Source organism: Bubalus kerabau, chromosome 13, assembly GCF_029407905.1.
Source record: "Bubalus kerabau isolate K-KA32 ecotype Philippines breed swamp buffalo chromosome 13, PCC_UOA_SB_1v2, whole genome shotgun sequence".
In the NCBI taxonomy this organism is placed as follows: domain Eukaryota; kingdom Metazoa; phylum Chordata; class Mammalia; order Artiodactyla; family Bovidae; genus Bubalus; species Bubalus kerabau.
The window spans coordinates 60,944,611-61,015,704 of NC_073636.1; the positions used below are offsets into that span (position 1 = coordinate 60,944,611).

General features: G+C 49.9%; 2 protein-coding genes and 1 long non-coding RNA gene across 8 annotated transcripts in view; 2 read left to right on the forward strand and 1 right to left on the reverse strand.

The window, feature by feature from the left end:
- Window positions 1-7,344: 7,344 nt before the first annotated feature.
- Window positions 7,345-34,033, reverse strand: LOC129625042 (uncharacterized). Its single transcript, XR_008701233.1, has 3 exons — window positions 33,926-34,033; window positions 10,763-10,905; window positions 7,345-8,815 (listed from the first exon to the last, which is right to left on the reverse strand). It is a non-coding gene; the product is annotated as an uncharacterized LOC129625042 (long non-coding RNA).
- An 11,153-nt stretch (window positions 34,034-45,186) lies between these two features.
- SCRT2 (scratch family transcriptional repressor 2) lies at window positions 45,187-57,702 on the forward strand. The gene is made up of 2 exons (XM_055543203.1): window positions 45,187-45,319; window positions 56,284-57,702. Exons 1-2 carry the CDS (start codon window positions 45,187-45,189, stop codon window positions 57,066-57,068), a joined length of 918 nt encoding a protein of 305 aa, XP_055399178.1. The 3' UTR covers window positions 57,069-57,702.
- Window positions 57,703-69,773: 12,071 nt separating this feature from the next.
- SRXN1 (sulfiredoxin 1) overlaps window positions 69,774-71,094 on the forward strand; it is a 7,134-nt gene continuing 5,813 nt past the window's right edge. For 5 of the 6 annotated variants that reach the window (XR_008701617.1, XR_008701618.1, XR_008701619.1 and 2 more), the window contains exon 1: window positions 69,774-70,256. Coding sequence is in view for 3 of the 6 variants with exons in the window: in XM_055544670.1 (XP_055400645.1) it covers window positions 70,044-70,256 (213 nt within the window). In the remaining 3 variants the exon portion in view is untranslated. The remainder of the gene's footprint in view (window positions 70,257-71,094) is intronic. The other variant, XM_055544672.1, reaches the window with a different exon arrangement.

Genomic DNA, 71,094 nt, shown 5'->3' on the forward strand with positions numbered 1-71,094 from the left:
GAAGGGATAGGCTACCCACTCCAGTATTCTTGGGCTTCCCTTGTGGCTCAGCTGGTAAAGAATCTGCCTGCAATGTGGGAGACCTGGGTTCGAACTCTGAGTTGGGAAGATCCCCTGGATGAAGGGAAAGGCCACCCACTCCAGTATTCTGACCTGGAGAATTCCATGGATTGTATAGTCCATGGGATCACAAAGAGTCAGACACAACTGAGTGACTTTCACTTTTGCTTTCTTTCAAATAGGGACAACTAGATTTGAGTTGTCAGATTGCTCTGGTTCTGCAACTGCAGTCATCCAGGTAAATGCTCTACCCAGAGCCTGGCACATGGCAGACACCACAGCAGGCTTGGCAGGGTGCTTGTTCTCCCTTCAAGGGAGAACTTGCCTTTTGGGTACCAGGAGAGCAGTGAGCCGACAGCCTCCAGCTACAGCAACCTCAGCACCCACCTCAGCTTTTGAGCCAAGGTCACGGCCTTCCTGGGCAATCCCAGCCAATGTCCGAGCCAGCAGGAGACTTCTCAGCATGAGGCTTCCCTGATGGGCAGACTCTTCTCCAGAGCTCCCCGTTGGGTTGGCGGTGCCAGACTGCCACATGGCAGTCTCGAGTTCTCTCTGTCCACTTCTGCTCCCCACGCCCCTGGTCTTGCATAGCCATCAAGCCCCAATAAACCTCTTACTCTCCTGGCTCCATCTCAGTATCTGCACCTAAAGGACCTGAACTGTCAGGGCCCTCAGTGGAGCAGTGGTTCTCAACGTGTGTCATCAGAAGCAGCAGCATCACCATCACCCAGGAACTGGTAAGACACGCACATTCTCGGGCCCTACCTTAGACCTAGAGGAGGGTCCCAGCAATCTTACACAGCCTTGAGAACTGCCGGAAGAGAGGAGAGCTATTGTTTAGACATCACAGTGGCAGTGCGGTGGGGGGTGTGGGGGGAGTTGATCTGTGGGAAGGAGGGAATGTTTTATCACAGCCTCAGCAATTGCCACCCACCAAGTCCCTCCCTCATTTATTCCCAGAATCCAGAGGGCTGAACCAACAAGCACCCCTCTTCACCCCATTTGAGGAAGGGACCAATCTAGCCTCCAGCTGGAGATATCACAGGTCCAGGGTTTGTGAGGCTGCACATAGCCCTGCCTCCTTTCCTCCTGCTCCTCGCCCCTCCTTCTTCCCTCCCTCCCCAGGGGCACCCCAGCCCCACCCGCCTGCCGCCCCTTTGTCTGCCAATCTGTCTCCATCCTAAGATGAGCCCCGGGCCTCTGCCAGCCAGTCTGTGCTCTACCTACAGGACACAGAGAGAGGCCTCTAAGCTCCCGACTGCTTCTCACTTACCCTGGGGAAAGCTCCAGGGGAATAGTTCATACTTCCCAGCCTAGGCCAACATTCACCACCTCTTCACTGCCCCCAACCCTCCGGGTCTGGAGTGCACTCTCCTATCTAAGCACTCAAAGCGTCTCCACGTGACATGTGAGGAAATGGGACACAGAGGCACAGAGGTTTGCTCAAGGTTACAGAACAAGAAACAGGAACAGGCAGAATTTGGACCTTGCTCTCTCTTCCCGTCTCAGCCTCCCACTCCCAGGCCCCAGCAGGTGGCAGATGAATTCTGAGATGGTCACACATGTAGCAAGGACATGGCTGGCCCTGGGAGATCAGAGGCCACACAAAAGCAGACACAGCCTATCCCTGTGGCATGGAGGGGCCACATTCTTCTTTCTCCAGTGGGCGTGCTGCTCGTCCTTCTTGCTCATGCCACAGCCCAGTGCATAAGACTCAGAGACAGGCAGACACTGGCCAGAGGTCACACAGCTGCTCTCATCTTTCTAAACTGGAAGTAGGGCGATACTTTATGGGTACCCAGCTTGTCTTCTGTCTAGCCCCACCTCAGAGAACCCTGGACTGTCAGAGCCAGAATAACAGTGGCAGTAAGGACAAGCACGGGCTTCTCAGGTGGCTGAGCAGTAAAGAATCCACCTGCAATGCAAGAGACTCAGGTTCGATTCCTGGGTCAGGAAGATCCCCTGGAGAAGGAAATGGCAAATTCTTGCCTGGGAAATTCCATGGACAGAGAAGCCTGGCAGGCTACATTAAGTCCATGAATTTGCAAAAGAGTTGGACACGACTTAGAGATTGAACAACAAAAGATAGGCAGACTTACAGAGCACTCACTGCGTTGCCAGCATGGCCGGCATGTGCTCCACAGACTCTGTCCTGCATAATCCTCCACAGGAGCCCACGACAGGCATGCAGCTGTCAGCCCCACTCCACACTTTCAGTCACGAGCCTCGGAGAGGCTAATACCATAACTCTAACTGCCCTAGACCAACCCCTCCATTTTATTTTATTTATTTCATTTATTTATTTATTTATTCTGGCAGCTTGTGGGATCTTAGTTCCCCAACCAGGGAATGAACCTAAGGCCTCAGCGGTGAGAGTGTGGAGTGTTAACCCCCCAGGGAATTCCCCAATTACCCCCCCCACCCCCACCACTTCATTTTATAAATGGGGAGTTTGCAGCCCAGAGAGGTGATATGATTTTTTCAAGGACGCATAACTAGTTAAGTGGCAGGACCAGCCTTTCCCAGGCAGCTTACCTAATGAGACTAACCCTAGTCCACTCATACAGCACCTGATGGCTGCCAAGCTCTCATCCTCTCTCAGTAAGACAGGGTTTCTTTTGCTTTGCTTCAGTTCAGTTCAGTTCAGTCTCTCAGTCATGTCCAACTCTGCGGCTCCGTAAACTGCAGCACACCAGGCCTCCCTGTCCATTACTAACTCCTGGAGTTTACTCAAACTCACATCCACTGAGTCGGTGATGCCATCCAACCATCTCATCCTCTGTGGTCCCCTTCTCCTCCCGCCTTCAATCTTTCCCAGCATCAGGATCTTTTCAAATCAGTCAGTTTATCACATCAGGTGGCCCAAGTATTGGAGTTTCAGCTTCAGCATCAGTCCTTCCAATGAACATTCAGGACTAATTTCCTTTAGGATGGACTGGTTGGATCTTCTTGCTGTCCAAGGGACTCTTCTTTCGCTTAATGGTTATCATTTGGGGTTTTTATATGTTGTGCCAATATAATTCTGAAAACTTTATAAATATTCACCCATTTATTGTTTACAAATACTCTATACAAGGTGGGTGCATTTATTATCCTGATTTTACAAGAGAGGAAACTGAAGCCAGAGAATTTAAGTCATCTGCCCAAGGTCACACAGCCAGGATTCAAATTCAGGCTGCCTGAGGTTTTAACCACTATGATGTCCCGCTTCCTTCGCAGATGAAAAACCCAAGGCTCAAATAGAGGACATGACTTGCCTGAGGCCACAGAGCTGGGGCTGGGGAGGGAGATGGACAGCAGCTGGTCCTCCTGACTCCAAGCCCAGCGCTGGTTTTCCTCCCCAGCAGTGCTCTTTCTCACTCCATGTTTGTTGATTAACGTACACTGGTTGGGAAACTTCTTTGCCAGAACAGCCTGTCCCAAATGTGAGGCAGACAGGATACAGACACTCACAATACCGAGGGATGAACAGGTTCATGGAGGTACCAAAGACAGCTGTGGGAGTACCTAGCAGGACACTGACCCACCCTGGTAATAAAAGGAGACTTCCAGAAGTCTGACCCTTGAGTGGAGTCTTCAAGTTCAAATGGGAAATTTTCCAGGACAGGGAGACATAAGGCATCCCAGACTAAGGAAAATCATTGTGAAGAGTTTGGTTCAGCCCTGAGCAAGGGTGGGGGCAGAAATAACTGCACAAGGATCATGAAATGCTTCTGAGAGAATCAGGATACTGAAGTCCTGGCCCCCAAATCTGCCTATATCTCAGAGTGACCTCAATATTCCCATCCACAAAATGGGAGTGGCAGTAGAAGATTGGCATCTAAGGGCCCTGTCAGCTCCAACTTTCAGCTGGTGGAGTCAGGATGGATTTGAATAGGAGGAAAGTTTTTATATGAAGGCAGGAAGCAAGGGAAAGAAGGTCATTCTGGGAAGAGGGAACCATAGGAACAAAAGTCCAGAGGAAAGAAAGTGTAGGGCAGGTGTTGAAAATGGTAAGGAAAGGCTATAGTTTCAATACAGTATCTCTGGGATGGTACAGACAGAGGAAAGCATGTGAAAATGTTGTATCAGTCCGGATTCTTAAGTTACAACTCAAAGGAAGGAAAAGAAAGGAACCATTGATTTATGAAACTGAGAAGACCAGAGTACTGCCTTCAGGCATGGCTGGATCCAGGAGCTGATATATTATTGTATGGACCTTGTCTCTCCTGCCAACTTTGTTTGATTTCTACATCATCATCTTCACTCTCAGGGAGTTTCTAACCTCACAGAAGCAAAGGTAACCATCAGTACCTCCAGCATCCACCACACAAACTATACTCCTAATGAAAAAATAGATGCTCAAACCCACTCATGGTGTTATCCTGGGCCCTTTTCTTTCCCTCATGTCTAACATTACGTCTATCCTCAAATCTGGTTGGATTTACCTATAAAAGAGATCCAGAATCTGCCCCCACATCTCTCCACCTCCACTGGTAACAGCCTTGTCCAAACCACCCTCATCTCTATTGTGCTATTTGAGATATTGCATTCATGTGGATGAGAACACAACCAGAAATGTACACGCAGTTCAATGAGTTGTCACACAGTTGACACATGATGTAGCCTCCATCAAGATGCAGAACGCTAACAGCATCCCAGGAGCCCCCCTCGAAGTCTTCCTCATTAATACCCCCCACAACAGTGTATCCTTTTATGTGTCCAAGTCACCATCCCTCTCTTCTGGTTCATTGCACCAGTTCCTGGCTGTCTCAAGCGTTCACTCTTGCCTCTCTTGGTTAATTTGGTTAATTTAGTCAATTCAAAGATCCTGTAAAGTGTACGTCAAAAGATCGTCCTTTGTCTGCCCAAACCTTCCCACAGTTCCCATTTCACCTGTTATAAAACCCACAGTTCTTACCATGGCCTGCAAGGTCCTACACAAGCTGGCACCTCATCTCCTCTCCCAAGTCACCACCCCCACCCCCTTCCTCAGCATCCCCTGCTCCAGGCACACTGGCTCCTTTCTGTTTCTTGAACACTCCCAGGAACACATGCACAGGACCACTATACTTGGCCGGCCCCATTATCTGGATGGAATCATCTTCTTCCCCCCTACACCCATATCCCATGGTTAACTCTATAATCACCCCCTTCAAGTCTGTGAAGGTTCCATTCTGATGCCTGCTCCCACCCAAGATGGAGTAACAGGAACTAAATTGACTCTCCCACTTGAAAGAACAAAAACCAACCAAACAAACAAACCAAAAACCAAGACAAAAGACATGAAATGACAGTTTTCAAGGCACTGGGTATCAGGCAATGAAGAACAGTGATTCCTGAGTGAAGAGAAGCAAACAATATGAGCCCTGTGGTTACTCAGGTATACTGCCTGGGAGGCGTTTACAGATCCTAGTACAGGAAGGAGGTGATGTCCAGCAGATGCTCTGAGTTAAGGAAATGCAGCTGAGAGTCCACGAAGACCAAGGAAAGCAGAGTTTTCCCTGGTGGCTCAAGTGGTAAAGAATCCTCCCGCAATGCGGGAGACCCAGGTTCAATCCTGGGATAGGGAAGATACCCTGGAAAAGGGAATGGCTACCCACTCCAGTATTCTTGCCTGGAGAATTCTATGGACAGGGGAGCCTGGCAGGCTGCTGCTGCTGCTGCTAAGTCGCTTCAGTCGTGTCCAACTCTGTGTGACCCCATAGACGGCAGCCCAACAGGCTCCCCCGTCCCTGGGATTCTCCAGGCAAGAACACTGGAGTGGGTTGTCATTTCCTTCTCCAATGCATGAAAGTGAAAAGTCAAAGTGAAGCCATTCAGTCGTGTCCGACTCTTAGCGACCCCATGGACTGCAGCCTACCAGGCTCCTCCGTCCATGGGATTTTCCAGGCAAGAGTACTGGAGTGGGGTGCCATCAACTAACACTTTCACTTTTACATCAGACAGGAGAGAGCTGCACAACATGAGAATTCTAGAACTCTTCAGGAAGTTCCCCTACCCTAGAATATTACACTGAGTACTGGTTGGTTCTTTTGTGTAACAAAACTACTCTGAGCTGGGAAAAACATGGTTAAAGATTAGAGAGCAGTGCCTAGCAGTCACACAGGACCAAATATAGTGCCAAATAGAGAAAAATCATAATTCATGGGGTAATGGTTAGAGTAATCAGGAAGGTCGTCTCTCAGTATTAGTACAGAATTAGCCTTTAACAGAGCACTGCTCTAGACACAGTCAACAAATCATAATAGCAAGACTTGAAAGGATCAAAGTATTTCCAAGTAACCTAATTGAATCTCAGAGCAAAACTCAAGATTTATCAGTTCGGCTCAGTTGCTCAGTTGTGTCTGAATCTTTGCAACCCCATGGACTGCAGCATGCCAGGCTTCCCTGTCTATCACCAACTCCCGGAGCTTACTCAAACTCATGTCCATCAAGTCGGTGATGCCATCCAACCATCTCATCCTTTGTCATCCCCTTTTCTTCCCGCCTTCAGGGTCTTTTCAAATGAGTCAGTTCTTCACATCAGGTGGCCAAAGTATTGAAGTTTCAGCTTCAGCATCAGTCCTTCCAATGAATATTCAGAACTGATTTCCTTTAGGATGGACTGGTTGGATCTCCTTGCAGTCCAAGGGACTCTCAAGAGTCTTCTCCAACACCACAATTCAAAAGCATCAATTCTTTGGCACTCAGCTTTCTTTATAGTCCAACTCTCACATCTATACTCAACTACTGGGAAAACCATAGCTTTGACTAGATGGACCTTGGTTGGCAAAGTAATGTCTCTGCTTTTAAATATGCTGTCTAATTTGATCATAGCTTTTCTTCCAAGGAGAAAGCGTCTTTTATAGAAATATAAAAATCTATAGCATCCACCAAAGGTAAAATTCACAATGTCTGGCATCCAAATGAAGATTACAGGCATGCAAAGAGGCAAGAAAACATGGCCCATAGTGAGGACAATAATGAATCAGTTGAAACTGACCCAGAACTGACACAGAAGTGGTGATAAGAACATTAAAACAATCTAAAAAACTGTATTCTATATGTTCCCATGTGAAAGAGACAAGTGGAAGATATAAAAAGATCCAAATCAAACTTTTAGAAATGAAAATTACAAAATCAGAAATGAAAAATGTGCTTGAATTAATGGCTGACTAAACACGGCAGAAGAAAAAAATTAATGAATTTGCAGACACAGCAAAGAAAAATCATCCAAAATGGAACATGTAGAGGGGGAAAAAAATTCTTTAATAAAAACAAGAAAAGTTTCAAGAAATGTGGAACAACTTCAAATAGTGTAATATATATGAAACTGAGTTCCCCAAAGGAAAGGAAAGTTTGAAAAAGAATGGTTGAATATATTCCAAATCTGATGTAAACTATGAACTCACAGATGTAAGAAGTTTAAGAAACCTCAAGCACAAAAAAACAGAAAATTACCTATCATGATCAAATGGCTCAAAACTGGTGACAAAGAGGAAAATATTTTTTAAACTGTCAAAACAAAAAGGTATGTTAAGTACAGAGGAACAAAGATAAGGATAATGGCAAACTTCTTATTGGACACACGGAAGGGAGAAAATAGTAGAGCCACATCTTAACTTACTGAAAGGAAAATAAACAGGTCAACATAGATTTCCATTCCCTGTTAATATATCTTTCAAACATGAAAGTGAAATAAGATATCTTCAGACACACAAAAGCTGAAAGAATTCTTTACCAACAGATCTGTACTACAAAAAATGATAAATGCACCTCTCCCCTGCACATGTCTTTTTAGGCAGAAGAAAAATAATACCAGACAGAAATATGAATCTATAGAGGAATAAAGAGCAAAGGAAAAAATGTTAACTACATGAGTAAATATATAAGATTCTATATTATCAGTTCAGTTCAGTTCAGTTCAGTCGCTCAGTCGTGTCCGACTCTTTGGCAACCCCATGAATCGCAGCACGCGAGGCCTCCCTGTCCATCACCAACTCCCGGAGTTCACTCAGACTCACGTCCATCGAGTCAGTGATGCCATCCAGCCATCTCATCCTCTGTCGTCCCCTTCTCCTCCTGCCCCCAATCCCTCCCAGCATCAGAGTCTTTTCCAATGAGTCAACTCTTCACATGAGATGGCCAAAGTACTGGAGTTTCAGCTTTAGCATCATTCCTTCCAAAGAAATCCCAGGGCTGATCTCCTTCAGAATGGACTGGTTGGATCTCCTTGCAGTCCAAGGGACTCTCAAGAGTCTTCTCCAACACCACAGTTCAAAAGCATCAATTCTTCGGCACTCAGCTTTCTTCACAGTCCAACTTTCACATCCATACATGACTACTGGAAAAACCATAGCCTTGACTAGACGGACCTTTGTTAACAAGGTACTGTCTCTGCTTTTGAATATGCTATCTAGGTTGGTCATAACTTTCCTTCCAAGGAGTAAGCATCTTTGAATTTCATGGCTGCAGTCACCATCTGCACTGATTTTGGAGCCCAGAAAAATAAAGTCTGACACTGTTTCCCCATCTATTTCCCATGAAGTGATGGGACCAGATGCCATGATCTTCGTTTTCTGAATGTTGAGTTTTAAGCCAACTTTTTTCACTCTCCTATTTCACCTTCATTAAGAGGCTTTTTAGTTCCTCTTCACTTTCTGCCATAAGGGTGGTGTCATCTGCATATCTGAGGTTATTGATATTTCTCCTGGCAATCTTGAGTCCAGCTTGTGCTTCTTCCAGCCCAGTGTTTCTCATGAGGTACATTTAGTTGTCCTTAAAAGGTAATTTGCTGTTTAAACAAAAATAATAATATTTGGTGGAGTTTGTAACATCTAGAGAAGTAAAATGCATGACAATAATAGCATTAAAGTCAGGAAGAGAGAAATGGAAGTACACTATTATAAGGTTCTTACACTACATATGAAGTGGTATAATATCATTTGACAGCAGACTGACAAGTTAAAGACATATACCATAAATTCTAATGCAACAACTGAAATAACAGAATGAGGAATTATAGATAATAAGCCAATAAAGGAGGGAAAATGGAATAATGAAAAGCACTCAGTTAATCAGAAATGAGGCAGAAAGAGGGACTATCCTGACAGTCCATTGGTTAGGACTTCGCCTTCTAACGCAGAGGGTGTGGGTTTGATCCCTGGTCAGGGAACTAAGATCCCACATGCCTCAGGGCCAAAAAATCAAAACATAAAACAGAAGCAATGTTGTAACAGATTTAATAAAGACTTTAAAAAATGGTCCACATCAAAAAAGAAAGAAAGAAATGAGGCAGAAAAAGAAGAAAAGGAAAGAGCAAATGGGACAGAGAAAGAAAATATGAGATAATAGGCTTAAATCGAATCATATCAATAATCACATTAAATGTAAATGGTCTAAACACTCCCAATTAAAAAGCAGAGATTGTGAGATTGAATTTTTATAAAGACCCAAATACATGCCATCTACCAAAACAAAAACAAAACCACACATCCACTTCAGATATAAAGACACAAATTAAAAGTACAAGCATGGAAAAAGATATACCACACTAACACTAATTAAAAGAGCACTAGAGTGGTTAGGTTAATATCAGAAAAAGCTCATTTCAGAGCAAAGAATCTTACTAGGGATAGATAAGGTCATTTCATAACAAGTAAGGGATTGATTAATTAAGAGCATAAAACAATTTTAAATGTTTATACTCCTAATGGCAGAGATCTAAAATATGTACAGCAAAAGCTGGTAGACCTCCAAGGAGAAACAAATCCATAGTTATACATTGAGATTTCAAATTTCAATAAATGAAAGAACAAATAGAAAATCAAATATTACCTTCCTAGTATGTCCTACCTTGACCATCAATTTGAATTGTGCTTCCTCACTCCCTAACCCTCTCTCCTGCATATGTCATCTTCTAACAAATTGTGTATCTGTCTATTTATTTATTAATATTTAAATTTATTTATTTGTATAATCCAAGAACAGTGTCTGGCACTTAAAAGATTCTTTAAATCAGATCAGATCAGATCAGATCAGTCGCTCAGTCGTGTCCGACTCTTTGCGACCCCATGAATCACAGCACGCCAGGCCTCCCTGTCCATCACCAACTCCCGGAGTTCACTCAGACTCACGTCCATCGAGTCAGTGATGCCATCCAGCCATCTCATCCTCTGTCATCCCCTTCTCCTCTTGCCCCCAATCCCTCCCAGCATCAGAGTCTTTTCCAATGAGTCAACTCTGCATGAGATGGCCAAAGTACTGGAGTTTCAGCTTCAGCATCATTCCTTCCAAAGAAATCCCAGGGCTGATCTCCTTCAGAATGGACTGGTTGGATCTCCTTGCAGTCCAAGAGACTCTCAAGAGTCTTCTCCAACACCACAGTTCAAAAGCATCAATTCTTTGGCGCTCAGCCTTCTTCACAGTCCAACTTTCACATCCATACATGACCACAGGAAAAACCATAGCCTTGACTAGACAAACCTTTGTTGGCAAAGTAATGTCTCTGCTTTTGAATACGCTATCTAGGTTGGTCATAACTTTCCTTCCAAGGAGTAAGCATCTTTGAATTTCATGGCTGCAGTCACCATCTGCACTGATTTTGGAGCCCAGAAAAATAAAGTCTGACACTGTTTCCACTGTTTCCCCATCTATTTCCCATGAAGTGATGGGACCAGATGCCATGATCTTCGTTTTCTGAATGTTGAGTTTTAAGCCAACTTTTTCACTCTCCACTCACCTTCATCAAGAGGCTTTTTAGTTCCTCTTCACTTTCTGCCGTAAGGGTGGTGTCATCTGCATATCTGAGGCCATTGAGATTTCTCCCGGCAATCTTGATTCCAGCTTGTGTTTCTTCCAGTCCAGCGTTTCTCATGATGTACTCTGCATATAAGTTAAATAAACAGGGTGACAATATACAGCCTTGACGTACTCCTTTTCCTATTTGGAACCACCACAACAAAAAGAACTGTTGAATAAAAGCATGATTGAAAGACTGTTAGTTGCTATCGTTATGACAAATCATGTGACTCTGCATGGAGTCTTTCTCTTTTGTTACTTCAGTGAGTAGACCCCAACAAAAATCAATATTGGGGTCCCAGAATTCTAGAACACAAGGGCAGAAATCATAGACATCCAGAATGTTCATGTAAGATGTATAGAATGTTAATATTCTAGAATGTCAGAGTCAACAACTCTGAAGTCTTAGAATGTTTAGAGCCAGAACATTAGAATCAGGGACTAGAGTTGACAAGGGATCTAAACTTAGTCTGTACTGGGGAGCGGACGGGTGGTGCATTCAGAGTCAAATAGTATTCTCTTTATTTCACTTGCTGGTTCTCGGTGTCTCCTAACTTTAGTACCCATCAGTTCAATTCAGTTGCTCAGTCGTGTCTGATTCTTTGCATAGGGAGGTATATACCCAGCTCACTAACTCAGCTTAGCAAGGCAAATGGACTAAGAAACTATTCACCCATGGCCTCAGGGGCTGTGGGAATGAGGGAAGTTGGGCCAGGGGAGGGAAAGGAGGGGAGGAAGGGGAGGCTGTATTTCTTCATTTTAATTCAGCTTTTGCTCACAGGGCGCCTTCTGGACTATAAACCCGTGAGGCCTTTCCGTCATGCAAGACTGGAGGCTGTCATTATCAGAAGGAACCACCACCACCACCTGCACAGGAATAAGGGGGAGAGCCCACAGCAGACTGAGCCAGCCCATCATCCCAGGGACCCTGCCCCTGGGATGGCCACAGAACTGCAAGGGGGTCTAGGTCCCAGGGAGTAGAGAGATAGGTTGCAGAGAGTCAGGGCAGCCTAGGTCCCTGCATTCCAGAGTGCAGACTTCACTCCCTAGGCATCGGGGCATCCTGGTGGTGGTGGGGAGGGCATGTCCAGCAAGTGGGGCCCACACACCAACTCAGTTGTCCTGCTTTGTTTTTATCTCCGGCTCTACCACCTCATGACTTCTGTGTTTATCTTCTTTCTCATCCATCTCTCAGACTAGATTGTGAGCCTGTGAGGACAACAAGCAGCTCTGCTTTGCTCATGCTGTCCTAGCATCTGGGGGTGCCCTTGTGAACTCTGCAAACAGTGAGTGTTCGGTCAGCATTGCTGGTGGATTACTCGAATGAAGCTGCTTTGCCAGCCCTCTCCTCAGGGATTCTGTGCACACTGGGTCACACCCTTATTATGAGCACTAGTGAAAGCTAAGAATCCTTTACTCAAACAAAACTCGAACCCTTCACAAGCTGGTGCAGACACTTCCCAGGGAACGAATACACACACACACACACACACCAGCCCTAAGCTCTGCACAGACCACAAGCTTTGCACCCCTGGAGCAGGAGGAAACTCAAGAGCCTGTTTCCAGCATCATCTTTCACCCATCAGCTTTCAGTCCCTGTCCTGTGTCGTCCAGGGAAGGCCAGAGAAAATCCCAAGAACCAGCACATGCTGGATGCCCAGCGCTGACAGCCCGTGGCCTCCACCACCCCTGGGCATAGAGCTGTTACCCGAAACACAGCCTCCCACAGTGAGTTGGGAGCCCCTTCTGAACCACCTTGCTATTGGTCTCTACAATCGTCCTTCATTTAGCCTCCATTTAGGACCCGGGTTCTCAACACTCACTAATCACAGGCTGCCTTTTTGAGGCTGGGTCAACTGCTGGCAAAACACCAGGAAAAAATGCACAAAGAAGCATGACTTATCAGACAAATTCCCAGGGCCTCTCCTTCTCTCTTCCTACCCCAACCGCAGCCATCCGAGTCTGCAGAGCCCCAGGCGTGTAACCAGGGGTTACACACCCGAGTACAGGATGGGTGGCGGGGCCCCTTCTTTTTTTGGACACAGCTCGGAAACCCCTCCATTGCTTAGACTGCTGCTGTGCCTCGCGCCCCCCACTTCTTAATTACTACCGCGCTGCTTAATTGGGCGCTGTGTGTGTGTGCGTGTGTGTGTTTCTCGGGGGCTGGGGGGCGTCTCTCCTACACATGGAGCGATCGGGTGGAGGGGGTGCTGGCTCCCGGCCCGAGAGCGAGACCCCTCCCCCGCCAGGCCGCTGGAGGATTGCGCAGCTCAAACAGATGGACCGAGCCGAGGGGGCGGGGGCGCGCTGACGGGGTGCTAGACGGCAGCGACGGCCGCGCCTCCCCGCGCGCGGACAAAGGCGGGGGCCGGGCGGCGCGCGCGCCTTATCAGCGCTAGCAGACCGGCCGTCCGGGCGGGCGCCGGCGGCCCGCGTGCAGGCGCACAAAGGCCCGGGCCGGGCGCGGGGGGCTGGGGGAACGGCGAAGATTAATTGCCCAATCAAGTTGTCGGCGCGGGGCGGGGGCGGGGCCGCGGCCCCGGGGGGACGCGGGGCGGCGCATAATGAAGTGTGCAAAAAGTTAATTTGCTCGGCGATTCGCTGCTAGCCGTAATCAAAGGCGGGCGGCGGGGAGGGCGGGAGTGGGGAGTATGCCCCTCCCCGACCCCCGACCCAGACTGCGATCCCGGGGGGCGCCGGGGTAGGGGACCCGGGACAGCCCCCCAGCGCCGGAGCAGGGGTGGGGTAGAGGTCTCCAGACGCGCGTTCCACTTCTCCACTTCCGCCGGCCGAGTGTCCCAAGCGCCGCTCGCCTTTCCTGCAAACACAAAGGTTGACATTTCTGGAGTGTTCACTCCGGCCCGGCTCCGCGCCAAGCGTTTCCGGGCGTGATCTCCACTCTCAACCTGGGGAGGTAGGGCCGGTGATCATCACGTTTTGGAGCAGAGGAGCCCGGAGCCCGGAGATGCCTAGGAAGTGATCCAAGGTCACACGCAGGGCCCTAAAAAGGCTCGGGAGCCTTAGCTGAAAAATGGCACAGTGGAAGAGTGTCAAAGACAAAATACATCAGACAATGGGAGAGGTGATTTTTTTTTTTTTTTTTTCAAGCTCCTGCAATGGAGAAGCACCCGCGAGCCCAAGACCACGGTGTCTGGGCCGGGCCGGTTTGCCTGACTTTTATAGGGTGGAGTAGACAGGTTACAGGTGGGGGATGTTTTACAATCAGGGGAAGTCGTCTCAACCAGCTGAACAGGAAATGTTTATCTCTGTGTCTAGTTTCAGATGGCACAAACAGTTCTAACCTCAGCTAATCAACCAGGAGACAAAGAATGGGAAGGTCTTTGTTTGGCCTTAGCAGGCTCAGGCAAAAGCGAAAAGGTCACAGGCAAACAAGGGGAGTCTAGTCTTAGGGGAGCCATGAGAAAGATGGATAGAGTCTTATCTAAGTATTATGGAGAAGGTGGTGGCTTGCAGTAAGCCATTTACCAGAACAAAATGGGTTGCTGCTGCTAAGTCACGTCACCCGTGTCCCACTCTGTGCGACCCCATAGACGGCAGCCCACCAGGCTCCCGTCCCTGGGATTCTCCAGGCAAGAATCCTGGAGTGGGTTGCCATAATGGGTAGAGGGACTGCAAAAAAACAAAAGGTTGAGGAGATTTCTTAACCATCCATATTTTCTATGGGCACAGGTAAAGTTTAACATTGTCAAAAGGTTGGCAGATGGTAAGGCAGAAGCTCTGATTTCCTGTGACAGCAGCTTTGCTGAGTGGTTTAGAACCACTGCCTTGTGGGGCCCTCGTCCTCAATAAATATAAACGCCCCTTTAGTCAGCTCCCCTGGGGTTGTGACCTTGGGCAACTCATCTGACCTCTCCTCATACAATGGGAGCCATAACAAAATACCCACCCTATAAGATATAAGTCCCCCACATACAAACAAGTTCCTTTCCAAGAGTGTGTTGGTAAGTCCAGTCTGTTCGTAAGTACAACAAAGTCACCCTAGGTACCCAACTAACACCTAGCTATATAATACTGTACTGTACTAGGTTTATCATACTTTTTTTACACAAATTATACATTAAAAAAACAAAAAATAAAACATTTAAAATCTTACAGTATCTTGAAAAGTACAGTGGTACAGCACAGCAACTGCCATACAGGGGCACGTTCACGTCTTTGAAAGTTCCTAACTTAAAGTTTGTATGTGGGGGACTTGCTGTATTATTATCAGTGAGAGCCTAAACAGTAAGCACCAAGCAAAGCACCTGGGTCATGGTAGGTGCATCATTCCTGTTAGTATGAGTGCTAGCATTTTCTCAGGAAGCAGAGGTGTCAGGATTTGAATTCCAGCAACACGGTTTCAGAAACTGCGAGCTCACCCAGGTGCACAGCCAGATCTCTGTGTACGGCTTCAGTTCTCCAACACCAGATACATCCAAAACCTGTGTCCCAGGTACTGGGTGTACAAGAAAAGGAGCAGGCCCTGCCCTCCTGGAGGGGGTCATCCTGCAAGGCTGGCCAACCCCAGACAATAGCAGGAATGCCACAGTGGCCATGGGAGCTCTGCAGAGGTGCCAAACCTGGGCTTGGGGCTGGCTTTGGGAAGGCATGGTGGACATGCCCCAGATGCCCAGGACAGCTGGCACAGAGGATTGGCAGCCATGACCCGAGCCCCATCAGATTTCCACCCAGACCCCCTCCTCAAGAAGCAGCTTCCACGCCCTGGAGCTGACTAGTGGCTCCTGAATCCTGGTTCTCTGATCCGTTGCCCAGGCCTGTCCCTGAGCCCAGGCAGGACCAGGAGACTGGAGAGGAAGCCCTTGAGGGTGACAAGAGCCAGGCTTGCAGGCGAGAAGGGGCGGGATTACAGCCAAGCCAAGATTTATGGGCCCCATCATAATAATGAAAGAAAGAAAGAAAAAAGGGACGCGTGTTCGGCAATGCCCAGGGACCAGGGCTGCTGCCCTATTACCAAAAATGTCGTAGCTCTCGACTCTGCAAATTAGCATAAAACATGCTGTTTTGCATCTATTTGCATGTAATTTACATGCTAATAACTTGACGCCACAATGCACCCAGTCCCCTAAGTGGCTTCTGGTCCTTGCTTTTCTCCCAGCTCCTGCCCCTTGTCTTGCTTTGAGAAAACCAGGGGATCTTGGTTCTAGGCTAGGCTGAGCCACTCAATCCCTGTGGGACCTGGACTGGTCCCTGTCCCTCTCTTGAGTCTCAGTTTCCTGACTGTGAGCTGAAGGAGACAAACTGAGCAGGAGTTCTCAAATTATGCTCCAGTATCCCCCTTGAGGGCTGCAGACACAGAGACGGGGAAGCAGGTGGGGCAGGCACCCCCTCCCTCTATCCCCTTGAACAGCTGGGCTTCTGAGTAAAATTTCTCTTGAGCAATGCAGAGCCTCTTGTTAAAAACAAAGACCAAAAAGTTTGCAAACAAACAGACTCGGTTATCTTAGAGTCTTTCTAAGTCTTTCCAGTTCAATATTCTCTTAAGATTTGAATAATAATACCAATCAGAGTTAAATATAGCACTTACCATGGGACAAGCAGTGTTCTAAGCACCAGACACAGTCTTCCAAGCACACATAACTCAGTCTTCAGACAACCCTTGAAATAGATGCTATTATTATACTCCCATTTTATAGATGAGTAAACTGAGGCACAGAAAATAATTTACCTAGGTTCAAATAGCCACTACATGGGAAAGTGAAGATTCAGACAGCCTATCTCTAGAGTCTGCACTGAATTTAGTCAAGTCAACCCTTCCATTGTATAGATGAGGATACTGAGGCCCAGAGAGGGAGATTGAAAATTTCTAAGCACCACAGCTAAACTGGCACTTGAACCTTGCTTCCTGCATGAGCCCCAGGCTCTTTGCCATCTGGGGAAAGGTGAACAGAAAAGGGAAGTTTGGAGTTTCATAGGTGCTCAGGACTACTTCTCTCTGGGTCTAATGGGCTTGCCAGGGTGAGACATGCTTTCTACCCGGGTTACTACCAGAGCCTGCTTCCTCCTCCTCAGCCAGCCTCATCCCAGCTGGTGGACCTTGGGGAACAGGCCCTGAAACCAGCCAGGATGAGCCCCTAAATCAGGACAGACAGCAGGCTAGTGAGAGCACCAGGTGTGCCTGTCAGAGCCAGCACACAATGCCCTGGCCGGCTGTGCAGGTGGAGCAACTGCCCAGGGGGGCGCCACTGCAGGGGGCTGTGGGGCTTTATCTCTGCAGAGGCAGACAGTGCCAGGCCAGCAGGTGCTCAGCGCTCCCCCTCGGGGGTCTGGCTGGGAAACCCCCAGATGTAGGGACGACTGGCCTGCCCAAGCGGTGCCCCCTGTGGGTCTAGTCATCCCTCTCTTGATTCAGTATCCCTCGATGGCACCCTGGCCCTTCTCACGTCCCTGTCTGACCTGCCACCTCTCACCCTGCTCCAGCCACCTGGCCTTCTCTCTGCTCCTCCCCGACACCTCCAAGCTCAGTCCTACCTGGCCCCTTTGCACTTGCTGTTTCCTCCAACTGGAACACCCTGCTTGGCTGCTTCGTGCCCTTCAGATCTCAGCTCCAGCCCTCAAACCTTCCCTGACCACACCCTCCAAAGCTCTGCCTCCCTTCCCCCTCACTCGCTAGCACTTAACCTTGATGTCTTCTCTGCCATTATTACAATCTGAATTTATCTTGTTTATTTATGTGTCTCCTCATTTAGTGCCTGTCTCCACCACTAGACCCTCACTCCAGGAGAGTCAGGACCATGTCTGTCTTATAGAAATATAGTTCTCAATAAATATTTGTTGAAGGAAAGAAATACAGAGGGAAGACAGTAGCTGCTGAAGATTTATTTGGTTAGTTTCCTCCACCTCCCCCTCCCCAACTCTGCCCTAGAATGTTAGCTCCATGGTGGGTGGGCGGTGGGGGGCGGGGCGGCGGGTACAGGCATTTATGCCTGTTTTTGTCATCTCTGTGATTCCCAGAGGCTAGCACTGTGCCTGGCACACAGTAGGTGTTCAATAAATATTTGTACATGAAGGATCCTGGGCAAGTTCCTTCCTTCTGGGGACCTCCATCTCCATCTCCTCATCTGAAGCCTGGACTTGAGAATCCCTGTCACCTTCACCAGGACCACAAAAGGGAGAGTGCAGTCTGTCCTCACTCCTCCGTGGGGAGGCAAACGGGGCAGCTGGTGGAACTCCAGGGATTAGGGCCTGAAATCGGCCAGGATAAGCCCCAGGAGGCAAGGGGCAGAGAAACCTGGGTTTCAATCAGGACATGGTTATTACCTGGCTGCATGGCCTTGGGGGAGTCACTGTTCCTCTCTGAGCCTCCATTTCCTCATTTGCAAAAGGGACACAGTCGCTGTGAGGACTGCCGCAAGATGACAGAAGGGAGCACTGTGTACCATGCCCACAGTTGTCATTTCTCATCAGCAAGGCAGTGCAGCATGGAGATCATGACACGCCTCTACCCAGCGTGTTTGTTTCTTATCTAAAGAAGGAAGTCCTAAGGGTACCAACCTAACAGGTCACTGAGGTTGGATTGAGATGGGAAAATGTTATCTATGTACCTGGCACATGGTAGGGACTTTTACAACCACAGCCCTTAAAGTTTTCAACTGCCTCTGTGGCTGATCTTGATTATGGATTTCCCAAATCATCAGAGCACAGAGGAGACTCGGGGTTAGAGTGGGTGTGGGTATGGTTTGAGTTCAGTGTTGGGGGTGGGCTGGAGAGGATGAGGCAGCAGAGGTATAAGGTCAGGATAAGATCAAGCAGTCCTGAGAGCTGGATAAGGAGTTAGCCTTTAGAGTGGGAGCAGGGGGAGCTACAGGATGCATTAAAGCAGGGAAACAAGATGATATGAGTTTAAAAACACTCACTCTGGCTGTCAGTTTTCGGGTGTGGCTGGGATTACTGGTGCTTTCCAAGCCTACGGTCTCCCTTTCGCTTAGTATTAGGACCCTGTAGACACTGCTGAGCACATGGACACTAGAATAGAGACCACACTTCCTAGCCTCTTACAGTCAGGTATGGCCATGTGTCTCCATCCTGGCCAAGAGGGGAAAAGTAGACCACCACATGCAATTCCTGAGAGAGGTCCTTACAGAGAGGCAGAGCATTCTTTGCCTCTTGACCCTTCCCTTGAAATGTAAATATGATGACTGGAGAATAAGCAGCTATTTTGGGCCGTGAGGTGTTGAGGAGTGTGGAACAGTAAGATAGAAGGAATCTGGGTCCCTGTGAACCAAAGAGCCATCTTGCTAGCTTAGGACTGCCGGCCTCCGGACTGTTTATGAGAAAGAGAAATCAGTGTTTGTCTCCTTTAAGTCGCTCTTCTTTGAAGTTCTCTTCCACTCACAGCCAACTCCAAAACAGATGCAGTTGGCACAGGTGATCTTGGAGCACTGTGGCCCGTCTTGAGGTGCACAGGGCAGAGAACTCACCTGGGTCTCTTTTCTGCTCATATTGGCCCTGAAGCCCCCGGCCTTTGCAGCCAAGCTCTGCCTGTCCAAAGGCACAGCCCAGGTCAGCCCAACTGGTGGGTATCCCTGGCTGGGCTAAGCTCATGAGGAACTAAGATTAGGACTCCTACTGAGTCCTTCACAGAGAAGGGCTTCTCAGAGTCCTTCTCAGTGCTTCAGAGCTCTGAGAGGCAGGGCAGAGAGAAGACAGTAGACAATGGCAGGATGGCACTGTCCATCCCAGTGGCCACTTCAAGCCCCTTCTCAGCCTCTCAGCCTCTCCACATGGCACCCTTCTTAATGCCCTTTCCCAAACTCACAGATTCCACCGCAGCACCCTCCTGCGGCCCCCCAAGGCCTTCAAATTGACATCTAATCTCCTCTCTGGCCCACCATGTCCTTGAAGATGGTGCGCAGCTTTGAATGAGACTCATGAGGACAAATCCCCTCTCTTAGGTGCTCTGTGACTTTGAGGAACTCATTGAAGCATCTTGGATTTAATTTCCTCCTCTGTGAAATGGAAATGACTATAACAACTACTTCCTGAGTCAGCGCAAGGGTTCTGATTATTGACTGTTGAGTAACAACCCACCCCAAATACAGTGTTGTTAACCAGTTTCTTAAGCTCACGGATTCGTATGGGTCAAGAATTCAGACAGAGCACATGGGAGATGGCTTCCTCCCATTCTACAGTACCTGGGGCCTCAGCTGGAAAGAACTGAAGGCCAGGCACCAGAATCATCAAAAGGACTCTGCTCTTACATGTCTGGCAGCCAAGCCTAGCTCAGCTGAGGCTATTAGCTGGAACAGCTGTATGCAGCCTCTCCTTGGGTCGTGAGCTTCCTCACAGCATGGCAGATGGGTTCCAAGAGGGAGTGTCCCCTGAGACCCAAGCACAGGTGATTATGGCCACATCTAACCTATCCTCAGAAGTCACACAGTGTCACTTCAGCCATATTTTATTTCTAGAAACCATCACAGGAGGGGTCATAGACCCTGCCCCTTGACAGGAAGAGAGTCAAGGAATTTGGAGTCACATTTTTTAAAATGCTTGAACAATGTGTAGCTCATCATAAGGACACATTAAATGTTAGCTGGAAGAAGTGGCAGTAGTAAAATAGTGGCAGGGTTCAATCCTGTATATACTGAAATAGCCATAAGACACTAGGCATAAAAAAGTTAATGGAGGAGGCACAGAAACAGGTCCCTGGAACCTAACATCCCCACTAGGCTGAAAGACAGAGTTTGGATAATAAGAGCTAATAGGTATTGAGTGCTTACTAGATGGCAGGCACAGAGCCAAGTACTTTCCATGTATGATCTTATATAATCCACATAGTGATCTAACAGGCAGGTCTTAGCTTCCCACCCATTTACTGATGAATAGCCAGGGCTCAGAGAAGCGAGGGCTTCCCGGTGGTGCTAGTGGCAAAGAATCTGCCTGCCAATGCAGAAGCATGAGAGATGAAGGTTCAATCCCTGAGTCAGGAAGATCCCCTGGAGAAGGGAATGGCAACCCTCTCCAGTATTCTTGCCTGGAGAATGCCAGGGATAGAGGAGCCTGGCGGGCTACAGTCCATGGCGTCCCGAAGAGTCAGACACAACTGAGTGACTAATACCTTCATACCAGACAAGGGAAGGGTCTTGCCTGAGCCCACGCAGCTAGGAAGAGGCACAGTCAGGATTTGAACCTAGGCAGCAGGTTGTCAGAGCTGGGCAGCAGGTTGTCAGAGCTGGTCCTCGTTTCCCAAGACGAAGCTGGGCACTAGCCAGCCTGCCAGGTGGAACAGGCCATCCTGACTGTTTGGTGACAGACAGGGAGGGCTCGTGCTACTGGATGGAGAGCCAGGACCAGGAGGTTTGTCAGCTGCAAGCCCACAGTCACAGGCTGGGGGAAGGGGGCCAAGACCTCCGTCTGGAGGGATGGGGGAGGGGGACAGTGAAGAGAGCCCAAAGAACAAGACAGAACCCCAGAGGCAGCAAAGCACTAAGGGATGATGATAAAGCCTGGGTCACCAGAACTGAGCCTCAAGATCACAGGGGGGCTCTGACCTCTGTTCCCTGGAGCACCCACCAGGCGGTCACTGGTCCCCCGCCTGGAGCAGGACTCAGCCTGCCACTGGAAGCCAGGAGGACTCGGTGTAGTGGGAGGAGCAGGAGGATGGGGAGGGAACACCACTCCATACCCCAGCCAGGAGGGGACTCACCATAGTTCCAGGTGCATAAGGGAGGCAGAACACTGCCGGGGGCTGGGTGGCTCTCTCCCACTGCCAGTGGGGTGCTGCTGGCCTTGGCTCCTCCTCTCAACTGCTCGCTTTCCCTTCCTTCCTTTCTTTCTTATTTCCAGCCAGCCCTCCTTCCATACTTCCTTCTATCCTTTCTTCCATGCCTTATTTCCATGCTCCCCTTTTCCTCTCTCCTTCCTTCTTGCCTTTCTGGCATTCCTTCCCCCTTATGAAATCTCACAGGGAGAAGCTACATTCCCCAAAGGCAAGGGTCAATCTGGTCCTAACCTGGTCATGACCATGGACTTCTTCATAAAATGAAGCATGTCTGCTGAGTCATCACAAAGCCAGTCCTAAGGGTGTCATGTGTCTGTGATGAGCTCCTTCGACTCTCCCCAAATCAGATACTGTTGTATCTGCCAAGTCTTCTCTACCCCAGAGTCAGAGGGCATCTCCCAGAGCACATGAGTACCCTGAGTGTTACTAGAAGGCAGCTTCAGGGGCACTGGATTATGAGCTGGATCGCCTTGGCCTAATTGCTCAGTGCCTCTGAGCCCTGGTTTTCTTGGCTGAAACCACTTCACAGGTTGAGAAGAGGGTGGGACAGAACAACAGCTGTGCCCAGTCCCAGGAGGACTCTGTCTCCACCAGTCCCCTGCTGGCACAGGCCTCTGACCTTTCTCCCAGGCCCATGAGGCAGAGCCAACTCCCAGCTGACATTGGCAAGCAGCTAGGAGGGTGGACCGGCAGGCTGTCAGGGCCGGCCTTGTGCCCAGAGAACCTTCTGTGCCACTGTTCCTCGGCCAGGCAGGCCCAGCCCACCAGCCACTTCTCGTGTCCCTGGCAGGACAAGGCTGGAGGCCCCTCCTCTCTGCCTCTTGCTCAGTTGACCATGGTGGCTACCCTCCTCCCCCCAGGCCCTGGAAACAGAAGTCTCCAATATAAATGCAAATTCGCTGTGGTCCCTAGTCTCAGGCTGGCAGCTCCAGCCTGTACCACAGGCTGGGGACCTGAGCTGACACTGGCCCAGAGCAGATAAGCCCCTCTGGGCCACCCCCGCCCCAGGCCCTGCCCACTCCTCAGCCTGTCAGCTCCACAAAGACCCCAGGGAGTCCCAGGCCTTCCCCTACCCTGCCCCAGAACGCCTGTGATGAGCTTGCGAAGCCCCCCTCACCATAATCAAGAAGGACTGCAATCCTCAAATAGTGGTGATATTCTACTTCCTGAGCCTCCTATTCTAGCCTCCTGGGCTGGCAGGGGCAAAGCCTCAAAGCAGAGAGAAGGGCAAGCAACATGGGCCAATCTCTGCCCTCATAACCCACCAAGCTCAGGTTCACCACTAGCCCACAGCATCCCTTGGTGTGAACCAGGAACAGCCACCCCCTCTTCCTGGCGCCAGGTGGCCTCTTAGCTTACCCTCTTAGCTGGGTACCCTTGAGCCCAGCACTTGTACAACGTAAGCGTGGCCCAGCTCCTCTTTGGGACTTGGTCACCTTTCTGGCCGAGGGATCACCTGGAGAGACCTCTGGGTATTGCACAACTCCTCGAACACAGAGGCCCTAGAACTGGACAGGGCAGTCCCATGGGTACGAGCTCTTCCGGTTGGGGTGTCTTATCATCCTTTCATTCCTAGGTCCCAGAAACTCCTGTCCATAAGCCACAACTCTAGGACACTTAACAAGGGAGCCAGGTGACTCTGGCAGAAGCACCTGTGAGCCACATGAGACTGAGTGGCATAGGTCTGAGGTCATGAGTAGGGCTGGGTACAAATCCAGCTCATTCATGGCGCCAGCTTCAATGTCACGTCCTCGGAGAAGCCTCTCCTGATGACCTCATGTGGCACAGTCCTTTCCTTACCTCCGTATCTTTTTGCCCTGTTGGTTTTCTTCATAGCAGTTTTCATTATGTGAAATTACCTCATTCATGTATGTCTTTCTGTGGTTGTTTTCTGCCTTACTTTTGCCTTACTGGAATTCAAGTTTCTACAAGAGCAGGCACCATGAATTGATAACTTCTCCCTCGACACTTTCTGGGAAGTGATGGATCCGACGCCAGAGGGTGAGTGTAAAGTGTTCATGGAGACAGCCAAGGTTGCTTAGAGAGCCAGCACACAGCAGGCACTCAGTAAATGCTAATGGTTATCGTTAACTGTTGTCATCAAAGGGTTGTGGGTGTCCTGGCCCCAGAGGTCCAAGCCTGATATACTTCTTCACAAATTCCAAAGCCACCACTAGAGCCAAGTCCTCCTCTCCCATGTATTCACCCCATAAGCGTGTGTGTGTGTGTGTGTGTGCGTGTGTGTGTGTGTCACTCAGTCATGTCCAACTCTTTGCAACCCCTTGGACTGTAGTCTTCCAGGCTCCTCTGTCCGTGGGATTCTCCAGGCAAGAATACTAGAGTGGGTTGCCGTTCCCTTCTCCAGGGGATCTTCCCTAACTTCCCAACCCAGGGTTTGAACCTGAGTCTCCCACATTGCAGACAGATTCTTACCATCTGAGCCACCAGGGAAGCCTGCTCACCCCATGAGCAGCACGAGCAAATTGCTTCTTCCCTCCAGGCCTCCATTCCTCTCTGTAAAGGAATAGGGTAACCTCCCCCATAGCCTGAAACTGCACAAAGTTGCTACAAGTATTAAGTGACAATGAAGAGGGAAAGACACTTGTTAGTCCCTACATATGTTTTCAGTAACATAAAGAATGACTTGCCCCTCCTCTGAATAGGATGTCTCCATCTTCTGGAGCTGCCCAGAGTCCTCTCTAGAGTCCTGAGGCTTTGCTGTTCCCTGACCCAACCCAGCCATGTCTTAGACTTCTTCAAAGGAGGGGGTTTCCATCAAGGCAGAGTTTCTCAAAGTTTCGACACAACTATACCACCTCTCCCCACCAACTCTTTCTTTCTTTCTGTTTGTATTTCATATAATTTACTCAATATTTTTCTTTAAATTGTCTCATTAAAAAATTAATAAATAAAGCCAGTTCTCACTAGTGGAAAACTTTACATCACTGCCATAAACAAAATTTAGTATCAATTAATAATTTTAGATTATGTTGATATTTGCTAACATAAATATTTATCTATTAAAAGTGTGATACTCCTAGCAAGATGAGGGTCCTATTCTAAGGTTTTCAAGTTCTCAAGCTGAGCATTCTCTGGGGGACTTTTTTTATTTTTCGGTTCACTGGGAAACTACTTCATGAGAAAGCTTACTCAGTCGCAGTTGGAAGCAGCTGTAAGTGACACTATTACCAGCTCAACACACAGAAAAACTAGTTGGGGCGGCCACTCACGCCATTCCAAATATGATTAATTAGAGGCTTCTTTGGCAGTCCACTGCAGAGCTTCCACTGCAGAGGGTACAGGTTTGATCCCTGATCGGGGAGTTAAGATCCCACAAGGCATGCAACGTGGTAAAAAAAAAAAAGAAAGAAAGAAATACAATTAGTTAGCAGAGAAGTAACACCCAGGCCAGTCTCAACAGGTATTTCTTGGCTCTTTCTGTTCAACACCACCTAATAAAGGCGTCTTACCTGTGAGGGGAGTGGGATGGAGAGGGGTAAAGTCTTCTTCCCGTAGAGGGACCATCTCCATGCCTGCAACCAAACCTACCTCCTAACTACTCCCAGCTCAAAACACAGTCTCCAGGACCCCCTACCTGGTGCCATCCATCTACTTTGCTGATTCTAGACTCTTGGGAAGGGCAATTTAATACAATGTCATGTTGTTCTGGGAAGGGAATCAAGTAAGACCTCTGGCAAATTTGGTACAATGGATCAGAAATCTTTAATTGGAGGGGCAATTTCTCTCCTAGGACTTTATCTATGAGAAATCACCATGAATGTAGACCAAATAGCTGCAGGATGTTGTTGACAAATCTGTTGATAATAATGAAAAGCTGAAAACAACATAGGCGATGAAAACATGCATAGGGGATTCAGTAAATAGTATGTTTCATGCAATTAAAAACTATGCAACCATTTACCAATAATGCTGTAGAATTTTAGACATAGAAAAATGTTCATGTTATATTCTTAAGTAGAAAGTATTAATCACTCAGTCATGTTTGACTCTTTGCAACTCCATGGACCATAGCCCGCCAAGCTCCTCCATCCATGGGATTTTCCAGGCAAGAATACTGGAGTGGGTTGCCAATTCCTTCTCCATGGGATCTTCCCGACCCAGGGATAGAACCCGTATCTCCTGCATTGCAAGAAGGAGATACTTTTTACCATCTGAGCCACCAGGGAAGGCCCCATAAGTAGAAAAGTAGCTATAAAATAGGACATACAATATGTCTTATTTTTAATATATGTACAAATGTACTGTAGAAAGATTAGGATGGATTTGTGTTGGAGAAAATTTCTCAAACAAGAAGCAAAAAGTCCAAACCATAAAAGGCAAATATTAATAAACTAATCTACATTAGAATTAAGACTGTTCAAAGTTCACCATAAAAAACTGAAAAAATAAGCCGCAAACTGGAAAATGTTTGTAACAATCTGACAAAGATTAGTATTCAAAGTATATAAAGAGTTCCTACAAATCAACAAGACAAAGACAATCAAAAAGAAAAATAAGCTGAAAATTTGAACAAACACAGAAAATAGAAAACATGAACAGCCAATGAGCATATGAAAAGATGCTCAACCTTTTAGTAAATCAGGAAATCCAAATTAAAAGCTCATTTCATGTTCACTAGATCGGCAAAACCTAAAAGGCTGAACAAATTCAAATGTGATCACTTGCATGGAATAAGGAAAGCTCCTTGACACTGGTTTTAGCGGGGTCAATCTGTACAACTTTGGAGAACAACTTGTCATTATTCTGCACTTACTCTACAACCCAGCAATCCCATTCCTGGATATATTCTAGAGAAACTTATACCTGTGCACAGGAAAGGTGGGCAATGATGCTCAGGTTGGCAGGACAGAGCCCTCAGCCTCCTGCCCTTCAAAGTGAAAGCGTCAGTTGCTCAGTCGTGTCCGACTCTTTGTGACCCCATGGACTATAGCCCACCAGGCTCCTCTGTCCATGGGATTCTCCAGGCAGTACTACTGGAGCGGGTTGCCATTCCTTTCTCCAGGGGGTCTTCCTGACCCAGGGGTTGAATACCTACTTCCCACATTGCAGGCAGATTGTTTACCATCTGAGCCAAAGATGCCTAAAGCACCTGATGAATTCATCTCCCTTCCACCCTGCCTTCTGGCTTTCTTTCATTTCATTTGCCCTGGGGCTGGGCCCTAACTCTTGCACAATTCTGGGTGGTGTGATTCAGCCTTCAGCCTTGTTGGGCAACCATGGATGGGCAAGCAGATCTCAGACTCATCAAATGAGTGGAAGTAGTGAGATGAGCCGGAGCTTCAGTGACTCTCCCAGGGGCCAGGGAGAGGCCAAGAGTGTTGGGAGAAGTGGTAGGTTTGCAGGCACAGCTGGCTCACAGACCACTCCGCTGCTGTACAAAAGACCAGGCAGCTCGATACAAAATCATAAGAAGCATCTCTAAGATACACTGCCAAGGGGAAGAAAGCAGGCAGAGCAGCTACCCTTGTAAAGTGTATATACGTGCATTCACTTATGTGCAGAAAATACTTCTGAGCCCAGAAAACTGGTGTCCAGAGAGGAGGAGCAGTGGCTAACCGTCAACAGTAGGAGAGATTTCCTTTCATTCCATCCCTTTCTGTACCTTTTTATTTTGTATGCTGTATATGATCCTATGGGGAAATAAATACAGTAATTAAAAAATGGAAACAAAATGCAATCATATTAAATATAACACCAATGTAACTATTTGGTGATTCCAATCTGTTATTGATCACCATTGACATAATGCTGCTTTGTAGACACATAATTAAACTTTATTGCTTTGAATTTTAGAAAGTTTTCATTATTTTTTATTTGGCTGTGCCGGGTCTTAATTGTGGCATGTGGTATCTCAGCTGTGGCATGCAGGGTCTAGTTCCCTGACCAGGGATCAAACCCGGGCTCCTGCTTTGGAAGCTCATAGTCTTAACTGCTGAACCAACAGGGAAGTCCCTGGGAAGTTTTGAAAATATTTTTCCAGTCAACTTTTATAGGTTTCAGGACCCTATGGCTTCTTGCATTGCCCCTTCCAGGTCAAAGGCATAGAGCAGGCCCCTTCAGCACCTATGCCCAGCAGCGCACTGATTCCCCAAGGGCTACTTTAGGCCTGCATCCCTTTGATTTAAATCATCTTTTGGGTCGTACCTCAGGGTTGCTCTGTATCTCAAGTGGGTCCATGGGGAACTGGCATGGCCCTCCCCTTACTCAGGAGCAAAAATACCCAAGGTCACTTTCTCGACCTCAGTCTCCCAGTGGTCTCTATGGTACATGTGTGTCTTCCCACCTGAGATACTCGGCTGTCTCCCACTCCTCCTCCCCTTGCTCACGCTTGTATAGCCCCACTGGTTTCCCTGTTCCTCAACTCCCACCATGTCAGGAAGCATTCTAAGATGGCACCCAAGATTTCCAACCCTCTAGGTGTGCCTGTCCAGCATAATCCCCTGGGCTGTGACTAGGATGGAGTTCACTCCCATGATTAGGTTAGGTTATATGGCATAGCTGACTGTGTGATGAGATGGTTGGATGGCATCACTGACTCAATGGACATGAGTTTGAGTAAACTCCAAGAGTTGGTGAGGGACAGGGAAGCCTGGCATGCTGCAGTCCATGGGGTCGCAAAGAGTCCAACGTGACTGAGCGACTAAACTGAACTGACTGTGCCAGACTTGGGACTCACAGAGGTGTGAGCTAAATGGGTCTTGTTTTCAGCCACTAAATCAATCCCTGGGTCAGGAAGATCCCCAGGAGAAGGCAATGGTAACTCACTCCAGTATTCTTCCCCGGGAAATCCCATGCACAGAGCAGCCGAGTAGGCTACAGTCCATGCGGTCGCAGAGTCGGACACGACTGAGTGACTTAGCACGCACGAACGCCAGGTCTTCGTTGCAGCCTGTGGGATCCCCAGTTGTGGCATGCAGGATCTAGTTCCCTGGCCAAGGATTGAACCAGGGCCCCCTGCTTTAGGAGCTTGGAGTCTTAGCCACTGGACCACCAGGGAAATCTCCATAGAACCCTATTTTTATCCAGTGTGTTGTAATCATTTATTCACTGTCATCATTTTTTCTGATGCTCAAATCATCCCAGCAGTTCCTAGGCTCTGTTGACATGTCCCCAGCATTACTTGAGCGCTTCTACTTATTTTATAGCACAAAGTAGATGTTCCAGGCTTACTGTGTACTTTCCTTGGGCCAGCTCTCAAGTCAGTCATTTCCCCAAGGATTCCTGGTTCCTTTCAGTGGACAATGCTACATTTAGCAACCAAGATTTGGTGTTATGAGTACTCATTGCTATGCGGGTATTAGTGCTCTTAGGCTCTCTTTGTGGATAGAGCTGAGAAACACATGTCTGGGGCACAGACACACAAATTTACATCTATGCGTATCTGTCTATACTTATCTAATGCCATTAGCTCACCCTGATTCCCCCAGCACCACGGGGTTCACACTAGTCTTTTCCATTTCCATATCTGTGATTCCCTTCTCTGACCCGTCCTCACTCAGCTGCTTTTCCATGACTGGTCCCACATCCTGCCCACCACCTGCAACAAATATTGGAAAAGGGAAGGAGGAAAGAGGAAGCTGAAATTAAAAACTTTTTTTGAACTAGTACAAAAATTAAAACTATAGAAAAGAACATAGTGAAAAATCTCCCTCCCACCCATCTCATTCCAATCCTGGTCCTGTCCACAGCTAACAAGTATTATTATTAGTTTGTTATATGCACAAGCTGGTTTTAAAATATTTTTTATTTCCCCCCTCTTTTACCCAAAGCATTCCAGACATCCCTTTTATTTGTCAATATATCTTGGAGATCTTTCTGTATCAGTACATAAAAAGCGAACTCACCCTTTTTGTAGTTGTATAGTCTTCCTCTGGCTAGTCCATACTTCATTTAACTTTATTTAAATGATAGACATTTAGACACATCTGAGGTGAAACAAGACTAAACTGAGCTAAACAAGACTGCAGTGAATAACCTTGAATGTATTCATTTCACATGTGTCCATACACATCCACAGAATACATTTTCAGAAGTGGGATCATTGGTGTGACCTTATATATTTAAGTGTTTAATGATGAAAGGTCTCCCCTCTTAGAACATCAGCGCCGAGAGGAAAGGGACTCTGTTCTTTTTTTTCCCCTGGCTAAACTGGGTCTTCATTGCAGCCGTGGGCGTCCTCTAGTTGGGGCATGCAGGCTCTTCATTGTGGTGCATGGGCTTCTCAATACAGTGCTTCTCTTGTTGCAGAACATGGGCCCTAGAGCATGGGCTCAGTAGCTGTGGTTTGCAGGCTTAGTTGCTCCACTTAGTATGTGGCGTCTTCCCAGACTAGGGATTGACCCCATGTCACCTGCATTGGCAGGTGGATTCTTAACCACTGGACCACCAAAGAAGTCCAGGGACTGTGTTCTATTCATCACTGTTTTCCCAGCATCCAGAACCATCAGACTGTCAGGCACTCAGTACATACGTATTCACTAAAAGAATGGCCAACGCCTTCTGGTTGTGGACTTGAGTCTCAAACACGAACGGACCATTCACTGTGTGCTAAGTGCTATGCATCATCTTGCTAATCCTCCAAACACCCCTGTGGGGTAAAGACTGTTTGGACGCCCCCACTTTACAGATGAGAGCCCTGAGGCCCAGAGAGGAAACACAATAGGCTGATGTCACACAGCTAATCAATGACAAAGCCACAGTTCCCATCCAGTGAGTCAGACTCTGGAGCCACCAACAACCTCACCTACTGTTCTCAGTACATCTCTTCTCTCCCCACACACAGCTCAGTCTCCCAGCCCCACGTGGCCCCTTCATCTTGATTCATCTACTTTCCTGGTCCTAGCCACTTCTTCTTAGCCTCAACCCCAGCCAAAGGCACCGGCTCCGCACCCTCAGCCAACACAGGACAGATCCAAGGAGAGGCGCTGTCATTTCCATACAGCTGTCCCCAGGAGCCAGGCCCTGCCCAAGCCCCCCCATTTCCCCTGAAAAAGCTGAATTGTCTTGGCTGTTTGGGGGGCACCTCTCGGCACAGGCCGGGCTGCCTGGGCAGGGCCTGGCTGAGCTATTATCCTACATTATCTCACTCCCCTGCTCCTGAAAAGAACCAGTGACTGCTCGCCCCCCTCAGCCCTCCCCTGCCTGCTCCTGTCTTTTACACTTAATTACCTCACTCATTACCCTGCAGCCTGCAGAGGCCGGACCACAACTGGGGCGTGAGTAATCCCCACATCACACACCCAGCCAGCCGGCCAGCAAGGAGCAAATTGCTCACGCAGCCCATAAATAAAGGAACAGGGCCCACTCAGGCCTTCGGAGCAGAAGGACCTTCACGGAGGCTACAGTGTGGGGCAGGCATGGGCCTCAGCTTCCCAGTCGGCCTTTGCCAGCCCTGGTGAGATGATGGCCCCTAGCTCCCCTACCTCTGCTACCCCAGACGGTGACCTTGAACTTCCCCAGGCCACTGAAGTCACAGCTCATTGCCACTGACAGATGGGGCAGCAGGGGCCCACGCACCTTCCTTACCGCAGCCAGGGAGCTGTCCGCATGGCTCCCAGGCTCCCTGTGTGACCTCTCCAGCCATCTCTCACCAGCTCCAACCCCCACACAGAATGCCCCTGTGTCCTCTTTCTTCCTCAGCTCCTCTGCACGTGCTGCTGCCCCCGCTTCCTAAGAACCTTTCCTGAGCATCCACAGACCTTGTTCATGTCTACTCACTTGAGAGACCACCTCCTCCAGAGAGCCTTCCCTAATCCCTCCAGGCTGTGCGAGGGAACCTCATGGACCCATCAAAGCATCAAGCCTCTACGTTGCCACTGGCTTTGCTTGTGTCTTATGAAGGGAGGACTGAGCCACACACATGCCCCTTTGCCTAGTGCCCAGCCTAGGTCCTGGCACGTTACCAGGTCACTTACATGAGTGAGTGAATGAATGAATAAATGAATGAATGAGGTTGATGACTGGTAAGCTGTCTGTGCTGCATGAAGGGATTTGAACCCCCTTTCCCCTGTGACAAGGGTCTCCCCCTCCCAGGCTGTAGGTTCCTGCACTCCAGGGCCTCTGAGTTCATAAGGGAGGATGATCTAGGACTTCTCTAAGGCTAAAACTTCCCTCCCCCTCTAGAAGGTCAGGCTCAGGCTCTTTCCCTTGCATCACCTTGGCAAACACAAGCTTTTCCCCACTGAGACAAGATAGCCCAGCCTTGGCCAGGAAGTCACCTACACAACCTCTTCTCTTTCACTTCCTACATCACCTCCCACCACTTCTGCTGGTCCATCACCTCTCACAGCACTTCAGGGCAGCTGACCCAGGGGCTGGCTGTGTGGTCAGCTTCTCCTGGCCTGAAGAACTTCATCTCACCCTCCTGCTCCCCTCATAGACCCAGGATACCGGAGGGAACTCAGAAAGGTTCCCTTGGAAAGGCAGGGAGCTCCTAAAACCCGATGGTCCAGAGTTCATGAAACCCTTTTTTATCTGGTGAAGCCTATGGACCTCTCTGAGAATAATGTCTTTAAATTCATAAAATATATAGCATTACAAAGGAAACCAATTATATTTAAAGTTATCAAAATATTAAAAATAAATCTACATTACAGTAACATATATGCTTCTTGATTATGCATTATAGCACAAGGATTTAGCAAAAAACTGTTGCAATTTCCAAGTCATGATGAGTGTAAATGGTATTTCAAGTTATCCGGAACATCTGTAATGTGACAAGAAAATATCTGTGATTTCTATTAGTGACAATGTTACAGGCCCTGTTAATGCCACTATGATCTGTGGCCTGCATTCATTACAGAAGAAATGATAAATTTCAGAAAGAAGCTAGTGAAATTGAAGGCGCAATCCTTTTTCTATCTCAGTTAATGGTGGGCCTCCTGTATTATTTCTATGGACCCCAGGTTAGGAGCATCTGTGACGGGGAATGACAAGTGTATCTCAAGTAGACTAACATTTCCATTCCTATATCTTGGCAGACATCATTAATCAATTATAGCAGTCTCCCACACTAAGCCCAAACTCAGTTCCAAAATCTATCTCAACACTATGCTTTTGGCTACAGCTACCAACCAATCAACATGGGTTCTTAAGCTGAAGTCAATTTGCCATTCCTTGGGGTGGGGAGGGGGCAATGCCATTGTCAGAATGAGATTAAGGGCAAAGAGGCGGTAAAATGAGGTCGAGCAACAGAGCAGGACAGCACAGCAAGAGCGTATTAAACAGCAATAGCGCATTAAACAGCAGAGACATTACTTTGCCAACAAAGGTCCGTCTGGTCAAAGCTATGGTTTTTCCAGCAGTCACGTATGGATGTGAGAGTTGGACCATAAAGAAGGCTGAGTGCCGAACAATTGATGCTCTCACACTGTGGTGCTGGAGAAGACTCTCAAGAGTCCATTGTACAGCAAGGAGATCAAATCAGTCAATCCTAAAGGAAATCAAATATTCATTGGAAGGACTGGTGCTGAAGCTGAAGCTCCAATACTTTGGCCATCTGATGCAAAGAGCCAACTCACTGGAAAAGAACCCTGATGCTGGGAAAGACTGAGGGCAGGAGGAGAAGGGGCAACAGAGGATGAAATGGTTGGAGAGCAACATCAACTCAAGGGACATGAGTTCGAGCAAACCCCAGGAGATAGTGAAGGACAGGGGATCCTAGTGTGCTACAGTCCATGGGGTTGCAAAGAGCTGGACATGACTGAGTGACTGAACAGCAACAACAGTACAGGGAGAAGGCATAAAAGCAGAACAGCCTAATGTATGTCAGCCGGACAAACAGTCACCAAAAAGCTTATGAAATATCTGGACAAGTCACTAGAAGTCCAATATCTAGAGTGAGGAAGGTGACAGTCCCTTTCTACTCAGCTCTGCTTATATATTTTGGGGAGTTCTGTGTTCAGTTCTGGGCCCCACACTCTCAGAAAAACATCAAAAACTGGAACATGGTTCAGGGAAGCAACCAGGATGGGCAGATATGCGGAAAGCATATCCTGTACCACTAATTTACTCATGTGAACAGGTTCTAAGACTTTCCTCTGAGTCACCTTGTGCTGGGAGCTGGGGACACCAATAGGAGCAGCCCCAGGCCATGGCCCTTGGAGTGAACTTGGAAAGAACTGGGTGTCTTCCTATCCCTGAAGAGCCATTCTGGACCAGAAGGATGGAACCTGTGGTATTCCACTCAATCTGGGGAAAATATTACTACTGGAGTTTCTGGCTTCCCAGGTGGCACTAGTGGTAACCCACCTGCCAATGCAGGAGACATTAGAGACTGAGGGCTAGATACCTGGGTCGGGAAGATCCCCTGGAGGAGGGCACAGCAATCCACTCCAGCATTCTTACCTGAAAATCCCATGGACAGAGGAGCCTGGCGGGCTACAGTCCACAGGGTCACAAAGAGTCGGACACAGTTGAAGCAACTCAGCATGTACCCTGGAGTTTCCAGACAATGGCTGCTGAGTCATCAAGGATCCATGGTAGCAAACACGCTTGAAGAATCTCCAAGAGGGTCAGACACCAGGATAAGAGGCTTCTTGTGTCCAAAATAAAAAAGAAGAAAAAAATAGGTCATAGGCCTGGCCTGAGGGAGATGTCCCTGCTAAATGGGCCCCAAGGCCAACGCTGGAGGCTGAGTCCCTGATCTTTGTCCCTGGTGCTTTTGGACACTCAGTGTAGAGGCTGACATACTCTAGCCAGTGTGTCATGGGCTTAGGGCTGACTACATGACTGTCCCTGGCTAAGAGGACATGGGGGAGGCCAGTACCGACCCTGCTAGTGGGAGGAGGGGACTCATCAGACCAGGTAGTTGGAAGGTTGTGGGCAATTGAAAGGAAGGTCACCTGTCCACTCCAGTCACCAAGGGTTGGGTTCCTCTGCTGTGCCTGACTCTGTGCTCAGCACTTTCCTTGGATTGTCTCTGTTAAGCATCTCCTCTCTCCCCAGGGTGTGACGCCTCCAGCGTTGGCCTTGGGGCCCATTTAGCAGGGACATCTCCCTCAGGCCAGGCCTATGACCTATTTTTTTCTTCTTTTTTATTTTGGACACAAGAAGCCTCTTATCCTGGTGTCTGACCCTCTTGGAGATTCTTCAAGCGTGTTTGCTACCATGGATCCTTGATGACTCAGCAGCCATTGTCTAGAAACTCCAGGGTACATGCTGAGTTGCACATTTGACAATGCACATTTGACAGGTAAGAAAAGCAAGACCCAGAGGAATTAAGTCATTTGCCCTGTTCTTTTAACTCCTCCACAGAGGTGGGCCAGCTGAAGCAGAGGGAATCACTATCCACTTTGAAGCCAACCCAAACAGGTGAGTTCTAGGTGCCCCCAGACCCGGGATCTCTAGGACTGCAGACTGCACCTGCCACAGCCAATGCAAGTGTGGATTCCCTGTATCCCAACCAAGCACCTGCTGCCTTCTGGACTCTATGCAAAAGTCATCTTTTCAGAGAGGTTCCTTACACACCCCATCTAAAACAGCCCCATTCTATCTCTGCCCCACATCACTTGTCTTCCTGACACTTTGTAAATAGGAAGCTGGCATATCTACCTGTTTATTATTTATTATCTGTCAGTACAGTAGGGTGGACATGAGCTGCCTGAGAGCAGGTTTTTATTCTGTCCACTGCTGCATCCTCAGTTCTGAGCATGGTGCCTGGCACAGAGTAGATGCTCAGTAAATATCTGAAGACTTATGAGCTGTGAGCCGTTGGGCAATTTCTTAACTTGTCTGTGCCTATGTGGTCCTTTATAACCTGAGTGTCATCATACTACATGCAAAAGCGGTCATGAAAATTCCATGAGTTCATGCTGTATCACAGCCAAGGAGGAAGAGAAGTTGCTCAGACATGTCCAACTCTTTGCGACCCCATGGACTGTAGCCCACCAGGCTCCTCTGTTTGTGGGATTGTCCAGGCAAGAATACTGGAGCAGGTTGCCATTTTCTTCTCCAGGGGATCTTGCTGACCCAGGGGTCGAACCCAGGTCTCCTGCATTGCAAGCAGATTCTTTACCCTCTGAGCCACCAGGGAAGCTCCTGTGTCACAGCCAAGAAGACCTTTTAATGAGCCCCTACCATGTGCCAGGTCAGTGGGATTTCACCACAGGGTCTTGACCATTGGAGCCTCAGGAATCGACAGGAGATACTCCTTGGGGCTGAAAGGTTTAAGAGGTCAACAGAGAGAGTGAACTCCACATTCAGAATGGCTGATGTTACTGAGTACCAACTGTGTGTGAACGAGCATCCTAAACATCTCACTGGATTCCCACCTGCTCTGTGAAGGAGGTACAATTAGCATCGTCTTTGACAGCTGAAGAGACGGAGGTACAAAGAGGATAGGTAAGTTGCCCAGGGTAGATAACTCATCCGTAAGCAGCAGAGGAGGGATCTGAACCCAGGCCATCCAGGCTTTATACCTCTCTGCTCCCCTGGCCCTCTACAGCCAGAGTGAGAAAGAGGGAGGCTGTGAAGGGGTGCACTTGGAGCCTGTGGGTGTTCTGACTTCTTAGGGGTCTGTCCACTAGTCTGGGGTCAGGCACAGGTCAATATTGACAGCCCCCTGCCTCCATGCACCTGGGCCACCGCCTGACTTTCTCCGGAAGCTGAGGGGTCCCAGCTGGTATATGAGCAGAGGCAGAAGCAGGAGACAGAGCTAGAGGGTGCAGAGAAGGGTTGATTCCTCTGTGCCAGGAGCCCTGGGAGCCCGGAAATGCCAACTCTGCAGCTTCAGCAGCCGCCTTAGCATCTGCCAGGGATGGTTCTCAGCTCAGCTGGTAGGGAAGATATGGAGGCAGGAGAGGCCACCATGGGGTGAAGGAGCCAGCCTTGATCTGGCAGACAGAAGCCTAAAAGTTCCAAAGAAGGCACTTGCTTGTTCCATGCCTCAGTTTTCCCAACTGCCAAACAGGGATAGTCAGGGAATGATGCTGATATCCTGAAGCCTGTTCAAGTAGAGCTTCTATTTATCAAGTGTTGATTATGCTCCAGGCCTCATAGAGCCCTATTTAGCCTCAGTTTACAAAGTTGACACAGAGGCACATAGAGGCAAAGTGACTTGCCTAAAATCGCACAGCCTGAAGACGCACAGCTGGGATTAACACTTGGCTCAGGGTGACCCAGGCCCAAACTCTGAGCTATCTCATTTGCTTCAATGTGAGGCTCTTGTGAGATGCTGTTTAGCCTCTCCATCCCTGACACATGCTGAGGGCTTGTCCCAAGGCCCCCTGACCTGGCAGGGAGCCCAGTGATCAGATTCTTGCAACCAGTCCTTTTCAGAGGTTTCAGGGAGTTGCTTAAAGGGTGACCTTGCCATGGTTCAGGAACATTTCAAATTTGGAAGGAAAGATACTTTAATGGGGGAAGGTCAAGGACTGTGGTAGTCAGGATAAGGACTCAATTATCCCCCAAAGGTGGAGAAGGCAATGGCACCCCACTCCAGTACTCTTGCCTGGAAAATCCCGTGGACGGAGGAGCCTGGAAGGCTGCAGTCCATGGGGTAGCTGAGGGTCGGACACGACTGAGCGACTTCACTTTCACTTTTCACTTTCATGCATTGGAGAAGGAAATAGCAACCCACTCCAGTGTTCTTGCCTGGAGAATCCCAGGGACGGGGGAGCCTGTTGGGCTGCCGTCTATGAGGTCGCACAGAGTCGGACATGACTGAAGTGACTTAGCAGCAGTAGCAGCAGCATCCCTCAAAGGAGAGGAAAACCTTGAGAGTTGATGAACTAACCCAAGCTCAGGCCAAAAAGGATCAAGGTGAGTTGGGGGAGATGCATCACAAGGAGGTTTTTCCAGTCAGTTTATTCATTCATTTAAGATACATATTTATTGAGCACTTATTATTTGCCCAGCACTATGTAGGTAATAAGAGTGTGGCAGTGAATGGAAGAGATATGGGCCCCTACCCCCATTAAGGAGCAGTCAGCCCTGGGGGATGCAGAGGAGGGAGACTCCCTTTGGCACCTCTGGCCCTGTTAGAAAGAGGGATTGTATATTTAAGATCAGGGTTTGAATCCTGACACCTAGCTGGGTCTCCGTGGGCAAGCCACTTTGCCTCTCTGAGCCTTGGTTTCTTCATCTGTAAAATGGGGATAGCTGTGGGCCCCCACTTCAAAGACTGTTGTGATGATTAAATGAGGTAATCCACAGAAAGGGTTAGATTTGGCTCCTGGCACATAAGAAGTGCTCAATAAATGTCAGCTAGCATTATTATCATCAGTGTCTTTACAACACGCTCCTTCCCACTGCATATCATCTCTGTCCTGGGCTAGATCTTGGAGTCAAGCAGGGCAGCAATGGAGGAGGGGTTAACTAGGCAAAGAGGGAGGGAAAGCATGCTCCGGGCAGCAGAAACAGTATCTGCAAAGGCCTGAGGTGGGAAGCTTTGAGGAACAGGGTAGGAGCTCCAGGAGCATGTGGGACCCTGCCACACACTCAGCTGCACTAGTCAGGCCCTTTTCTGAAGTCTGTTGAGGCTCTGAGCTCCGGAGCCCTCTACAAAATGAGAATGGAAAGGTTCCCAGGAGAGGAGGTGGCATGGCAGAGTGGTGAGACCACAGCCTCTGGGGCAGGCTGCCTGGACTGGACCCATGGCTCACCACCTACTGGCTGTAAAGCCTTGGACAAGTTACGTAACCTCTCTGGGCTCAGTCTCCTCCCCTGAAAATGGGGCTCATGATACTGACGAGTCAAAAGGCGAGTGTGAGGATTAACTAAGGTGATATTTATAAAGTGTGTAGATGAGTACCTGGCACATAGCCCAGAGCTATGTTTATTAAATGAATCAAGAAAAACATGCAGCAGCTGAAGGGAGGTGCCCGCCGCTCTGGACTGCAGTCCCTGACAGGCTCCCACTGCAGCGCCCTCTCAGTAGGCCACAGCATCTGAGCTGAGGCCACCCTCCTTCCGGGACAATCGGCTGATGCCTGGGCACCATGGGGAACCAGGGCCTGGTATTCCACCCAGCATGAGACTCCTCTGCAGGAAGTCTTGGGCCCAGAGCTCCCTGTGGCTCTGGCCAGACTTCCTTTGAGCTGCACCGCTGCCTGGGGCTCCTCTTACCCAGTCTCCTTCTCTCCTTTCACAGATGTCAGACTTGCGCCCTAGTCTGAAGGCGTACTTCTTTTTCTTGCAGGTGTTATCCCCATAAGTTGCACTTCCATCTTGGTTTTCAAATCTGCTTCCGGGGACCAAATTGACCAGAGAGAGAATATAGCAGGGATCAGATTCCAGACGCCCCGCCCCCGCAAGGCCTTGGGCCACTCTCTCCGAGTCATGGTGTACAGAGCTGTGAAAAGTCAGTTTCAGGCTTCTCCTACCCTCTTTCCTTAGGCTTGGAAGAGGGAGGGCCTGGAGAAATACACTGGAGAAACAGGCAGACTAAGGAAGCTTACCAGAGAAAAAGCCCCATCAACATCAAGTGGATGCATTTAGCCACTCTCCTCCTTGGAATTCATACAGAATTCCATTATTGGCACTGGAGGGCAGCTCAGGGACCAACTTGTCCCATGCCCATTTGACAGGCCAGAAGGCTGGAGCCCAGAGGAGGAGCAGAGAGAGAAGAATCAGGCTCCCAGCTCCCAGAGTGGTGTTCCTTTCTAATACCATGGAGTGAGGCCTGAATATAATGCCTGGTCCCCTCTTTACAGATGTCCAGAGTGAGGTTCAGGTGGCTCTGCCAGCTAGCTGGGGTTACACAGCACTGCGAGTCACACCAAGACACTAGCAGCTCCCCTCCTTCATGATGGGCAAGACAGGGTTGAAATCTGAAGGACAGCAGAGCAGATCGGTAGGGCAGAAAGGGATGAGCCTGCAGCCTTCACCAGCTAAACCAGTTATGCCAAGCCTGGGACTCCTGGAGAGGCAGGCAGTAGACCACAGGGATGTGAGACCCTCCCAGCTCTTCCCCACAATAACCATATGGCCTTGGGCCAGTCATTTCACCCTCATCTGTCAACAGGTCAATAACAGAGCCTTCTCCCATGAGGACATGGTAAGGCTTAGATGAGAAATGATATATAAACAAAAGTACAGTCAACAATTATCAAGTCAAATGACTGTGTGCCAGGCACTGCTCTAAACCCTTTACAGATAGATACATTATCATTTAATCCTCATTGCAACACTGGAGATGGGCTTCCCAGGTGGCTCAGCAGTAAAGAATCCACTTGCCAATGCAGGAGACACAGAAGATGCGGTTCAATCCCTGGGAGAAGGAAATGGCAACCCACTCCAGTATTCTTGCCTAGGAAATCTCATGGACAGAGGAGCCTGGTGGGCTAAAGTCCATTGGATCACAGAGTCAGACATGATTGAGCAACTGAGCACACACGTACACAACACTGGGGATAATCCCTTTTAAAATCTCCATTTTACAGATGAGGAAATGGAGGTACGGAGAAGCAAAGCTGGGAAATGACAGAGCATGGATTAGAACTGAAAACAGGCTGATTCCAAAGCCCTCTACAGAAAGCCTCTGGCAAGGCCAGTTTCTGTGAAGGGTAGATGTTTAGAACAGTGCCAGGCACGTGAAGCTACTGTTGGTATAGTAATAATTATTGTTTGTCATTGGAGAAATTTGCCATAGGCAATGCTATCTTCTCAAAAGTCAGAAGAATGAGTTTCCTGACATGTTTTTTGAAATTTTATCATTTCTTCTCTTCAGAAATAAGGGAGAAGTTAGCAAGTGCTCAAGATAAATGTTTCTTGAACCGCAACATTTTATAGTCTTCTTTGAAAACACAAAAAAGAAGGTGGAGAAACACATAGTTCCGCCATCCTTCTTCACTTTTCTGTGCATATTTATCTTTATTTTGGCCCATAGTTGCAAACGTGTTGTAAGGGATTTCAAGATTTTGCATCTTTCATTGAAAGACAAGGTCTTCCTCCATATAATTTTTAATGGCTGCAGAATATTCCATCAAGGGAATGTTTTCCTCACAGCTCCTCCCCATTTTCTCCAACTTGAGGCTTTTATTCCAGTCTCTGATGCTGTATCAAACATGCCTGGGATTAAAATTCTTTCCTTATTTGATGTGACTTGGAGAAATGAATTCCTAAACATGGCTTTTCTGAAACCAGTGAGCCAGTATTGGGGGGAAGTTTGGGAGACAGAAGGCCCTCCATGGTGTCCTAGAGCTGAAACCATGCCAGAGGTTGTGTATTTCATCCTTGCTTAAGGACACCCGCCCACACCACCTACTAGTCAGAGGTCAGAGACTTGGGATCTGATCTTCAACCCAACAACAGTGAACTATGGACCTTGGATACATCACTCTGTGGGCCTCTCTCTGTCAGTTCAAGGGGGAATTACCTCTCTCAAGGGTGGGAATTACCCACCCTGCCCACTGAGAAGATCTGATGAGGGAGAGTCCAGTCTCAGTCCAGTTCTATGCCTAATTCACTGTTGGACCCTCACTGTCCTGGGAAGCTCTCTGGGCTCAGTTTTACCATCTCTTATGTAAAAGGTTGGAACGGCAGGATGGTCAGGCAGGTAGAAGTGAACTCAAGGGTGCCCACTTGCATTATTTACTCCGCTGTATTAAGCACCACTAAGGGACAGACATCCCAGTACAAACTCAAGAAAATATGGCTACACCACCAATAACTAATAACAATTTCTATGTGAGCAGTGAAACGTTGTTCTCCAACTTTAAAGATCTACCTTTGAATAGATCCACCTTTTAAGGCTGAATCTCACCCAAGAACCAGAAATCAAATTGCCAACAATTTTTGAATCATAGAGAAAGCAAGGGAATTTTAGAAAAACATCTACTTGTGCTTCATTGACTATGCTAAAGCCTTCCACTGTGTGGATCACAATAAACTGTAGAAAATTTTTAAAGAGATGGGAATACCAGACAACCTAAGCTGCCTCCTGAGAAACCTGCATGCAGGTCAAGAAGCAACAGTTAGAATCAGACATGGAACAATGAAAAATTGAGAAAGGAGTTTCTCAAGGCTGTATATTGTCACTCTGCTTATTTAACTTATATGCAGAGTACACCATGTGAAATGCCAGGCTTGATGAATCACAAGCTGGAATCAAGATTGCTGGGAGAAATATCAACAACCTCAGATATGCAAATGATACCACTTTAATGACAGAGAGTGAAGAGGAACTAAAGAGCCTCTTGATGAGGGTGAAAGAGGAGAGTGAAAAAACTGGCTTAAAACTCAACATTCAAAAAACTAAGATCATGGCATCTGGTCCCATCACTTCATGACAAATAGAAGGGGAAAAAGTAGAAACAGTGACTGTCTTTATTTTCTTGGGTTCCAAAATCACTGCTGATGGTGACTGCAGCCATGAAATTAAAGACACTTGCTCCTTGGAAGGGAAACTATGACAAACCTAAACAAGCATATTAAAAAGCAGAGACATCACTTTGCCAACAAAGGTCCGTATAGTCAATGCTATGGTTTTTTCCAGTAGTCATGTATGGATGTGAGAGTTGGACCATAAATAAGGCTGAGTGCCAAAGAATTGTTGTTTTTGAATCATGGTGCTGGAGAAGACTCTTGAAAGTCCCTTGGATTCCAAAGAGATCAAACCAGTCAATCCTAAAGGAAATCAACCCTGAATATTCATTGGAAGGACTGATGCTAAAGCTGAAGCTCCAATGTTTTGGCCATTTGATGCAAAGAGCAGACTCATTGGAAAAGACCCTGATGCTGGGAAAGATTGAGGGCAAAAGGATAGGAGGGCGACAGAGGATGAGATGGTTGCATAGCATCATCAACCAATGGACATGACTTTGAGCAAACTCTGGGAGATAGTGAAGGATAGGGGAGCCTAGCATGCTGCAGTCCATGGGGTCAAAAAGAGTCAGACATGACTTAGCAACTGAACAACAACAACTCACCCCATAGTCATTCACTCATGATTTATTGAACACCTTCTGGGTTCTGGCCCTGCCAACTTCCTGACCTCATATCCTCCCACTCCTTACTGTTCCTGAACTGGCCCAAGCTCATTTTTGCCTCAGAGTCTTTGAACTTGTGAAGCCTCTGCCCAGAGCTCTCTTTCTCTGGCTCCTTCCATGGCTGGCTCCATCTCATCACTCAAGTCTCTGCTTAGATGTCACCTTTTCCAGGAGACCCTTGCTGGCCACCCTGTCTAGGAACCAGCACCCTCCATTGCTCACCCAATTTTATGTCCCTTGAATGTCACCTCCAAGGAGACCAGGGACTGTTGAGGTTACCATCTATTATGTAGAACCCCACAAACATGTGTTAGATGAATCCTGGGTGCTCCCGGCGCAACTGTACTTACAGAACACACACAGAATGAGCACCTCCTATAGGTAAGTGCTCATCAGCAGGCTTACATACCTACTATATGCAAGCCCATTTTATAAGATGGGAAACTGAGGCACAGAGAAGTTGAATAACTTGCTTAAGATCTCATGGCTAGTAAGTAGAGGAGCTGGGAGATCCTACTGCACGTTGGAAGAGTATGCTGAGCCAAACACAGGACAGAGTCACACAGCTCAGGGGCCAATGGGCAAGCTGGCCCAGTCTACCATGTAGGAAGTCAGGGACACTTCCCAGAAGAAGTGAGGCCTCAGCTATGCCAATGCAGGGTTCCTCTGAACAGAAGAACCAGAGCAGAGGCCAAGGAGAGAGTAATAAGTCTGCAAGATGAGAAGTCGGCTTGTGTGGCTGAAGCAGGGAATACTGAGTGTGTCATGAGTCCAGGGGTGTGGTCAGCTCAACCCTCTGTGATTGAGGTTAAAAAAAGTCCCAGAGGGCAAAATGTGGGACAATATCTCTGAGAAGATGGGCAGGACCCTCCATATCATTCAGGACCTTGGCAAGATCAGAGGTCCAAATTTTATTCTAAGATTTCTAAGCAACACCTCAAAATTTGTGTGAGGTCCCAAAGGACCACAGGAGTCTCTGGAAATTTCTGTTGACTCCCTGTGGGACCCTGGGCACCTCTGCGGCCTCTCTTAGTCTTCAAGGGTCTTAGTCTCCCAAATGGTATTAGATGATCCAGTCCCAAAAGCACAACCCCACTCCATCAGTCTAGCATACCATAAACAGAATGCTGTTAACCAATGAGATCTTGACATTCCTAGAGTCTGATTCTGGGACTCTTGTGCTCTGGACATCACATACTTGCTAAGGCCAGCCCACCACCATGGCACTTTGCCAAGCAGCCTCTCTGAGCAGGGGTTTGCATTCTCCTGCTCCTTGGTCCTACCCAGATATGGAAGCTCCCCTAGGTTTTGGCTGGATTGGAGGGGGGTTTCTGCTGAGATCCTCCTGGAGACAAAGGAGCTGACCTGCAAAGAGTTCCAGCGGGAGCCCCGCTCCCCCTCCCTTCCCCCCCTCTCCCTTCCCAGTCCACGTGTCTCTATTGTCTGCTCCCCGCTTCAGGGAAAGACACAGCCTCGGATGTGTCAAAACCACCACCCCCCGGCAGCAGGGAAATTAATTACTGGACGATTTTCACTTCCTCTTGCAGCGCCCGCCTGAGCTAGGCACCGGAACAGGACTGGCTGAGCTAGGCTGGGCATCAGCATGGGGGACTTGCTCCCTTCATCAGTTCTGGAAGAAGAAAGTTGAACCCCAAACCCAACAGGGAGCTTCAGTGGGAGGACAAGCTGGGGAGGGGGGATGACTTCCCCTAGTTAAAGCTGAGTGTCCAAACTGACCCCTTCAGAACTAGGGGACAGGGAGGGGGCTGGAGGCGGGGGTGGGGGGGGGGTCCGCCGCTGGCGAGCTCACACTCCTCTCTGCATTCCCTTCCTTGTGTCCCCATGTGCCTGAACCCCGCCTGCTCAGATCGGTCTACCTCCTGTCCTCTCTGCTTCTGTCTTGCACTTCTCTTCCCCTTTCTTTGCATCCCTGGGGTGCTTTCTTTTTGTGTATCTGGAGGTCTCTTTTTCTCCCGTGGGTGTGTGTTATTACTTCTCTCCGTCTCTGCCTTTCTCTCTCTCTCTCTCTCTCTTTCTCTCTCTCGTGTCTTTTTGTCCTTATCTTGGTTTCTGCTCCTATTTCAATCTCTTTCACTGTGTATGTGTCTCTCTTTTTCTGTATGTCTCTTTCTGTCTTTCTCTGTGTATCTCATCTCCGCGCGCTCTCTCTCTCTCTCCCCCTTGTTCCACCCCCCCGCGCCCCCACCTTTCTCCGTCTCTCTATATCTCTGCTTTTCTCGCCCTCACTTTCTCCCCTCCTGCCTGCCCGCTGCTCCCTGCGCCTGGCCTGCCCCCACCGCCGCCGGTTCAGGGGAACGTGTGCGGAGCGATTGTCCTGGGGGACATTTGATGGATTAGAGCGCTGAACAGTTCCATTGCTAGGGGACCACCTGATCTCCTCCAGCCTGCGTCCCATATAAAGCCGGCAGCCGGAGTGCTGAGCACAGCTCCAGCGATCGCCTGTCTGAGAGCCGCCGCCGCCAAGCCCGAGCGGGAGCCAGAGCTACAGCCGGGGCCGCCGCCACCGGTGCCGGCTCCGCGCTGCCGCCCGCCCGCCGCCCGCTGGGAGCTGTCCAGTGCTGAAACCCCGCGCAGACAGCCAATCGCGCCCGGCTGGCCTCCTCCCCCCGACCAGGGCCCCTCGCAAGTGCCCCCGCCGAGTCCCACGCCAGTCGCACCATGCCCCGCTCCTTCCTGGTAAAGAAGATCAAAGGCGACGGCTTCCAGTGCAGCGGGGTGCCGGCCCCCACCTATCACCCCTTGGAGACCGCCTACGTGCTGCCTGGAGCCCGGGGGCCTTCCGGGGACAACGGTGAGTGGGACCCGGCGGGGGGGAAGAAGAGGGGAGGGGAGTTCGGGCCCTCCCCAACTCGGGCCACGAGGAGGGGTGCGCGCGGCAGGGAACCCCGGGAGGAGATTTCCTTGGCTGTGTGCGCCTCCCGGGCTTCCCGAGGGCCAGGCAGGCGGGGCGAGGGCCAGGTCCGTACAAAGGGAAAGTCGCAGGGTCGGCCCATCCCGCCGCCGAGCGAGCGTCAGCCTGGACTTTGAAAGTTGTGGCCCTAGATTGGAACTGGAGTGAAGGATGGTGAGAGAATGGAGAGACAGAGAGTGGTGTCCATTAAGGGTTAGTGCTGGGGGGGCTAATGCACAAGGCGTTCTAAGGGTCCCCTCTTCCTGGTTGAGGGAAGGAGGCTGGTTGTCCGAGAGTGCTCCCTTGATGGCGAAGGTAAACTGGCCTGGACCACCAATCCCTGGGGAGAGAGGGTTGGCTCCCTAGGGGTAGCTGGGGGCACCCTCTTTCCCTTCAAGTCTGCTCTCCCTGGTGATGCCAGACAAGTCTTCTCAGCCCCCTCTCTCAGCAACTCTTTTGTTACCCTCAGCCACATGCCTGCCAAAGGCTGGGCCTGTCCTGGGGACTGAGAGGAAGAGGGAATTTCTAGGAGGGGTTCCCCCAAAGTGGCTCGTGGTCTCCTAGGTCGTACCCTCTTCCCCCCTCCAGCTTCTCACTCCCCTCTAGAGCCAGCCCTGCTGTTTATTGTCAGTCCCCCACCCCCAACGCACTCTATTTCTTTTCAGAGCAAGTTTCTATAGTGACAAGGGTTTGGGGGACAAGAGAGGTCATTCAGGCCCAAAAAGGGGTGATCTCTGGAGGTTGTGGGGGAAAATTAGAGACTGGTTCTGTGGACCCCATCCCCCATCAAGGGGATCATAAAAGGGTTCTCCTCTGATGGTCCCCCCAGGACAAGTGTCTGAAGAGGAGGCATCCCTTTGGCAGAAGAAATTTGACATCACATGTGGCATCACCTTTGGGGTGTGCGTGTGTGTGTGAGCGTGTGTGTGAGCGTGTGTGTGTGTAAGTGGGAAGGAAAGAGGAGAGGAGAGAAAAAGGAGAAAAGAAAGGATTGAAGATGAGGGGGTAGCTGAGATGGCAAAGGCAGGAGGGTGGGAGCTTCTGCCTCAGGGATTTCCAAGCACTTCACCCACATTCCATCACTCCGCCAAGCCAGGTAGCAAGAGGGTGCTGGGTAAAATGCTCTGTGACCTCATCAAGGTCAAAGAAATTAAGGAGCTAACAGGGATACAGCTCCAGCCCCTCACCCCCTGACCTCCCCCAGATCTCCAAGAGAACCAACCCCCTTTTCTTTGCCCCACGTGTTTCTTATTCTACTGTCCTCTTTCTTGGCCCCAGGGCCTCTTGGGGTTGAGGACTGAATCCCAGGGATATGGCTGGGCTTATCTGAGTGCTGGCAGGGCAGAGGGTGGACCTGGGTCCATGCCAGGGCTGGGGACCTCGGTAGAAATGGAAATGCCTGCAGGCCTGAAATGTGGATCCCTGGGAGGACGGACACAAAGCCCTGGGTTCCTGCCCACTGAGAGCCCCTTGGTCCTGTCCCAGGCCAGCTGAGGAAACCCAGAGAAGCCCAGAGAATTTCTCTTGCACAGCCAAAACTGCAGACTGTTCCTCGGGAGGGAGGCAGGAATGCCTTGCCTTGAATTCAGTCCAAAAAAGCTTTGAAAGGAGCCTCTGAGCAAATAGTGGGAAGCAAGGTAAGGGCCAAGCCATCAGCAGGGATGTTCTACCAGCTTTAACCCCCTAGAACCAGTCCTTGGCCCCTTCCCTAAAGGACTCCAGACCAGCTCCTTCTGGGGAATTGTGAGGCTGTCCTAACAGTTTGATATCTGGCGTGGAAGATATCCTAGGCCTGGGCTCTAGGTCTCTGACTTGCTATGTGACCTTGGGCAAGTGCCTTTCCTTCTCTGATCCTCCATCTCCTCAACAGTTGAAGAATTTGGATGGCATGATCTAAGCATCCTTCCAACTTTGACAAGCTCAGTTTCTGTGAAGGTCAAGTGTGGGGTGGGAGGCATTGGAGATGACCGGATGAGGGTCTAACAGAATGCAGGGGGCCATTGTCAGGGTTTCTGTAGGGCTCCATTCACCATTCGACGTCTGGCTGAGGGTGGCAGAGTTTCTGAGGCCAAGCACTTTTCTTGGCTTCAGTCTCTGCAGGCAGCCCCGGGACGAGGACAGGTACTCTGCCCTGGCTGCTCTGGCAGTGTCTACAGTAAATGGTTAGTGCCAGAGACCAAGGGGTGACCCTTAAAGCCTGAGTACGCCTGGGAAACACAGAGTCTGCCTTATTTTGTTATGGGGCAGGGTGGGGGTGGGGGGGCTCTTCCATCCCTGGGGTGTGGCCAGACCGGGAAATGAAGGCTCCCTCATCCCATGGGTGGGTAGGGGTGCTGGGGGTCCTCGGAGAGCCTGCCAGCATCTAGTGGTCCGTTGTCTCCGCTCTGCCGGAAATAACCTTGCTGAGCATTTGAGGGAAGTGTGAAAAATTGCTGAGCCGACGTTTTTCTCTCCCAGCGTGTGTAAGTGTGCTGGGTAAACAAGGAGAAAGAGAGGAGGGGGGGAGGTGAGGAGAGTGAGGGAGAGGAGGAGGGGGGAGGAGAAAGGAGGGAGGGAAAGGGGGAGAGCCTGGGGCTGGAGATAGTTCCAGTTATTAGAAAGATCCTCTTACAAGCCATTCCTGCAGCAACAACGGCCGCAGGGTCAGGGTGAGACCAACGGGAGGGGAATCTGGGGTGGCGGTGGGGGCAGGAAGGGAGCCTGTGAATGTGGAGGTCAGGGGAACCACAGGCTTCTGACTGATGAAGATGCAAGTCCCCAAATTAAAGAGTACCCCCAGCCCAGGGAAAGCTTGGGAGTGCTGGAGAATTCCTGGAGGACTCCTCCTCCTACACACACACACACACACACACACACACAACAGCAGCCTCCGTGGGCCCGGCAGAGGGTGTGGCAGGTACATCTGAGCTCCAGGCTCCCCCTGAATGCACCTAAATAGGGAAGAAGCCCCACAATGGGGCAAGTTCCAGGTTTCTTTGCAGCGCTCCCCAAAGAAGGGAGAGCAGATCTAATTTCACCATCCTCTCCAACGTAATGCCTCTTTTCTCCCCCTCTTGCTTCTCCACTGCTTTCTACCTCCGTGGAGCTCTCCCTTCCCCTCCTTTCCCCTGGGTGATTCTGAGCACAGATTCAGTCCCCCAGTGAGGTGGCAATTCACATCCTCCCAACCCTCTCAGAACCTCATCTTCCAACTCCATCAAACTTCCCCTTTCCCAGGCCTGGGCCCCATCCTGGGGAATGCTAGGGACTCATTCATTTCAGAGAAGGAAGGTGCCCACCCAGCTGCACACCACTGGTCTCCAAGGATCTGTGGACCTCTTCACTGGCCCCGGAGTATCGACCTCTCCACACACCCTAACTCTGAACTCCAGCTGGATGCCAGGTCCTCCATCCTCTTAACCCCCACCACGTCCTGCCCTCATACTCCTTCAGAGTGCATCCGACCCAGGCAGATGAGGGATCAATGCCAATCCAATAACGCAGTTGTCTGCCCTCCACAGCTACATTAAGCCTCCCCAGCAGCTGAGGAAGCGCTCCTACTTCTGCCCGTGGGCTTCTCTAGTTGACCACATTATACCAACACCAGCTTCCGCTCACTCCCTCTGATGGCGCCGAGGAGTCGCCCCAGGCCAGGCCTGGGAATCTGCTCAAAGTCCCCAATTACCACATATCTACCTTACACTTTAGAAAGCCTATTTGGGGTGCAGGGATGCAAAAGGGTAGCCCCGGTCCCTTGGCAGAGGGAGCTCAGAGAGGGCTGTAGAGGGGTCAAAGGACACAGAGCAGGCCCACCTGAGTGTCTTTAACCACCTCTGCCCCTGGCATCTTGGTCTCGGTCTAGGTCCAAGGTCGAGATTAGAGATATGGCAGAGGTTCAAGTTCAAAGTCCATGTCCAACCTTCATTCTAGGACAAGGTCTGAAGTCTAGTTCTAAGGTCAGTGTCCCAGGTTACAGGCTCACTTCAAAATTCAGAACAAATTCATGTCCAAGTTCAAGTTTCAATCCATGTCCAAGTCAACTTTCATGCTCCAGGATCTGCATCTGGATCCAGATCCAATTTCTAGTCCAAGGTCATGTCCAGGTCCATTCTCAAAGCTGGCCAGTTCAAGACTTAAAGCCAGCTTCCTCTGAAGCTCTGAACTAATCTTCCCTTACCCGAACCTCAGTTTCCCTCTTACAAAAATAAGCAGTCAAACTTGATCTCTTTCAGTTCTGGCCTTTCAGGGGCCCAAAACTCGATTTTCTTAAAAATCTGTCAGCGGGAATGTGCAATAAAAGGGATGGGATACTGAATATGGGATACTGAATCTAGGGTCCATGCCCCCCGTTAAGCCTGGGGTCACAAGGGGGACATGAAGGAACCAGGCTGAATGTCCACTCTTCAGACAGTCTCAGTTTTTGGCTCCTGATAGAGATCAGGAGAGTATATCAAGTCCCTATGGCAGCATAGCAATTTATACATCCCAAACACACACACATACACACACAAAGTGGGCACAGGGCAGCAAGCTCAGAGTGCAGGTGAAGGTTAGCTTCAACCTCCAGAGGCAAAGCTGAGACTGGAGAGGTGACTTGCCTGCGATGACAAGGGCATAAGTGGTGCCTGCATCACCCCTCCCAGGTGGGTGCTTCATACACATCCCCGGGACCCCCTCAGCCTAGAGGCCCTCTCGGAGCGGGGGGGCGGGGGGCCTGTGAGATGCTGCTGGGAGAGATGAGGCCCCAGAACTCTTGGCTTCCTTCCAGCTGTGGTCTCCCCTGGGATGGAGTAGCCACCGCCAGCCTTTGGCTAAGAAGGGAGGTTGGAATGGGCCCTCTGCCTCTTCTGGGGCACAGAGAGGGTAGGGCAGGAAACAGGGGGCCCAGAGAGACAACGTACATTATACGAGACACCAGGTCTCCAGAAGGAGGCCCAGAAAGGGCCCCAGAGGTGCCCAGGAGGGAATGGGAGGCTGCTCCACTGACCAGTGCTAGGTAACTCCAGACCCTCAGCCACCAGGTCTATTTCCTACAACCCCTTGAAAAATCTTTCCTATTGATTCCTGCAGAGCTGTGGACCTCCCTGTGGGCCACAGGAATTGGGTCACAGTCAGAAGAAACCAGAATATGGGGGATTTCAGGAGGCGGGGACAGTGGGGAGAGGCTCTGGAGTGCTCTCCACATTCCCTTGGTTTGAGTCAGTGGGCACGAGCCCCACACCCTACAGCCCTGGTCATGTTGGGCCAGACCCCATTCTGTCCCCCCTTATCTGGACTCAAGGGCCCCCTCCCCAGTGGGCAGGTGTACCAGCTGCCAGGCCCTTGGAGGAGGTGGGTGTCATTTCTGGTCCAGTGCCCGGGGAACTGCGAACAAAGATGCTATAATAAGGGGAGGGGGAGGCACCAGCCCCTTTGCCCAGCTCTGTGAGCAGACAGGAGAAACTATTTTTATCCTGCTTTGCTGCTGACAGACCTGGCTTTCTGCTCAGCTGGCTGGAGCTGATTCTCAAGGCCCGAGGCCCTGGCACAGCAAGACGCAGCTCTAAATATATTCATGCAGCAGCCCCTCCAGCCCCCCACCTAGCAGGGCCCAGCCCTCCTCGGAAAAGTGGGCTACCTGGGAAACTGGCCCATCACTAGGCCCCTTTCTTCTACCCAACTAGAGACAGGGAAGTGGGATTTGGACTGGAGATTCCCTGGAGGAAGTCTGGGACACTGGGAACCTGAGGGAGACTGGGAAAAAGAACACTGGCCTGGGAGGCAGAGGGCCAGCCTAGCTCTGGTGGGAATTTGCTTTGTGACCTGGTAAAGGCCCCTCTCTGGGCTTCAGCTTCCTCGGAAGTAGGGCATTGGAGCAAGTGACCACTACGTTCCCTTAGACATGAGCTAACAGACATCAAATACCGAGCAGGGTGCCTTGTACACAGTAAGTGCTCAAGCAGGGTTAGTCATTACTTTTATTAATTATTCACAAAGGTTTACAAAGGGCTGGTGCATTTTCTAGAAGAATAGCTTCTCCCCACCCCCAATACCTCATCATTACATCAGACACAGGCCAACTAGGTGGTGATATTTGAAGAAACTCATTGCCCCTGCCTCCCACCAGTTGAAAATCTTCCCTCCCTCAACAGGTTTCCATGCCTGCTCAGGGGTTTGGGGAAAAAAACACAGATTCTGGAGGATTTCAAGCCTTACTCCTCCTCTAGTGACCTTGAGCAAGTCCTCTGCCCGCTCCAGGCCTCTGGGCTTAGTGCAGTGCCTGGCACAGGGGGTGGGCACAACGGTAGCTTGAATCAGCAGTGCTTCTCAGAGAATCCCCCACCTTCATCCCAGGGGGTCAGACAATTGGAAGAGACAATGTTTGTGAAATGCCCAGCACCTGATTTCTCATAAAATTCCCTTGCAAAAAAATTTTTTAATGTATTCTGGATCTTCAGTCTAAAATATCAAAACTCTTGAGCAGGGAAAATCCAAAGTCATTCTCGGGTGATGTACATGACATCTCCACTTCTCCTAAGTGTTTCTGAGCCTTCCTTATAGCCCCATGTGACTGGAGGGGCTCTGTTCTATCCCTCAAATGGGGCACTGGAGCCCAGAGAGGCTTTGTGACTTACCCATGGTCGCACAGCTGGAATATGAGTAAAAGAGTCATTCATTTCTCCCTGGGTCCCTGGCCCTCCCTGCCTTTATCTGTTTCCAAATGAGAGAGGCCTATCTCACCCTGTCAGCAAGGAGACAGGTAACTCATCCTTCTATAGTCACCTGTAGGACAGAGGGAGGCATCTAAAACCTGTGTGAGCCCCATGCACAGAGTCAGAAAAGCGCTGCCTATAGTGTCCTAAAGGATTCTCCAGGGTTGAGGTCCAGAGAAGTGAGGTGGTTTGCCCAAGGTAACGCAGCAGCCTGAGATGACCCACGTGTGTCCCCTTCACTCTTTAGCAGATTAGAGGGTATCACTAGAAAACGTAGGAACAATAATAATGACAATTAAATAACGGCTTGAGAGGCTATTGTGTGCCAGGCATTACTAAGCATTATACACCATTAATTCAGTCAGTCCTTTTATAAGTGCCTTTATCCAGATGCAACACAAAAAGGTTTACTAACTTGCCCAAGGTCAGATGGGCTTCCCTGGTGGCTCAGCTGGTAAAGAATCCGCCTGCAATGCGGGAGACCTGGGTTTGATCCCTGGGTTGGGAAGATCCCCTGGAGAAGGGAACAGCTACCCACTCCAGTATTCTGGCCTGGAGAATTCCATGGACTCTATAGTTCATGGGGTCACAAAGAGTCGGACATGACTGAGCGACTTTCAGTTTCAAAGTCACATAGCTAGGGAGAGGTCTGTGAGTCTGAGGAGAATGAGATGGAGCTGATAGGGATTGCAGGGTAGGGGACAAGACAATGGGCATCATTGAGGAGTCGGTTCAGCCACGATGCAACAAGGGTCTTTCTAGCATCTCAGTCAACCTTCTACAGGTAGAGACAGAGTCCAGAGAGGTCAGGCAGCCTGATCACGATCACAAAGCAAGTTAGAACCACCTCCACCAAGACGACCACATAAACTCTCATACAACCCTCCACCCCCACCCCACAACTCATGCCAAACTCCGCAGGAGCTGACCACCATGTCTGGCCCCACAATTCCTGACCAGAAGGCAATTCCGCAGCTGTCCCTAAGCAGAGGCTCAGCCTTTGAGGTGCCAGTATTTCTGTATAGAGACCCCCAGCAACCGGAGTGATGCAGTACTGCAAGTCACCACCAGAGGACACCACAGAAAGAGAGTCCCCCTAGGGCGAGGACTGCCCAGACCATTGAGAGGCTACCAATTCTCTGGATCACCAGCTTTCTCATCAGAGCATGAGCCAGAACCTAAACATCTTGGGTGAGGAAACAGTGGCCCAGGTTGGAGGTGCAAGATGTCTCTGTGCGGATGCCAAGAACACTGTGGGTTTCCAGCACAGAAACCCACCTGGGGAGATTGTTATTGTTCAGAGTAACAGCCAACATGTACCATGCCAGGCACTGGATTGGAATTCTGGCTCTAAGTTACCAGCTGCACAACCCTGGGCATGTTGCTTAACAACTACTTTATGCCTCAGTTTCCTCATCTGTAAGATGGTACCAACCTCAGAGCCATGAGGGTGGGATGCATTCGTGTGTAAAACCTTTAAATTGTATTAGACACAAAAGTGCTCTGGCAATGTTGGTTATTATTTGTTCACTTCTCACTTATTGCTTGTTTATTCATGGACTCTGTACTATAAACTGTGTGAGTTAGGTGCTTTTATTGTCCCCTATTTCACAGCTGGGGAAACAGAGGCATAGAGAGGTCAAACACGTCTAAGATCACACAGCCAGGAATAGTAAAGCTGGAACTCAATCCTGGTAGTTTGGTACCAAAATTGTGCTCTTAACCAATATGCCATCCTTAATAATAGCACATCCAAGGTCACATGATCAGTGAGCCCCTCTAAATGGATGCTATACTATCCCCATACCCAGAGAACGGAGCAGAGACGCAGGAAGACATACAACTTGCTCTAGGTCACCCAGCTAGAATCAGTGTCAGGAAATCAAATTGTCCCAAGATCTGGTGGACAGCATGGTCCTGGCAGACCCTGCTGCACTAGGGATTGAGGCTGGCCTAGCAAATCTTTATCACCCATTCACCACCCATTTCACAAATACTTATCAAGTGCTCACTAGCTGGGGCTCTGCTAGTAGATGAACAACCCAGCCATGCCCCTTCCTCCCAGCGTGTGGAAGAGGAGCAGTGCAGTGGGTTCCAACTCTTGTCCCACCCTTGAGCAAGTACCACCACCACTCTGCATCAGTTTCCTTATCTGTAACACAGGTATTTTTCTGGTGATTCAGCAAGGTGATGGGAGTGAAGCACTTAGCACAGAGCTTGGTACTTAGTAAGTGCTCAGTAAATATCAGCTAGTATTATCATTATCATCAATAATCACAATGGGAAGAAACACAGAAGAAAGAGGGAGTCTAGGCATACCTAACAGGTATTTGACTCAGTCTGAAACAACACTCCTTGAAAGTTTTGGGGGCTTTAGTACCAGGCCTGATTCCTGGAGTGTGAGGAAGGGGAACCTCCAGACCAAAGGCAGACAGGAGGGGAGAATGGGTTGCTGAGAGGCTGCACACCTGCCCCATTATAAAACTGCCACCACCACTGCCCTCTCTGCATCTGACCAATGCCCTCCCCACTGAGTCTTCCACCTCCACAACCCCCAGTCATTGTGTGTAGAGGTCCCTGTTGGGCAGCTGAAGGGACAGGGTTAAAAAATAAAGGTACACCTTCTGGGCCCGGGTGCCTTCTGCACAGACTTCACCCTGTGACCATCCCAAAGGCCAGATGAGAGGCAAAAGCACAAAGGCTGAATCAGGCAGGTTGTTTCAGGGGATGAAAGCTCTGAATCCAGCTCCCTGCTTACAAAGCCCTCCTCCACCTGCTCATTTGAATCAAGGATGCTGGGGGTGGTGGAGGGTCATATTTCCCGCTTTGCCACTGTGGGTAAAGAAGCCTAACCCCCATTGTTTTTTGCAATCAAAGGACAAGGGAAATACTTGGTATCTCAATGCCAGGTTGCTAAGTTTGTGTAATATCTGCCAGAAACTCTCCTGGGAGCCCAGGCCCCAGGGCCCTCAGGGAAGGTGCTGGGACCAGGCAAGGCCCAGGGAGGCAGAGTCAAATCAGGGTGGTGCCTGCCCTTGGAAAGCCCCTGTAGAATGTCCTGGGAGGGTGCCAGCCCACCCACCCAACAGTCATTAGATCCCAAAATGGACAGGACTTCTGGTCCAAATCTAGAGAGGAAGGAGGGGCTCAGAGGGGGGATGAATCTCACAAGGGGACTCCAGAAGACCTCCAGTGGAGCAGAGAGCAAAACAGGCTTGGGAGCAAGTTACAAGGACATGCCCTTCTTAGAGCATTTATTACATGCTACATACTTCACCTCTTTTAAATCCCCCAGCAACCCTAGGAGGTGGGTTTAACAGGACTGTGATTCGTTCATGCAATGTCTATTCTTTGTACACCTCCTTTGAACCAGGCACGTGCTGGGCACACAGATGTCACCCTGAGAAGCTCACAGTCTGGTGGGGGGGAGGGCGGGGGCAGACAATTGAATAATCTTCAGCGAAGTCGCTTTTTCAAGCAAGTAAAAAGCATAATTGTAACAGCTAACATTTATATAGCAATTGCTGTGTGCTCTTTCTTTACTTCCTTATATGTAAAATGGGAATTAAAACAGGATCTACTTCATAGGATCAGTGATGACTAAATGAGTTAACAAGAGTAAAGCATGGAGGCGGAGCTTGGTGCACAGGAACAATTAATGCATGGCTCTTTTCATCACTTAGTCCTTCCAAAGACCCTGGGAAGGATCATAAGTTCCATTTTGTATCCGATCATAAGTTCCATTTTGCAAATGAGGAAGCTGAGACTCAGATGAGTCAAAAGACTGGAATGGCCGAATGCTGCTGGAAGAAAGAAAGTCTGGGTTTTCGCATCAGGCTGCCAAGGTTTGGATCCTGGCTCCACCAAATACTTGTGGGCTTGGACTATATACCTCAGTTTCTCTCTCTGTACAGATCATACAATAATACCTTCCCTGCGTGGCCTTGAGCACTTAAGAAGATAGTCAACACCAAATCAGTAGAATTTGACCTCACCATGCTCCACAAGGATGGAGTTGGGTGGTTTTTATTGCGGCCCACGGAGTTAGGATCTGAACCTGGGCATCCTGACCCCAGAAGCACAGAAGCAGGACAGGGGCTACTGCTATACAAGCAGACTTCAGTTCCCAAAGAGAGGCCACGGGGACGCCTCCTGGGCGCCTCACCTTCCCTGCCCTTGTCTCATCCCCTCCAGGTTACGCTCAGCACTGCCTGCCCCCCAGCAGCTACGATGCGGACCAGAAGCCAGGCCTGGAGCTGGCGCCGGCCGAGCCCGCGTACCCGCCGGCGGCCCCGGAAGAGTACAGCGACCCCGAGAGCCCTCAGTCCAGCCTGTCGGCGCGCTACTTCCGCGGGGAGGCGGCCGTGACCGACAGCTATTCCATGGACGCCTTCTTCATCTCGGACGGGCGCTCGCGGCGGCGGCGCGGCGGGGACGCGGGCGGCGCGGGGGACGCCGGGAGCGGCGGGGGGCGCGCGGGGCGCGCGGGGACGCCGGCGGGCGGCGGGCACCGGCACGCGTGCGCCGAGTGCGGCAAGACGTACGCCACGTCGTCGAACCTGAGCCGCCACAAGCAGACGCACCGCAGCCTGGACAGCCAGCTGGCGCGCAAGTGCCCGACGTGCGGCAAGGCCTACGTGTCCATGCCCGCGCTGGCCATGCATGTGCTCACGCACAACCTGCGCCACAAGTGCGGCGTGTGCGGCAAGGCCTTCTCGCGGCCCTGGCTGCTGCAGGGCCACATGCGCTCGCACACCGGCGAGAAGCCGTTCGGCTGCGCGCACTGCGGCAAGGCCTTCGCCGACCGCTCCAACCTGCGCGCGCACATGCAGACGCACTCGGCCTTCAAGCACTACCGCTGCCGCCAGTGCGACAAGAGCTTCGCGCTCAAGTCCTACCTCCACAAGCACTGCGAGGCCGCCTGCGTCAAGGGGGCCGAGCCACCCCCGCCGCCGCCGCCCGCCGGCCCCACCAGCTGAGCCTCCCATCGCGCTCCCCGGTCCCCCAGCTGCGTCCCCCTGCCCACGGCCCTCCTGGGGACCGTGCTCCCAGACCAGAACTTTTCTCTCCGACCCCCAAACCCAGAACTCGCTTCCGCCACTGTCTTCCCCAAGTACATCCCGACCCGCCTCGTCCTTACCGGCTACCAAGATTCGGACCTTGACCCGCTGTCCGCGCCCTCAAGGCTCCCAACTCAGGCACCAGGCCCGCACGTTTGCCGGGCCCCCTAGCCGGAATTTTCTCCCGTCCAGACCCTGCAGTCTCCCTAACTTGCAGACCTTTCCTCTCACTTCCCAACTGCGTTTCAGGCCGGTTCTCTACTGGAGCCCCCCCTCCCCTTAAGGCCTAAACCTCCCCTTGACTCTCACGCCTGCCATGGATTCCCCATCCACACCAGGACGCAGGCCTTAAGAATCTAATCTTCACTCTCGGAGGCCCCAACCTGTCCCAGATCCCCCTGCCCTTACCTTGGCCTTAGTCTAGCCATTCACACACCAACTTCCTCATCCTCTGGGGGACCTTCTCACTCATTCCCACCCTCTACTCTCTCCAGACCCCTCATCCCACTAGCAGCTCTCAACCCTCTGAGTTCACCTGACCTGGGGCAGACATGAGGGCCAGTTCAGGGCTCGGCCACCTAAGGTAGCCCCTCTCTCACTCTGGGACAGCCCCTCCTTGGGCTTCCAGCCTCTCCTGCAGATTCTCTGAGCACTTTCCCTACCCACAGGACTACAGGTACCCTCTTTATGTATTGGGGGGAGGTCTGGGGCACCTCACAAATGCCCTTCTCCCCATCCGGCTGGGCCTCTCCAGTGTATTTGTGTATTTATTTATTTATCTATTTATTATTCTAATTAATCTCTTGCCCTCACCCAGTAATGGTCTGGCTTCCCCAGCTGGACTGGGAGGTCAGGGAGCCAGGCAAGGAGAGGGACAGCAAAGGCCATAGAGGGCTGTCCCCCACCCCAACATACCCCATTTCGGGGAGTGGGGAGAAGCCCTACCCTCATCAGAGCCTGAACTTGCTGGGGAAGGGGGCGTGAGAATGGGAGGGATAGCCTGCTGACCCTCAACTGGGGGGGGGGGACATCAGGAGGTCAGTCTTGGGGCAGGTCCCCGCCCTCCTGAGCCTTCTATTCCCACTGCAGGGAGACCAGAGAGAGGAGCCTCCCCGATATGTTTCCTATTCATTCCTCTTCTTGAGGAACCCCAAGTTCCAGGGACCGACTGAGCCCCGGACCCGCTGGGGCTTCCGGCCCTCTCCGCTCCGCTCTGCTCCGCTCCCCGGGAGGAGCGCTCCCTCCCGCCACGTCTATGCAACTCCCCGGGCAGAGGGGCCGGGGCTCCCAGCAGCGCCCCCATTGGCCGCCACTACCTCCCCCGCCACGCTTTTGCATGCCCGGGCGAGGACCGAAGCACACACCTCCATGCTCGCGGGCCCTGGCCCTCTCTGCTTTAAGCACACGCCTCTGCCCCATCTCTAGGCGCCCAGCTGGGGGCAGGAGTCCCAGAATCTCTGACCCTCCCCTCTCTTCCCTAAGCCGCAAATGAGGGTGGAGCCTGGAGGGGGCCCCCCACTGGGAGCAGGTGCACTTCTCTAGGGCTTCCCAGCTCCAGGCCCACCTGGGAAGGGAGGCGGCAGGGATGAGGGGAGGGAGAGGGGGTGCAGAAGCAACTACGGAGGGTGTTGATCCTGTAAATAGGAACTTCCGACAGCAATAATTTTCCATGCATGCTAAGCCTTTTGGCCATATTTTGTATGAGCGCTTGGCGCTCTCCCTCCCTTCTCCTCCCCCATCTTCCACCCCAGACTCCCATCCCTTCAGCAGTATTACTTGTAAGGCAATTCAGGGATATTAAAGGGACTTTGGCCACTCATCAGTGCCTCTAGACCTTCTGATGGGGACAGGTGGGGTGGGGGGACATCTAAGAAGCAGCCAGATTTTTGTTCCACTCAATCCCTCCCCCGTCCCACCAGCCTGACCAGCCTGTAGCTGTCCCCAGCAGTCGCACAGCTCAAGGATTCCCTTGACATCCACAAGGTTCCAGGCATCCTCAGTCCTAAATGGTCCTCATCTACTGGGATTGCAAACTGAAAGGGTTCAAGACCCAGATTAATAACATAAGTGAATGAGGCAGGCTGCCCTAAGACATTGGGGGATGCTGGCAACTGAAAACAGCATGTTTCACCTTAAAGCACTGCAATTCAAATTAACTGCACCTCTCAAACAAATACAACTGTGGGCCAGATTTGTCCCTTGACAGCCAGTTTACAACCCCTATATTCTTCCCCACTTTCACGCTTCTCTCTGGGGGGGAGGGGAGGAGGGGTTCTGGCCAGTCTTATTGGTCATACAAGTGGTAAATGCAGGCATGCAGAAAGGTTGACTTTGGCTCAGCCACGTTGTCCCAAAACTAGGAGCTGCCCCTAGAGCCTGTGGGCTACCTGTCACCAAGTGTTCAGTTAGCCGGTGGAGCACCAGTCCATTCCACTTGCCAGCTGGCTTGGTGAGCTTTCAAAATGCAAATCTCTCCTCGCCTTATTAAACAACTTCACTGGGGACCACTAGCATCATGCCATTTAACTCCAACCCTCAGCACAGACTCACAGGGTGGGGGTGTGCTCTGAGGGCCCAATGCCAGGCTGGGGGCTTGGGAGTATAGGCTGGAACTGCATCTCCCTTTGAGTCACCTTTCAGTTTTCTTCCTTTTATAGACAGGGCACTCAAATTTTATACCCTTAACCTGGTGTCTGTCCACCTTTCCTTTCATATACCTCTGGACAGGCTGACTGCATCCTGAGCTATGTGCTAGGTGTCTCCAGCAATGACAGCAGTGTGGAAATCCCCCACAAAGTTTCCAAAGGGAGTCTGACCGGCCCAGGCACCTGACGCCTTCCCTGGCCATCCACACTGCTCCTGATTGGTTACTGCATCCGTTACATTTGTTTCAGGTCCAGGGACCAGAACCCACTCTAGATATCATCTTATATTAATAAACATCTCATGTATCATCTTGTGACCTTAAAGGGAACCAGCCTTACATGAAGCCCACAGCCTGGATGGCAGAGCAGACATGGGAAAGCCCATGTCCCCATTACCTGCATCCCAGAGCACCTCAATTAGCATATGTCCAGTCTGCTTTTCACAGTCCTCTCAAAAGAAGGCCTCTGGGATGCAACTCTGGCTCTCCTCTGCCCTGTCTGGCTGCTCCACTTAGTGACTTTGCAGACTCATCTTCCTGTGACTAAGTAAGGAACCCACTTCCTGTTCCCTCTTCTGTCCTGGTCTGTGCTCCTCAAGGTCTCTCCTAGACTCCTCTTCTCACTGTGTATTTTCATGAAGCAATCTCATCACACCCACGGCTTCAATTTTCACCCACATGAAGATGACTTGCAAATTTACATTTTCAATTCTGACCTCCTCTCTGAGCTGCAAATCCACATCTCCCTGCAAACCACCTCCACATGGATATCCCCAAAGTACCACAGACCAGCCCAAGTCTGAAGCCATGATGTGGTTCTCTCCTGCATCTGTCTCCTTTACCCTTCCATCTAATCCATCAGGTTCTGTTTATTTTTTTCTCTTTGCCTTCTCAGTCTCCACCCTAGACCATAGCTACCATCATCTCTTACCTTCTTACTGGTGACCCTGGATCCATTCTGCCTCCACCACCTCCCTTCCTCTCTCCATAGTGACCACAGGGATCTTGTTTAAAATGCAGATCTGATTATGTCACTCCTGTTCCTCTTCTATGTTTGAATGCCTCAATGATTTCTCACTGTGGGGGGTGGGGAGAGGGAGCTGTTTTCAAAGACCTACCCAGTCTGACTCTTTCCATCACTCTAGCTGAATCTTCAGACATAAGCCCCTTTGCTGTTTGAGTTACAGCCACCTCTGTTTAGCAGTTTTGCTTTCCCCACTGCCACAGGGCCTTTGCATAAGCTGTTCTGACCACCAGTAACAGACTTCATTTGCAAAGCCAATAGAACCACTGTTGACTAGTTATTTCTTTTCAGTCTTCATCTCCCAGCTTGATGATCACTTCCTCAACGACCACATGATCTTGGTTCACAGCACTTACCAATAATGTATACTTTTCCATTAATTACTGTGCTATCTGGTTATTCTCTGTCTCCCCCATTAGATTATAAGCTTTATGAGAAAGGGACTGACAGTCTTTTTGCTTGTCATTAAATTTCCTGGGTCTACCACAGTACCTAGCCAATAGCAGATAACCAGTAATTTTTTTTTAATGAACTACACACGTTGAAGTCATAATCAATAAATGGCACCCCACTCCAGTACTCTTGCCTGGAAAATCCCATGGATGGAGGAGCCTGGTAGGCTGCAGTCCATGGGGTCGTTAAGAGTCGGACATGACTGAGCGACTTCACTTTCACTTTTCACTTTCATGCATTGGAGAAGGAAATGGCAACCCACTCCAGTGTTCTTGCCTGGAGAATCCCAGGGACGGGGGAGCCTGTTGGGCTGCCGTCTATGGGGTCGCACAGAGTAGGACACGACTGAAGCGACTTGGCAGCAGCAGCGGCATGCTTTAAAAAAAAAAAGTCTTGTTCCCTCATGGCCATAGATGATTGGTTCAGATTTGCGCATCTGACTAGAACTTGGAAATTTCCTTTCTCCTTCTCTCCAAATCATAAGACCTGTAACTTGAGAGCTGTGGCTCAGATTGCTAGCTACTTATCAATATCTATCCTCTCCTTCCTTAGTAAGAGAACTCCATTGTTTGCTGAGCACATTGCCACATTGAGTGAATATTACATATCCCACCTGCCCTTGCCACCAGCGGTGGCCATGTGATCAAATTCTGGTCAATGACACACAAGGAGAATGTTATATGGAATTCTGAGACAACACCTGAAAAAGGAGGGGGTCATATCCTTTGCCTTTCCATTTCTCCACCTTCTTCCAGGCAGGCACTTCAGGAACACCCTTGAACTAGGAGGTGACCCTACTCTCAAACGATGGAGTTGAGGATAGAGAGGGCCTGTGCCCCTAGTGATTGTGGAGCAGCCACCCCACCCCAGTCCTGGACTGCCCACTTCCAGATTCTCTTTCCTGAGAGGAAACGTGTTGGGGCATTTTAAGCCTCGCTTGTCAGGTTTCTATTACTAAAAGCCAAAGATAACCCCTGCTGATCGCCGCGTTCCTATCACACAGAGATAATCCCTCTGCCAAGGGAGGGACAGAAAAAAGTCTCTGAACCCACTTTTCTCTGAGGCCTAGTTCCACCTTGCAGCCAAGGGAGTGGCCAAGTGTTCCATTTTCATTAAGCTGATTCACGCTGGCTTTCTACACCTGCAAACAGGAGCCTGGGCTAATACGCTGGGACTAGTCTAGAAGTGCAAACACAGAGAGACCTTTGAGATATATTATAAATTTAAAATGTTACCAAACATATTTGATTTGATATTTGACAATATGATATCAACATATTATCATATTTATTGAGCACTTACAGTGCGTTGGGCACTGTTCTAAGAACCTTACTTACATCATCTCTTTATTCTCTCAACAACTCTACAAGTTAGGCACCATTATGAAGGCCATTTTGAAAGTTAGGAAAACAAGGCGCAGACAGGTGCCTGGTCCACGGTCGGCTAACAAGACATGTATAATTTTAACACAGGCAAGGCTCAGAACTATTGAGGATGATCCATGAAACTCCCCCTTTGCCTTAGTTTTGACTTCCCAGTAGCAAAGTCTTGAGTGCATGTAGTTTATTTGGGAGGTGATTTCAGGAAGCAGGAGTGCAGGGGCAAGAAGAATGAGACAGAGGGTGTGTTAGTGGGGTTGTGGCTGTAGCAATGGGTCTGGTACTGCTGTTTTCTGAGAAGGATTCTAAAAAGGTCCAAACGGTCTGGAATGCTTCTCACAATTCTCCACCTGTGACAACGTAAGACACTTTTACTTACCAGCTCTGGTTGCCACTGGTGAACACCTCAACACTTCCAGGAGACTCCCACAGGGATGGAAAATATGGAAGACACCAGAAGCCTTGGCTGGGAAGCCAGCAGTGCTAGTGAGTCTGGGTTTGCACAATACTTCCCACCACAATTTTAGCTGAGATCAAAAGTAGGCCAAGGGGACATGCCACTGATATCCAGGTCTTTGGTCTACCCTTTCCTTGTCGACAAAGCTCACATTTGTTCAGACATGTATTCATCACTTAACCCATCCAGGGAGCTCAAAGGGGGCTGACCCCAGGGGTGTGGCTGATGGGTCTCCTCCAACCCAATCAGAGTCATCCCAGTGGGTGACAGGTTCCAGCACCCATACGTAAGCGACTCAGCACATGGTACATCCGGGTGGTTGTTGTTCAGTTGCTCAGTCGTGTCTGACTCTTTGTGACCCCATGGACTACACCACGCCAGGCTTTCTCATCCTTCACTATCTCCTGGAGTTTGCTCAGACTCATGCCACCGAGTCTGCCATCCAACCATCTCATCCTCTTCTCCTTTTGCCCTCAATCTTTCCCAGCATCAGGGTGTTTTCCATTCAGTCAGCTCTTTGCATCAGATGGCCAAAGTACTGGAGCTTCAGCATCAGTCCTTCCAATGAATATTCAGGGTTGATTTCCTTTAGGATTGACTGGTTTGATCTCCTTACTGTCCAAGGGACTCTCAAGAGTCTTCTCCCAACACCACAGTTCAAAAGCATCAATTCTTTGGCACTCAGCTTTCTTTATAGTCCAACTCTCACATCAATACATGACTACTGAAAAACCATTGCTTTGACTACATGCACCTTTGTTGGTAAAGTAATGTCTCTGCTTTTTAATATGCTGTCTAGGTTGGCATTAGCTTTTCTTCCAAGGAGTAAGTGTCTTTTACTTTCATGGCTGCAGTCACCATCTGCAGAGATTTTGGAGGCCCCCCCCAAAATAAAATCTCTCACTGTTTCCACTGTTTTCCCATCTATTTGCCATGAAGTGATGGGACTGGATGCCATAATCTTAGTTTTTTGAACGTTGAGTTATAAGCCTGTTTTTTTTCACTCTCCTCTTCCACTTTCATCAAGAGGCTCTTTAGTTCCTCTTCGCTTCCTGCCATTAGGGTGGTGTCATCTGCATATCTGAGGTTATTGAGATTTCTCCCGGCAATCTTGATACCAGCTTGTGCTTCATCCAGCCCAGCGTTTCGCATGATGTACTCTGCATTTAAGTTAAATAAGCAGAGTGACAATATACAGCCTTGACGTAAGCCTTTCCTGATTTGGAACCATTCTGTTGTTCTATGTCCAGTTCTAACTGTTGCTTCCTGACTCGATGTTTACATCCCCCAAAAGTCCATATGTTGAAGCCTAATCCCTAGCATGCTGGTAGTTGGTGGTAGGACTTTGGGGAGGTGATTAGGTCATGAGGGTGGGATGATTCTGATGTATGATGTTTCCTCACAGGGTCTCCAGCAGAAGTGACCCCAGTTAACCATCATGTTAACTGCTCATCAGTGTCCTCTATACTGGCATTTCTCCCTTCCCCAGTCCTTCCTGGGCTCACTTCCTACAGCAGATTGTCTTCCAAAGATGGTCCCAATAATATCTCATTTGTGGGAACAAGCTCTTTTAGGACCTTGGTTCTCTTTCCATCAAGACATGGAATCGCCGTACCTTCCCTTGAGCCTGGTTGGGGGCAGGGTGGTGGTGTGACAGCTCCTACAAATAGAACAGCACAGAAATGACGCCGTGGGACTTCCAAGACTAGACTGGAAAAGGCCATGAAGCTTCTGCCAAGTTCTCTTGGGACACTCATTCTTGAAAGCCAGCTGCCATGCTATGAGGACGCCCAGGCCACATGGAAAGGCCCTGTGGAGGTATTCCGGCTGACAAGCAGGATGGTCCAGTGCATGTGTAAGTGAAGACACCTCGAGATGATTCTAGCCCCAGCCATCAAGTCACCCCCAGCCATTGAATCACCTCTCAGCTGATGGCCCAGACATTGCAGAGAAGAGACAACCAGTGCCCACGGTGCCCTGCCTGAATTCTTGACCCACAGAATCTGTGAGGATAATAAAAATGGTCGTTTGTTATTGACTATGCCAAAGCCTTTGACTGTGTGGATCACAATAAACTGTGGAAAATTCTGAAAGTGATGGGAATACCAGACCACCTGACCTTCCTCTTGAGAAACCTATATGCAGGTCAGGAAGCAACAGTTAGAACTGGGCATGGAACAACAGACTGGTTCCAAATAGGAAAAGGAGTACGTCAAGGCTGTATATTGTCACCCTGCTTATTTAACTTCTATGCAGAGTACATCATGAGAAACACTGGGCTGGAAGAAGCACAAGCTGGAAGCAAGATTGCCGGGAGAAATCTCAATAACCTCAGATATGCAGATGACACCACCCTTATGGCAGAAAGTGAAGAAGAACTAAAAAGCCTCTTGATGAAAGTGAAAGAGGAGAGTGAAAAAGTTGGCTTAAAGCTCAACATTCAGAAAACAAAGATCATGGCATCTGGTCCCATCACTTCCTGGGAAATAGATGGGGAAACAGTGGAAACAGTGTCAGACTTTATTTTTTTGGGCTCCAAAATCACTGCAGATGGTGACTGCAGCCATGAAATTAAAAGATGCTTACTTCTTGGAAGGAAAGTTATGACCAACCTAGATAGCATATTCAAAAGCAGAGACATTGCTTTGCCAACAAAGGTCCATCTAGTCAAGGCTATGGTTTTTCCTGTGGTCACGTATGGATGTGAGAGTTGGACTGTGAAGAAGGCTGGGCGCCGAAGAATTGATGCTTTTGAGCTGTGGTGTTGGAGAAGACTCTTGAGAGTCCCTTGGACTCCAAGGAGATCCAACCAGTCCATTCTGAAGGAGATCAGCCCTGGGATTTCTTTGGAAGGAATGATGCTAAAGCTGAAACTCCAGTACTTTGGCCACCTCATGCGAAGAGTTAACTCATTGGAAAAGACTCTGATGCTGGGAGAGATTGGGAGCAAGAGGAGAAGGGGACGACAGAGGATGAGATGGCTGGATGGCATCACTGACTCGATGGACGTGAGTCTGAGTGAACTCCGGGAGCTGGTGATGGACAGGGAGGCCTGGCGTGCTGCGATTCATGGGGTCGCAAAGAGTCGGACACGACTGAGCGACTGAACTGAACTGTGCCACTGCATTTTTCAGTGGTTTGTGTTACAGTGATATAATAACTAGAGCAGCTCCCCAAGAAAGTGCCTGCACACAATTCCCAGTCTCAGAGTCTACTTTTGGAAGAACCCAAACTAAAACAAAAGAATATTGTTAGATCCCAGAATTTCTCCAGCTTCCAGTTGCACACTTACATTAGCCTCAGTGGAAGGTACCTCATCTTAATCCCAACACAAGGGTCAGGTCTTCATGTCATTAGTTTATGGGTGGTGTTGTTCAGTCACTCAGTCGTGTCTGACTCTTTGTGACCCCAAAGACTGCAGCACGCCAGGCTTCCCTGTCCCTCACCATCACCCAAAGTTTGCCCAAGTTCATGTCCATTGCATTGGTGATGCCATGGATAGTTTAGGGATAGATGGGCCAAAATAATAGAACTGCTGACTAGCCAGGTCCTCTTCCCCCATCAATCCTCCTTTCTCATGGAATCTTCCCCAAAACCACACAGGAAAACAAGGTTGAAGTACCAGGCCTTGCCAGTTCTGTTCAGGGATCAGAGGCCATGAACTTCAGGGGAGGGTAAACCTTCTTGAGCCCAGAGGTGAACACCAATTAAGCTAAACCAATCAGTGTAAAGCTTCCGAGGTGTAAAGAATCCAGGGGTAAAGAATCCAATGCAGGAGACTCAGGTTCAATCCCTGGGTTGGGAAGATCCCTCCTCATGCCATCCCCTGGAGGAGGAAATGGCAACCCACTCCAGTATTCTTGCTTGGGAAATCCCATGGACAGAGGAGCCTGGTGGGCTACAGTCCACAGGATTGCAAAGGGTTGGACACGACTGAGCAACTGAGCATGCATGCACACAATCAGGGTAATCCCACTCTCCTTGCCTGGGACTGGTTTAGGCATGGAAGTATGATGAGACATGAGGAAAACACTCCCGGGGAAGAAGGGTGGGGAGGCAGAGGATGGTTACTAAAGGTTTCTTCAGTCTTAAAAAGAGGGGCAAAGTGATGTCAATGCCCTAACTTCCACCTTTGAAAGCCGTTGTATATGATGCTTGAAGCTACAGCAAAACATCTTGGGACCATGAGGGGCAAGCATGAGGATAAAAACAAGAACACAGAGGATGATGGTACAAAAGGCTGGAAAGAACCTGATGTTGTTCAATTACCTCTTCACCAATCATGGATATACCTGCCTCCAGAAATCTTAATTATGTGGAAATACAAGTCTTCTTAAGGCTTAAAATTCAATTTTGAGTTGAACCATAGGTGTCTAAACATACAGAATTTGTTGCCAGGAGTGGGGGGTTCTCACTGAGCAAACTATGATGAAAGATTCAGGACAATTCTCCATTTTTCCATCCCAGAAGCTGTTCCCTCATTTCTTCTTACTTTCTGAAAGAAGGAAGTGGTTCTAAAGGAACAACTTCCCTCTTGATGAAATTCTCTAATTACCAGTAATTTGGGGGCTGAGGGGAAGCCCAGGTGGCTCAGCAGTAAAGAATCCACTTGCCAGTGTAGAAGACACAAGAGACTTGGGTTTGATCCCTGGGTTGGGAAGACACCCTGGAGAAGGAAATGGCAACGGGCTACAGTCCATGGGGGTCCCAAAGAGTCAGACATGACTGAGTGACTGAACACACACCCACGTGCCAGATTCCTTTCTAAACAGTATGTGTTATTTTCATTTACTCTCCCTGGCAATTGAGAAAGGAAACCAAGACACAGAGAAGTTGAGTATCCCACCACACACACACACACACACACACACACACACACACACACACGTCACACTGGCTAGTCAGCGGCGGAGCCAGGACTTAAATCCATCCCATTCAACTAACTCCAGATCCTATACCCTAAACCATCACCTGCTTCTTCCCTGTTTTCCCTCTCCAGAACCAAGCCACTTTCCAGTGTGAATAACCCCTCCTCCAGGAAGCCTTTCCCGGTTCTCCTTCAGCACTCTGGGTGTCATGATGAAACCTGTCACCTTCCTTGATTATCACTATGTAAGCACTGATTTGGGCTTCCCTGGTGGCTCAGTGGTCAAGAATCCCCCTGTAATGCAGGAGATGCAGGTTCGAACCCTGGGTCAGGAAGATCCCCTGGAGGAGGGGATGGCAACCCACTCCATTATTCTTGCCTGGAGAATCCCATGGACAGAGAGCCTGGCGGGCTACAGTCCACAGGGTCGCAAAGAGTCGACCAAGACTGTAGCGACTTAGCACGCACATCACTCTCTAACACCCATTATCTCCAAATGTTTTCACAGTTCCCTCACTATCATTTTACAAAAGAGAAGGCTGCTGCTCTTGCATCTTCCCTGAGACCACATAGCCAGGGAGTGGCCATTGGGGATCTGAACCCAGGCCAGTCTGTGCCAAAGTCTTAATGTTGCCACAGATGCTATAAACACCAGAGATTAAAACCAGGAGCCTCTGCCTGCCTCCCTCTGGCTCCAGAGGACACTGGGTGCTGAACCTGGGATCAAGGGAATAGAGAGCTTTAAACAGAAGAGAGTGGGGATACCAGTCGGCATGTTTGGACCTACGTCATGGGCTTCCCTGATAGCTCAGCTGGTAAAAAAATCCACCTGCAAAGCAGGAGACCTGGGTTCTATCCCTGGGTTGGGAAGATCCCCTGGAGAAGGGAACAGCTACCCACTCCAGTATTCTGGCCTGGAGAATTCCATGGACTCTATAGTCCATGGGGTCGCAAAGAGTTGGGCATGACTGGGCGACTTTCACTTCACTTCACATCACCACCACCCTTGCAGCCCTGGTGTCCTCATCTGTAAGCAGCTGTTTAGTGGCCTGAGACTCTGAGCTCAGCATTTCATTTCCAGCTGCCCTACCTTGGACAAGTGCTTCAACAACCATGTCAACTTCCTCAAGGTGCTGTGAGGATGAAAGCAGTTATTGTGGAGGTTCAGGGCACTGCCCACACACTGTCAGCACCCTTCCAAAAGGCTCCCTTGGACTTCCCTGGTGGTTCAGTGGCTAGGACTCCACAGACACAATGCAAGGGGCCTGGTTGGGCCATCCCTGGTTGAGGAACTAAATTCCTCATGCTGCAACTAACACCCAAAGCAGCCAAATAAATACTTACAAAATGTTCCTTGGAACCCTGGTTCAGCCACTTACTAGGCCCATGACCTTGGGGGAAAACCACTTAAACCTCGCTATGCCTCAGTTTCCTCATCTGTAAAATGGAAATAATAATCATACCTAGCTAGTAGGGTTGTTTGAGGTTTAAATAGGTGATGTACATGCAAAGTGTTTAGAACAGTGCCTGACACAGCACCACATTCAGCAGATTCCTAGTATTACTGTTTTGGGTATTAGTACCACCTCTGCGGCTATCACCACTAGCGATCCAAGGGCCGGGCGGCCAAGCGGCGAGTTTTGCCGACTCACCCTCGCAGGGCACGTCCGGCCCCCTCTACCCTGTGCCCCCGCCATGGGCCTGAGTCACCCCGGAATGTGCGTCACCCGCGCCCCTCCCACTCCACGACCTGCAGACTCACCCTGAGTCAGCCTGCCAGGCCGCTTCCACTCCCGGGACGCCGCGCAGCGGACGGCAGGCGGCGAGGCGCCCCCCATCGGAGGGCCGAAGCCCCGCGCGCGTCGGGCAGCCGGGGGCGAACGGAGCAGAGGTCCCGCAGGGGCGCTCGCTGGTGGGCGGGACCACCCTGGGGCCAGGGGAGAGAGACGCTCCGCGCTGCCCGGCTGCGCCCCCCCTCCGCCCGCGCGGAATGGTACGGCCCGGCCGAGGTTAAAGCCCGGGGGTGGAGGTGCCGCGTCCCGCGACGGCCCAGGCGGCGGCGACGGTGGGATGATGGGTCTCCGCGCGGGAGGAGCGCTGAGCAGAGCCGGGGCGGGCCGGGGGGCGCCCGAGGGACCTGGGCCGAGCGGCGGCGCGCAGGGCGGCAGCATCCACTCGGGCTGCATCACCGCCGTACACAACGTGCCGCTGAGCGTGCTCATCCGTCCTCTGCCGTCTGTGCTGGACCAAGCCAAGGTGCAAAGCCTCGTGGACACAATCCGGGTGAGGCCCCGGGGAAGCCGGCTGCTGGGAAGGCTTCGGAGGAGGGAGGTCGCGCTGGACGCGAGAAGGGACTAGTTCAGTTTCAGCCGGAGTTTAGCCTTTGCTCTGTGACCTTGAGCAAGAGTTTGGGCCTCTCTGGGCCTCTATTTCGTCATGGAGCAAGGAGACTGGAGGAGGTCATTAAAATAACTATCTCTGACTCCTATAAAGATAGCACTTGATATGGCCTTCCCTGGTGGCTCCCAGTAAGGAATCTGCCTGCAATGCAGGAGACCCGGGTTCCATCCCTGGGTCGGGAAGACCCCCTGGAGGAGGGCATGACAACCCATTCCAGTATTCTTGCCTGGAGAATCCCATGGACAGGGGAGCCTGGCAGGCTGCACCCCATAGGGTCACACAGAGTCCGACATGACTAAAGCGTCTAAGCAGCAGCAGCTTCTTCATACCAACCCTGTAAGGTAGATACTACTATTGTTCCTCTTACAGACAAGGAAATGAGGCCCAAGAGGATCCAAGCACCTTGTCCAAGGTCAGGCATTTTTAGAAAGTGGCACAGCCTGGCCCCAGTGCCCAGCTGCATGGCCACCACATAACCTGTGTGGTCACTTCTGGGGGTGTCCTGTGCTGGGAAGACCTTGTTTGAACTGGAATTGGGAGAGAATGGGGTCAGCCACATCTCAGAGAGAGCTCAGGAAGGTCGGGGTGATCCTGGAGGGAGGGGACATGAGTGTCAGGTTAGGCCTGCACAGCATCATGTCCCCAGCCTCCAGACGCTCAGAAGTGGCCACAGGAGACCCCGAGGCCCCACCAAACCTCTCTACTGCTTGCCTATTGTCTT

What these genes read in the sequence shown, in the direction of transcription:
- SCRT2 (XM_055543203.1), top strand. Translation starts at nt 45,187, where the DNA reads ATGCCCCGCTCCTTCCTGGTAAAGAAGATCAAAGGCGACGGCTTCCAG. An exon ending in GGGGCCTTCCGGGGACAACG is followed by an intron (nt 45,320 to 56,283) that starts GTGAGTGGGACC and finishes CATCCCCTCCAG; the next exon opens with GTTACGCTCAGCACTGCCTG.